The sequence below is a fragment of the Anabrus simplex genome, chromosome 1 (assembly GCF_040414725.1).
Source record: "Anabrus simplex isolate iqAnaSimp1 chromosome 1, ASM4041472v1, whole genome shotgun sequence".
NCBI lineage: Eukaryota > Metazoa > Arthropoda > Insecta > Orthoptera > Tettigoniidae > Anabrus > Anabrus simplex.
Window position 1 is genome coordinate 743,141,727 of NC_090265.1, and position 72,089 is coordinate 743,213,815.

At 42.5% G+C, this 72,089-nt stretch overlaps 1 protein-coding gene across 2 annotated transcripts; it reads left to right on the forward strand.

Annotated features, from left to right (window-relative positions):
* Nucleotides 1-7,580: 7,580 nt before the first annotated feature.
* On the forward strand, nt 7,581-47,049 carry LOC137496972 (PE-PGRS family protein PE_PGRS30-like). 2 transcript variants are annotated; one of them, XM_068225195.1, is made up of 2 exons: nt 7,581-7,667; nt 44,201-47,049. In XM_068225195.1, exons 1-2 carry the CDS (start codon nt 7,614-7,616, stop codon nt 45,509-45,511), a joined length of 1,365 nt encoding a protein of 454 aa, XP_068081296.1. In that variant the 5' UTR covers nt 7,581-7,613; the 3' UTR covers nt 45,512-47,049. The 2 variants fall into 2 exon arrangements, with proteins under 2 accessions (XP_068081296.1, XP_068081297.1); XM_068225196.1 differs by lacking the exon at nt 7,581-7,667 and adding an exon at nt 39,712-39,867.
* The last annotated feature ends 25,040 nt before the right edge of the window (nt 47,050-72,089 follow it).

Consider the following 72,089-nt stretch of genomic DNA (forward strand, 5'->3'; position numbering starts at 1 on the left):
GGAAGTCATTCTTGACAAAGCACCAACAATGGCGCCTAGAAAGAATGAGTTAATTAAGTGGTTGAAAGAGCACAATATTTCGGTTCACCATGACATGGGGAAGGGGGATCTTATGCATCTCTTGAAACAAAACAAGCCCTAGTACCCAGTTTATGTGGTGGATAGCCAGAAGGAACGGGCCATAAAGTAGTTCAGATGATTATGTTGAAGACTTTATTATCTCTTTAGGGTCAAGCGAGAGTGAAACCTCAACAGACGATGACAATGCCGATAGTGACTGAGAAATGAGTGGTATATTCGCTTTGTAGGATTATTTTCTTCGTTACGGGAAACTGAATCTAACAGCAACGCGAGATCTTCTATATGGTGAGTAAAAATTTAATTTTTCTCACGTTTTATCTGTTCGGGCATTGACATATTTTTATCTTGTAGCCTTATCCTAGATGTGTTGTGTATTATTGATCTTATGTGAATCAGTATGTTGCTACAAAGAATAACTGATTACGGACTTATATTCCACTATTTACATTTCTGTTCGTGTTTGCGTATCGTAAATTAGCTGTTTGTATTCGTAGCAATTTGGCACCACCGGCTGACTTCCGGCTAACTGTCAAGTCGAAACTCATAGAAACGGAACTATAGATTATTGTCTTAATTGAATGAGTATACCCGCATTTATTTCAAAGATGTATTACTTTAATAATGTAACTTCATGGGTTTTAATTGAGGGTTTGGATAGCCCTAGTGTGGAGCGATCTTAAGTTAGGATTTTATTTATTTTTCTGATTGTTATTTGCTTATCTTATCTTATCGTGGCGTGGCAGTTACGCAACTGAATATTCATTACTGTCTCGTCTGGAATAGCGTCAACTTGTGTGTGTCGTTGTGAATATAATAATGGATTGATTTTGGTATTGAGGCGAGATCGTGGGTTTACTTTCTTGTGGTTGAGTGTACTGCCTCATTCTATTATTTATATCGGGTTGTGTATTTGTTAATTTCCATGCCTATTATGGCATTGTGATTTAAATTATAAATTATTTGAAATGATACTTTTTTTATTCCTTTGCGGTATTGTATTTAACATATTGGTCGGTATTTGTGTGGGTTTTATTTAAAGTGATGTGTTGTGGGACCAACGTTGTATGGGTTCTGCGGGGAATGATCCTTCCACTGGATTCTGTCGGAAGCCCTCTATTAAGCTATTTATTTATTCTAATTAAAATTTTAAATTTTATTTATTATTTATTTTTATTTTTATTTTATTTTTATTTTTATTTTTATTTTTATTTTTATTTTTATTTTTATTTTTATTTTTATTTTTATTTTTATTTTTATTTTTATTTTTATTTTTATTTTTATTTTTATTTTTATTTTTATTTTTATTTTTATTTTATTTAGTATATAACTTGTGATGTTTGGGGTGATCTGGTGCACCAGGATTTTCCTTTGAGTTGAAGAAATGATATCATTTTAAAGAATTTTATATTTATTTATATCTAAATTATCTATTTACAAAACTCTTAAGTATGCTATTAATATTTCCATTCTTTCAAGTTCCCTTTTGTTTTTATCAAACCTTTCATGATTATTTTTTTATTTTCATTCTATGTAAATATTATTTACTTAATTATAGTTTTATTTTAATTTTTTGTTAATTTGGTGTTGTTGTTTTAATGAATACCATCGCATCTCCTTGGGATCCTTGCCTCTTGTTTTTTATGGGTGGGTTTCAGTATTTCAGTACTCTTCCTAGTTTTCTAGTAAGCTTGATGTTGTATTACATGATTGTTCTGGTCAGTTTGCTCTATTTTTGCCCTTTCTTGTGTGCGCACTTCCCTATGACGTTTACTAGCTGAACGTCATTTACCATAATTGTTAGGGGGTGTTGAATAGGTCCAGTGGTGTTGTACACCTAAGCACCAGTTCACTTACTCGTCCGTCAGCACGTCGACATCGTCACTTAAATTTCAAATGCACGACGTCTTTGGCATTTTGTTTTCGCACCGTGAGTGCATCAGATTGTAAATAATCTTGTTATTATGAGTGATTAAAGAATTTACTATGCTTTTGTCAATTAAATAGTTCGAATTTAAATAGTTCCTCATTTATAAAATTACTAGATGATGTACCCGAGCTTCGCTACGGAATTCTACATTATATACAGAATTGTAGGTTAGGTAGTGTACACGTTGTGAGCAAGACTGTATTAAATTGCATAGCTCTTAACCAGGGCCTCTGGTTTTTGCACGGTGCAAAAGACGACATCGCTTGGTTGCCCAGAGTGCAGACCCCCACTCCTCGATTTGAAGCAATAGCGCTGACTCTCTCTTTCTCCACGCCTGTCTCGCTCGCTCCCCCTGTCTCCCTCTTCCTCACTTGCTCCGTAGCGCTCCAAATCCGAGCCGAGTTGAGCCGAGCTTAGCCGAGTAGCCCAGAGACGAAGCGTTGGTCCGAGCCGAGCCGAGTGGAACCGATGCACAGGGCACGGAGCTCTTGCGCCTCGATATGCACGCGTGAGATTTTGGGCGTTTTAGAGGCCCTGCTCTTAACGTTACCTTAGAAACGCGACGGAGAAACCACCAAACGTCGCTTATCATATGAAACTGCGTTAGGGAATTTTCATTGTAATGGTAGGCCCGCTTGCCTACCATCAGTCATAATCAGGTTGGGGAATTGCATTATAATGGCAGACACTCACTCTCCACCTGCCTTTTTACATCCTCAGAAAGACTGTCTTAGTGGTTTTCCCAACTGAAATGATCATAGGTCATTACAATAACCGAATGGCGCGAGTAAAAGCAATGATTTCAAATGAAATACTCGATCAAATGAGAAACCACACATTTTCTTACTTCTAACGAACAGTACTACGCTGCCGATCTAACAGTCCAAAGTTCCAGATCCGAAATGACCAGCCCGTAGACAGCCGTGATCCGTGAATATTCTTAGTTTTTTCGCGGGTGGGGAGTTTGGGGGTCGAATAGTGGAGAGTCCCAGGGCAAAAACTATGCCCTTTTACTAATCTGTTTCCTAGGAGTACCCGTTGAGTCGGAAAATCTCAATTCACTACACTGGCGGCGGAAAAATCTATCTGAATTGGAGGCAATTTTTTCTCCTAGCCAGAGGAGAACCCCCTCTTCACTGCTAATTTTGAATATAAATGAATGTAGAATTTAATAAAACTGGAGAGGAAGAAGCTCTTTTTAAGAAACGGGTCGTTTCAGGGTTGAATTTTGAGTTATTTAGTGAATTGTGGTGCTATAATTTGGAATATGCCTAAATTGTTATTCAAGACCAGGTTATACTACTACTACTACTAAGAGTGCCTTAAGAGTGCACACTGCTCATTCAAAACAGCGCGTCAGAGTAGGGATCGAATAGCTAGAATACTATGACGAACCAGTGAGTTACGTACCTGCAGCACGGTATCAGAAAATGTATGAAGAAGAAAGTTTTCTAACTCCCCAGCTATTTCCCGCCAATATTCAGTCAGGCTGTTATACTCGGTACGCAGCAGTAATCCCATCTATCGGAGTTGGGCGGCAGCATAAGAGACAAAGAACATCACCACAAACCATGGTCAATGTAATGTTATTGTTGATCAATGTTATGCGCTTTCAATATTGTAGGCCTTCACATTTAGTTTTCTTCCGACTCTGAAATATCACTCTATCATAGTCGGTACTGTAAAATTGAATAAAACATAAATGGTCGGAAATTGTATTCTCTATAACTTCTGTTATGTAGTACATTTCGATAGGACCAATAACATATGTACTTAAAAATTAAATTGTAGACCCCTTCCCCTAACCTACAATTTCATACAGGGCGAATAGAATTGTTTATAACTTAGACTGTAGTTTCTTATTCCCCGACTCTATATACCGACTTTCATTAAATTCTGTTAACCCATTTTCTCGTGGCTCGGTGTTGATATGGACTTCGCAACAAAAATACAAATTCATGAATATCTGTTATCAAAGCCGGTACGGTAACAATGTATGACATAAATGATCGGAAATTTGATTCTATATAGCTTTAATTACCGGTATGTAGTATTTATTGATAGGACCACTGATAATATAAATATTTGAGAATTACATTTTAGGCCTTCCCTTAAACTACCATTTCACTCTGTGAGTAAAATGATTTATAGCCTAGATTGTAGTGGCTCATCCCCTAACTTCACATACCGGTTTTCATTAAATTCTCTTCAGCCGTTTTGTCGTGATGCGTGTACAGACAGACAGACAGACAGACAGACAGACAGACAGACAGACAGACAGACAGACAGACAGACAGACAGACAGACAGACAGACAGACAGACAGACAGACAGACAGACAGACAGACAGACAGACAGACAGACATTAAGGAAAAGTAAGAAGTGCATTTCCTTGTTACTATGGACATGACCGATACAGAAATACCACTCTCTTCAAATTCTGAGCAATCTACAGACAAAACTCTTATTATATATATATAATATAGTAGTATACCTGTCCTATCACACTCTCGTCACAAGAACCCGATCCGAGTTCTCTCCAGCTGCTGTCAGTTCGGTGTATTTTCATTTTGTGGACAGGTGAGCAGGTAAGTTGTTCAACCCACCATTTTTTCTGTGATTGATCCATTTACTTAAGCCCTATAGGGTATAATATTAATGGGGCTTATGGAAGAAAGAAAGTAGAACTGGCTGAGTCGGCTAAGAGGATGCATCGGGATGTGCTAGGAGTAAGTGACATTCGGGTAAGGGGAGATAGCGAGGAAGAGATAGGAGATTATAAAGTATACTTGACGGGTGTTAGAAAGGGAAGGGCAGAGTCTGGGGTAGGGCTCTTTATCAGGAATAACATTGCACCCAACATAGTTTATGTTAGGCAAGTAAATGAGCGAATGATATGGGTAGATTTGGCAGCTGGAGGAATTAGGACGAGAATTGTCTCAGTGTATTCAGCATGTCAGGGTGCTGATGAGGATGGAGTTGACAAGTTTTATGAAGCATTGAGTGACATCGTGGTCAGGGTCAACAGCAAGAATAGAATAGTGCTAATGGGCGATTTCAGTGCCAGAGTGATTGGTAAATGTGGGGAAGATATGGAAGCTAATGGGAATGGGAAGCGTTTGCTGGCCTTCTTTGCTAGTATGAGTTTAGCAGTTCCGAATACATTCTTCAAGCATAAGGCTGTTCACCGCTACACATGGGAGGATTGGGGTACCAGATCCATAATACACTATATCTAAACCAACTTCGAATTCTGGGGCCGATGACTTTCGATGTTAGGCCCCTTAAAACAACAAGCATCATCAGCAACTTCGAATTCAGGAAATCTGTTAGGAATGTACGAGTTTTCCGGGGATTTTTCGATGATACAGACCACTATCTGATCTGTAGTGAACAAAGCATCTCTAGGCCTAGGGTAGAGATTATGAGTGTCATTTTTGTGTTTAACCAATAAAATCAAAAGGGCGTGTCCTGTTTCATCTTGAATGATCTCGTACCTTCCCTGAGGGTTTATAAACTGCGGCTTTTCTCGTTTCTTGGCCAATTGATCGTCATCTTACTGAGTGTGTGTGTCAAAGCAGAAGGCGGGCGGCCTCTTTCAACGGTCAGCGGAACATCTACAAGGTAATGGCCACATATCTTCCTTCTGTCTTGCTACCTCCGCAGTTCAACCTGAGGGAAAGGTCCGAGTCTTTAACTATGTAACCTAACTTTCTAAAATGTAAATTTTCTTTTGCTAATGTAAAAACCTCCACAAAATCTTTAACTGTAAACCGGGGATAGAGAGTGATTTACCCTCTTCAGCTCCCCTTCATCTTGGTTTGAGGTGACTACGTTTATAACCCTTTTTCATTCTGTAATGTGGTAAATTAAATCCTATACGAATCACCTCAGTAGTTTGGGAATAGGCCCTGTTTCATCGGCCTAGTGCCCCTTAGGTTTTTTTTTTGGTGTTCATATCTAGGAGTGCAAGTATACGCCTCCATTCATTTTGTGTTTCGGGCCAGTTACTATACCTGTTCTTCTCCGCAAAGGCGCTATAGGTTGGGTACAAGATACCCCTGTTTTAAAGTGTAAGTTGTGCCTTGAAAGGCCAGAGATTGTTAGTTGATGTTGCCTTGAGTAGGCTTGAGAAACTGAGAGCCAGTTAGCTCTTTTCCAAAATTTTGTAATTGTAAAGAGTGCCTCTGGAAGGCTGGATATTCGATTTCGGGAGCAAGGGCTCCATGAATAAATTAGGGGATTTCTTCCCTTAACCAAGTAATTCTTCTTCCATTTGTAATATTGTAAAACTAGGGGCTTAAAGCCCAAAGTGTATAGTTTCTGAATCTTGGATTTTTCCCAATCTTGTTTAATGATTGCTACTTGTACCTGTAATATTGTCATGAAAAAATTGTTAAGTTTGAAGTTCTGAAAATATAACCTTCAGTTTAAGTTTAAAATTCAAGTCTTGACGTTGTAGTTAGACCCATTCACCCCGGCACCTTCTTTCACCTTTGCGTTCCACGGTGACCTCAGAATAATAATAATAATAATAATAATAATAATAATAATAATAATAATAATAATAATAATAATAATAATAATAATAATAATAATAATAATAATAAGCCTCCGTGGCTCAGGCGGCAGCGCTCCGGCCTCTCACTGCTGGGTTCCGTGGTTCAAATCCCGGTCATTCCATGTGAGATTTGTGCCGGACAAAGTGGAAGCGGGACAGGTTTTCTCCGGGTACTCCGGTTTTCCGTGTCATATTTCATTCCAGCAACGCTCTCCAATAACATTTCATTTCATCTGTCAGTCATTAACCATTGCCCCAGAGGAGGGCGACAGGCTTCGGCAGCCGGCACAGTTCTTATCTTCGCCGCTAGATTGGGGCTTCATTCATTACATTCCTGACCCGGTCGAATGACTGGAAACAGGCTGAGAATTTCCATTTTTCAATAAATGAAAAAGCCAGGTTGAGTGGCGGGTTGGTTGATATTTGATGGTGTTCAATCACTCCCGCGTCACATCGGTAGATTTATAGACACATAAAGGAACTCCCACAAAAAACAAAGTCTCCTCCGTATAGGCCATGAAGGTCCCTGAAAGAGTGGAAGGGAAAGACTTCCACTATCCGTAACCTCGGCACTTGATGGGTTAGAGCGTTTAGGTTTACGACCGGCCGCCTTTGCCCCCAGGGATTAACCTGGTACTCAATTTTGGTGTAGGCTGAGTGAACCCCAGGGCCATATGCACCTCCGGAAGTGGAAATCTCGTTTCTTAAATTTTATCCTGACGGGGATTCGAACCCACATCCTTCCGAGCGAACCGAGCCTGCCTTTACCACCTCGGCTATGCAGCCCCTGTAAAGGAACTCCCTCAAGTGAAATTTCGGGCCCTTCGACGTCTCCGAAAACTGTAAAAGTACTTGATGAAAGGCGAACCCAGTGTTATCTTAAGACAGTAGGAGTTGAAAGTGAGGACTCTGGTTATCGGGGGCCGTGAGTGTTCTAGTGGGCCCTAATCTTGGGCCGCAGCTGCCGGAGGCACGTTGGTGATATTGTCCGCTCTATAAAACAGTCCTGGAGTCCGCACTGGTCACTCACTATCTCAAGAGGACCATGGAGCGTCTCTGGTGGTACCTGCTGCCACTGTTGGTGGCCTACCACCCTCAGGTAAGTTCTTACAGACGAAGAGTGCACCGTATTCTTCTTGCTGGATTCGGGAATGAAAACTGAGGATTGTGTGGTCATTTTTGATGCTTTTTAACGTGGTTTCTTTTTGAATGTGTCTATGAGGTACCTGTATTGTACTTACCAGTGATATGTCACCCAGGTGCCAGCTTCCCAACCTTCTTGAATGATTTCAAACAACCTGGATATTTATCGAACATCTCCGTTGATAAATTATTTCAATCTCTAATTTCTATTCCTATAAACGAATGTTTCAACCAATTTGTCCTCTTCTGTTAATCTGTTCCTTTCTTCTCTTCACCTGTCTCTCAGTTCAACCGCTCAGGAGTCCCGAAACGCATCTTCAGCTTTATCCACTCATACGAATTGCCTCTGGCCGTGTGATCAAATAATAAGAGTCTTGTTCTACCTGATTTAGGCCGTCTAAGGCGATAGCTCATCTCCATCATCAAAGGTCGCAATAGGGTCGAGGTTAGCCTGGAGTGGCCTTAATTAAGGTACAGCCACAGCGTTTGCCTGGTGTGAAAATGGGAAACTACAGAAACCATGTTGAGATTTACCGACATTGGGGTTCGAACCCAGTGTCTCCCGAATGCAACCTGACAGTGACGTGGCCCAAACCGGGCAGTCAAGGCGCTCGGTTTAGAGTGAAGTAACCACGCCTTTGGCTTCCTTGTCGTAAGTGAGAGAATTTAGTTGTTTTGTCGTGCCCACTAACCATGAAAGATGTAAACAACCACTTTTCTTCTTCTACGTTCTGGCCTGTATCCCAGTTTATTGGGGTCAGCAAATGATCCACTTTCACGGCCGGATGCCCTTCGTGACGCCAACTCTTGTAGAGGGATGCCTGTGTCTGTGTTCGTGGATAGTGATGAGAGGGTAAAAGGAAGAGGCAAGTTACCGGCGAAACAAATGCTACCCTAATACCATCTGAGTGGGAAGAGAGCAAGGAGGTCGGACACTCAACAGTTGCCGTACCCCCCAAGTGGAGAGTGCAGCAACCAGGAGATACTGAATCTACTATACACGCAAGTTTCCTTGGCCACTAATCCTCGTTCGGTCTACTTCGTATGCGGAGCTAACAAGTTTCAGGCAGGTGAGCTGCACGACATCTCGCGTTGTGTTTCAGTAGTCTCGGGGTCCCGGTCGGATCGAGAGGTACTGTCGCCTCATTGCTGCAACCCACACGCTACGGGAGTTGTAGACATCGTAATAAGCTTTTCGGCTTTTTCCGTGAAACTCTCGACGCGTCGCAGAAGAACATCTGGTGTGTTCAGAGCATGCGTGTAAACAGCAAGCTCATCAGAGACGAATAAAGTGCAAGGAAAGAGTGACAGGATTGGAGGATGGAACAGAACTGAAGCGGACACACATACGACGGAACAAGAAACATTTTAAAAGATGGTTCATTACCTGCCACTCGGAAGGCTAGCGAGTACCACTATAGACCAACGGCAAAGCATTCTTAAATTCAAACCTTTATATTATAGAGCTCTTGCTCGTGAACATACTAGACTTTCTTCTGAAGAGGCGGACCAAACATCTATGCGATCCTAAAGAATGTCACCTTGTTTCTTGAGACAGTAAAAGCTTCTTATCATGTTTACAATTATAGGCCGTGAAATATTAATCAAAATAATATAAGAGTTCGCTTGAAGTCATCACTTACTTACTTACTTTCCATTGCTTATTGGTGAAATTCTTTTCAACATCTGAGGTACCGGTATTCAAGAAGTCGTATGCTTGTTAAATTCAAAGAGATTAATGGCAACGTGAAGAATTATATCATTATGTTGGTAGAAACGCTTCGCTTCATTTTCGTTAACAAAGGATGTAGCTTTCTCCTGTTCTGTGTATGTCTTGATTTATTTGTAGATTTAGGGACTTGATAGAGACGGTGTATGAGGAACAGTTCAATAAACGATAATGAAGGGTTTGGCACCGGAAAACAAGGGAGGGTGTCCGTAAACATACACCCGGAAGATACGTTGGCCATTGGCAGCTCGTAGCAAGTGTTCAACTCATACCACTTCAAAGAAAATGTTCAAAATGTCCTCTTGTGCATGTGGTTCCAGACGGTGGATTGCCGAATTAAATTTTACCACGTGAGAACGTCCTATAGTGTACGGCATGGTACGTTACGCAAATATCAGCCGGGATCGAACCGGTAACCTAACACACTCACTTTGTACCGTAGACCCAAAAATAAAGCTTGCCCAAGTATTTGTGATACACCGTGTATACTCTGTACTGTATGTTTAAAGAGAAAATGAAATATTTTTGTGCATAATTGTAATTCCCTACGTAAATTTTTGTAAGCTAAACCTTTTTGTGACGACAAAGTGCCAGTTGTTCACACTGAGCTCCATCTGTTCAAATACAGTAGAGATAATACACAACAGTCTGCGAGATATCGAGGGACAGCGATTCGAGCTCTATCTAGCGGAGTGACCTTCAGTTACTGATTCCGTCTCAAGAGCACGTGTTTCAGTTTGTGAAGTTTTTCGTGTTATTTGCAGTAAGTTCACGTAAGTAAATAGTGGTGTGTGTCATTCCTTTATATCTCCTCCCAACATGAGTGGAAAGATATGTGCTGTGTTTGGCTGCAATAACTGTAAGTGCAGAAGATTCGCGGTCTTTCTTCCGTTTCTCTCGTGAAAAGAAAATGTAAGTAATGATTGTGTTTACAAATTATATATTCTTCCAGTGACAAACAAATTTTAAAAGTACTTCCTAAACTTCTTCGACCCATATTTTAACTGGCTTAAGATATAATAAGCTTATTTCATGATATAGTGCAGCAGTTAACCTTCATTACCGATGTGTTGTTGTCAGAGGAGGGTAAGGTATACAAGAAAGAAGGGACGTTACGCTTGAATACAAACTAAACGATCTGTTTAGCTCATTTCCAGACCAGCGACTTCACTATACAGCCAAGGGTATGTTATAATTTTACCCTAATTGTACTTAAATATTCCTCAAAACATAACAATAGACAATATTTTCAAGCCGGGATCTGTATCAACAGAGAATCTCCCAAAAAATAAGTCATTAAACGCTACGTCCCCTTCGAGAAGGGATAGTCCTTCTAAGAGAAAAAGACAGGGAAGTGCCGCTCTGTCCGTTAACAAGTGTGTTAATGTGATGATACAATGTTTTTCAAATGAGGGAATAGAGAAATCGGACCGTAAACGTTCAGATAGGAATGCTAAAGCACAGGGCGAGTTGGCCGTGCAGCTGTGAGCTTGCACCCGGGAGGTACTGGGTTCTAACCCCACTGTCGCCAGACCTGAAGATGGTTTTCCGTAGTTTCCCATTTTCACACCAGGAAAACGCTGGGGCTGTACCTTAATTAAGACGACGGCCATTTCCTCCTCACTCCTAGCCCTTTCCTCTCCCATCGTCGTCATACGACCTATCTGTGTCGGTGCGACGTAAAGCAAATTGTAAAAAAAATGCTAAGGCAAAAAAGTAATGTATAAATAAAAGATCAAGCCCTTTCAAAGCAGCGCATTACATATCTTGAATACATATCTGATTTCAGTCTTTAAATAATTCTTCTTTCATAGAATCAGATTTGCTTTAGCAACTTTGAAGTAATACCTAAATAATACTTTCTTTGTAGACGTAATTTATTTATCCATTTCCGTATATGAATTTCCATTCATATTTGAATTTAGCGCGAATTTCGAAGTCACGTCACTACAAGCGCCACTTGCGAATTGTTTCCGGAAGTGCCGTGTATTGTCTTTGCTCTCCGCTCTTCAGCTGGCCGAACTGCGGCACTCCCTGCTCTTTCTTGCTCTGTAAAAAGCATCTTTTTTAAAAAATTAGTGGTATTCATGGGAAGATTCGCTGCCTGAAAAATGCACAAATGTGTACATTTGTATGAAAAATCAACCTTTAATTTGAAAGTATCTTGAAGTTAATGCACAAAACGGGCTGTTTCTAAAAGGATTAACAACTAAATATATGTTTTCAGAATCCTATTATTCGTGTCAGCAACGGGCGAGCTGGCCGTGCGATTAAGATGGAATTAAGACGAAATTTGGGAGATAGTGGATTCAAACCCGACGGTCGGTAGCCCTGAAGAGAGTTTTCCGTAATTCCCCGTTTTCTCAATGAGAAAATGCTGGGACTGTACCTTAATTAAGGCCACAGTCGCTTCTTTCCCATTCCTAGCCCTTTCCTATCCCACTGTTGCCATAAGGCCTATCTTTGTCGGTGCGACGTAAAGCAAAATTATAAAAAATATCAGGACGGATTATTTTTGAAGCCGTCTTTCCCACAGGATCGTGTCGAACCGGTGTGACTTTACGGGTGTCTTTGAGTTACTGTGGCAGGTAAAGCTACACTCGCTGAGTGAACAGCTGTTTTAAAATGTACCACGCACGTTAAGATATGACCTTCTACAGAAAGACTGATATAAAACTTCGGTATCCTCCCCGCGAAAGACAAGCTGGAGATCGATCCTCCTGCGGCTCGGATGACGTCAGAATCTACTACGTCACCACATTAAACGCCGCGCAACAGTGACGTATCCTAGGTTGGAGAGTGGACGAAATTGGAATTAATTTCTCGCCGTGCCGACAAAGGGTATTGGTCCACTCAGATTATGTCCCACGAGTGAGAAAACCATTTTTCTGACTTTGTTCTTGTCCGGACAGACCACATTTTCATACCAAGCAACGGAGGCTGCGCAGCGTACAAGCCTCTAACATCCCCTGAACAAGATCAAATTCCATGACAAAAGGTGACACAACACAAAAAGTATTTTTTTAACTGACACCAGCGCGTTTTATGTTCGAAGGTGGACAGAATTTGAATTAACAATGCCATACGTCCATCAATGGTGGAACGATCGCGACCGACCGATAGCGGTTTTCTTATTTTCAACGAATGTCGCAGTCCTGTGACTACACCAATAGCAAGACAGACATTTACTCTGTCCCATTTTTCTGTGAAAGTTATTCATTATTTAGCGTATGATGCTTACAAGACAATAATAATTATATCAAATTATATTGTTGCATATATACAATTTACAGCATTAGGACCACTTTTCAAATATGGATAGAAAGGTCTGCAATCCATCCGGAGATGCTGAATGGAGTTCATCCAAGGAGCAGGGATATGCACGTAGAGGCCACTCGTTTGATGGTTTGCAATTCAAAACCGCAATCACATTGCGGAGAATTTATCCAATCCCATTGATATAGGGCTGCACCAATTCGACTAGTACCACATCGAATCCTGTTTAACCTTGACCAGACAGTCCGAGGTAGATTAAAGCCAGCAAGCCTTGTAGTGGGATCACTGAGAGAAAATAGGCCATGAGGTGCCGAGTTTAACCATTCATCTCTCCAGGCATTTCGGAGATTGAAGCTGGTTGACATAAGATCTACAGCGGTCTTGCAAGCTGGTTTTCTTGATTTCAATCTCGGTTTAGAAAGACGTTTGACATCATGATGAATTGGAAGAGCATAATTTTCCACGATCCTACACCACAAGCGAACAAGAGTTTGGTGTCCCCTAAGATGGGATGGAGCGATGTTACATAGTACAGGTAACCACTGGCAGGGAGTACAATGTAGAGTACCAGAGATGATACGCATTGTTTGGCGAAGTTGAATATCCACTAGATGGCAGTGAGAGCTATTTAACCAAATGCCTGCACAATATTCAGCTGGGGAATATACAACAGCCAAAGCAGTAGTCCTGAGTGTACTGGCGTCGGCACCCGATAATGTTCCAGCTAACCTACTAAGTATGTTATTACGACTTTTCAGTTTTGCAGCCGTTTTTCCAATATGATTTCGGTAGGTCAGTGTCCTGTCCAATGTCACACCTAAGTACTTAGGACAGCTATTGTACTTGAGGTATTGATTCCTAAACTTCACTCGAGGATGATAGTTTGCTTGTAGGTGACTAAGGTGAAATGTGGCAACCTCAGATTTTGAGGTACTTGGCTGGAGCCGCCAGTTTCTGAAGTACTCATCCATCTTCCCAAGATCTGCATTTAATATATCCTCAGCTTCATCAAAGGTGGTAGCATGAACTGTAAGATATTTATCATCTACATCAGGGCCTCTCAAACGCCCAAAATCTCACGCGTGCAGAGCGAAGCGCAAGAGCTCCGTGCACTGTGCATCGGTGCCGCTCGGTATAGCTCGGATCAACGCTTCGTCTCTTGGCTACTCGGCTAAGCTCGGCTCTACTCGGCTATACTCGGCTCAACTCAGCCCGGATTTGGAGCGCTACGGCGCAAGTGGGGCAGAGGGAGACAGATGGAGCGAGCGAGAGAGGCGTGAGGAAAGAGAGAGTAAGCGCTATTGCTCCAAATCGAGGAGTGGGGGGGTCTGCACTCTGGTCAACCAAGCCAAGTCGTCTTTTGCACCGTGCACAGTGCATGCACCACGCGCATGCACCCTGAGAGGCCCTGATCTACATAGATGAATTTGCGAGATAGAGTTTCGGGTAGATCATGACTATACAAGTTGAATAGCAGATGGGATAGAACGGATCCCTGCGGTAGACCATTATTGATTGTATGGAACCTGCTCCTAACATTTTCAATTAAAACTTAGAATAGCCTGTTACTCAGCATTTTACCAATCAGTGTGACTACTTTAAGGCAAGGCCTTTATAAGTGTAAAAGTAAGAAATATTGCGGCTGGTTGGTCCTTGTAATCTCCGCTTTGCTACTTCTGGTCATGTTAGCTGTTTGATACGTCCTCCCCAAAGGATTAGTTACGATTACTGTCTTTTTTGCCAAATAATGTGGAAGCTTGTCCTGGCCAGTTCTAGTTGCGCTGGTACCTTTCCAGATCGCGTCCATCCCAAAAGATATTTTAAAACGCAAAGATCAACTGTTCAGGGATAACGTTAATAATCTCTTCCCTATGAATGAGTTACGAACACAGAACACCTCAGTTTAATTTATTTCATACACAATTAACTAACTTATTATTACCTCATCAGATGTAATTAAATGCAATTAAATTTAATTGAACATGCTATAATAAGGAAAATACTACAGTATATTTAATGTTCCTGCAATTTCCGCGGAGTGGAGAGGGAAAGAAACGCCGAAGGAGAATGAATAGTTGGACAAAGTTTAATTATTGCTCACAAAATCTACCAACGTATATTTTCGTTCCTGTCTTACTACTTGGGTTATATGAAAACAACGAAATAAGTTTAACAAGAGCTTACAAGCTCGGGAAACTTTACAATATGGAGAGATCTCCCATTCCGAATAAGTCAATCAGAGAATTGAAATTAATTCTTCAGCTAGACTAGTCTTCACATAACTCAGAGAAAACTGAGTCAATGTAGCTCAAAAAGAGAAGCCGTGGCTTTTGAAACCGAATTGCATAGGACGGGTCTCGAACCCAGAAGCATAAATTTTAACTAACGCCCTTTATAGCACCAAGAGATTACATTAACACTAGAGAACATATCCTGCTCTTCAGATCTTAAGCAACTATTACACTCACACCATAAAATAATCAAGGGGACATATTCACAAAATGGATGGGTAGATCCAGAAAGTTTGCAGAGGCCGAAGCCCACACTATACGGCCATAAACAGGCGAAGAAAAATTAACGGTTAACAAGAAGGGCCGAGAACAAAATTTGAAAAATGGAGGCTTAAGACACACAAGCACTCCCACTTTATAGAGTCCAAAGAAAACACTTAAGAGGGCATAAGGTCGGATGACGTGGTGGCTAAGCTATACTACTAGGTGACTAACGGAAATAAATTTTAAAGTACGAAAAGAAGGTAGATGAATTAAGAAAAATAGAATAAGTCAGTCAGAGACAATATTTGAAGAAAGGGAAACGAAGGTATACACTCGTGCGTCCTTACATTTTTTATATCATTTCCATTAGGGGTGATACCTGTAAGTCCAGAGACTGCCTAGAAAACCTAAAGGAAGTTCTAACATTAAACGTAGATCGACCTAACCGTTACACGCTAAGGGGGGAACGCCAGAACCGTCCCTACCTTCACATGCAGATACTGTTCACATAGTTAGATTCAAATTCTCCCTTCACCTTGTTATTCCACCTTCTCACGTTAGCCCCCGCTCCAGCATCTTCTGAGGGAGATCTCCCCAGTCACGTGGAACACTCAATGTTATACTGCAGCAAGACATCTTAGCTGAAAAAGCTCACAACTTTTATAGGGGATGTGGGGTGGGCAGGTAGTTCTAGATCAATGATGCCATCTATAATGTTATTGGATAAATAGAATTTACGAAGAATGAATTCGATAGGCGAATACACTTCATAACACTGGTGAAAACTTCAAAATAATAAGTAAACAATTGAAGGGTGATTAGGTTACCGAACATCCAACCATAAACATTCTGGATTGTCTCCTAGCACAAGTTAACACTGTTAGGGACATCTCGTCCCTACTACTAGCATTTAGCACGTCTCTGATAGACTAGATTGCAGTCATACGGAATACCAGGGATTCGAACTCGGCACATTTAGTATAGATACACATAATATTTTAAATGTTAATGGAATTTCTTTCAAACATATCTAATTAAGAGCATTATTTTTTGATGCAATGTAAAGTGGTGAATTTTGATCACTGGGCGAGTTGGTCGTCCGGTTACGGGCGCGCAACTGAGAGTTTGCATCCGTGAGATAGTGGGTTCGAACCCCACTGTCGGCAGCCCTGAAAATAGTTTCCCGTGTTTTCCCATGTTCACACCAGGCAAAAGCGTGTCAGTGTAACGGTAAAGGACTAACGAGAATAAATGAGAATAAAAGGTAAGTTGGGAATGGACATGATGGATGACGCTGAACGCGTAAACGAGCTTCAGTAGAGGGCCATGTGAGGCGAATAGAAGACTCGGTCCAGAGTAAAACGAATTACGGAACTGAACGAGGTCAGGCAGTCTGGTGGTAAATGAGTTCGTTCCTATCTTACGTGTTTTATAGTGGAATATTTCTCTCCATATTCTGAACTCTAGTTTTAACATTCTCCAGAAATATCACCAAGTTAACCTGTTCTTCTTTATGTCGTGTGAAACTGTACGAGTACTTAAGTAAATGGAGAAAAGTTTCGCCATTACTCTGTTGATGAAATTATACCTTCATCTGTCACTAGGGGTATTTACACGGACCTTTGATGTTTCATATATATGTTTATATATGCATACACACACTCATCAACATAAAAATTGACGCTCGAGGAAAAAGTGTTCTTGAGTTGCAAAGCGCGGCATGCAGACAGCCAAATGAATGGAGTAATGACGGTGTTGCCATCAATTTGCTGTCGCCCGTGGTCTATGTAGGCTCTATCGGCTCGTACCGGTGACACGAGGATCATGGCCACGTCGTAGGACTGCCATGACATATTTTTCCTGCAGGATAACAGCAAGAGTGTTTGTCAACGGAAGTACTGTAAGGATTAGTTGGTGGAGGGAGATCACATGATGATGATAGTGGTTCAGCACTTCTGCCATATTTATGGGCTCAATATCTGAAGGGATCACATCAAAAGTCTCTTGCACCCTGATCCACGCCGAAGTCATTGTACTGTGTGCTCAATGTGGAGTTACGCAGTCGTGTAGCCTGCCACGTCTCGAAGAGAAAACTGTATATTTCTGGTTCGGTCCTGCTCCATGCCTAGGGGTCTCCGGTGTCATTGCTTGATTCGTCTATGTGTACCGTCATCAACATTAAAATTCATGTTTGCAGACCCGCAGATCACCCAACTCGTAAGACCTGCAGACATACGTCATTATTATGAAGGTTTATTTGTAACAATACAATTCGTCGTTTCCTAATATGTATGGTTTAAAAATATTGTCAACGACAAGAGACTCTAAAAAACTGCTGGAGGTGGTACAAATAAGAACCTTACGATCGGCAAATTAAACTATATCGAATAGTAAAAACAAGATTCAGGAGTCTCGTCATGAGGTGAAGAAGACACTATGTGGGAAGAAGTATCTGAGACATTGCTCCGCCCAGAAACAGGCCCACTGTCGCCAGCCCCGAAAATGGTTTTCCGTAGTTTCCCATTTTCATACCAGGCAAATGCTGGGGCTGTACCTTAATTAAGGCCACGGCCGCTTCCTTCCCACTCCTAGCCTTTCCCTGTCCCATCGTCGCCATAAGACGTATCTGTGTCGGTGTGACGTAAAGCAACTACAAAAAAAAGAAACATTCCCATAGGAGATGGAGGGGCCTTGGAGGACGACGTAGTGTTCAAAAGGAAACACGGAACTAGGGCATGGTAATTCCTAAGCACAACATTAGGACGTTGTTTGACTCCATGTGAGGCTGAATTCTCGCCACTTGCCGCGGTGTTCTTCAGCAGAGTCTACGGACAACTGCAAACAGCAATGCAGAAAACGTACTATTAAGCAAATGGTTTGTAATTAATGCTTTCTGTTCGAGTCCCATCGTAAGAATAGCGTTACTACCTTTCACGCCAGAAATAGCACACCAGTTAAGTACTGAGCTCTGATGAACACAAATTGAAAAACATCTTAAAGATTTCGACTGTTGGTGCCTTTCCAAAAAAATACCATGTTTCATTATGGTTAAAATATCACGGTTGAGCGGATATTGTTAGATTCAATTATTGAAGGAAGTAGCGTAGGGATTGGGTATTTTCTGAGTGCTAGAGTTTTTTGTTTTTTGCCGAATTTCTAATTTAGACTATTTTGAGTTTGCCTTGCACTGCACTGTTGCAACTGCTTCCTTTCTTTGACAAATAGCAAATGTATGGAATCCGAATTATATGAGTGATTTCCTAGAGAATGAAATGTTCCAATAGATGTGCAGCTACGGTACTCGTGTGCATGATGCCACTGCCGGAGAAGACGTTGCTTGTCAGTCGTGCCGGTCAATGTTGATATAGGTCGTGTATTATAACTGTAGAAATTTTAAACAAGTTGAAATTTTCTCATCGTCTTATTTGTTCATTTATATTTGAATAATTTTAAGCAGTTGTCAGTACTGAACACTTGATCCTCAACTTTCAAATCACCGATCCAAAGAACCGCTGATCTCCAGCTGCAGCTCGTTTTTCGAAGGTTACACTGCCTTTTCAATCCTTCTGCAGACGTACTTGTTGTCATGTATTGAGTCTAGTCTCCTGAAGCTTTTACAGTCGAGCCTGCATAAGTGAAAATCCAAGGGATCGGATTATTGTTTTCACTTATCCAGGTTTTTACTTTTTATACGCCAGGATATACTGTTTTTAGAGAATCACAGTATTCCTTGCACAGATCAGTAGTGCAGTTGTAGTAACAATCAATAAGGTTAAAACGAAAGAGCAAAAGTTAATAAAAAAACAACAAATGGAATTCTAAAACTTTTTAAGAAGCTTCTCTTGATGGTCAGGCTTCAATTGTAAAACTTTGCTTTATTCTACGACCTACAAGTTGAGTTCATCTGAAACAGGCTGTTCACATTCGGGCCAGAATTCCAAAACAAAAACAAAATCTTTGCAGATCGAAACTTCCGTTCCCCCAATCACTTCCTCAACATTTCCAGCGATTCATCCTCGTCTAGCATTTCGAAGTCGTAAAAAGTCAGTGAATTATCTTCACTAATGACTTTGAGCTTTTAGCATTCTTGTCGGCAGTATGATTTAGGTAGAGATACGATCCACTGACAGGACTAGAAGCCGACGTGTGCAGACATACTCTCACTTGCAGAAGTGGTTTTCCCTACCTCTCACTTGTAGATGAACTATTGAGACTTAGCGAATCTCCCCACTTGTAGAGGTTACTTACGCTTTTCAGTCATATATATGGCACTTGGTGTGAAGTGTACTAACATTTGACAGTTTTTAGTCACAAAAACTTCAATATTATTTTTAGTTACAGTAGTATTTTAATTTTTGTGGTGTTTGCTGTCAGAACTCGTGGATAAAAATCAAATTACACCCACTAACCTTGATAGAAAATATGTCAACCTGTTGTATTTGATGTTTTATGTTCTTGTTCTGATCTACTAACAATCGTAATTTTAGTTTCACTGATACATATTTAGTTCAAATGATAATTTATGTACTATTTTTTGCTTTCATCGTCAGCTAATAGTGTAATGTCATCAGCATATCTTATTTACTTTGATTCCTGGTGTTTCTGATTTGAACAGGTTATATACATGAGGTGACAGGGAACAAACTTGCCTTACTCCTATTCTAAGTTTAGTTCTGCGTTGCCGTCCATATTGAACGTATTCCCGAATAGTTCCTAAATATAGGTCAAAATGTGTGACTTACAGAGAGTTTAAAAATATATATTTCTACCACTTAAAACAAGACGCACATAAATGTCCCTGGGGGTGACATAATACTAATGAATACTATAGTTGAGATATTGGAAAACATTAACTCATGCCAAAAAAACGAAAACGAAAATAGCACGCCCACCGTGTACTTGACTGACAAATGAAACTAAATCCATTATGACTCATAACGACATCGCAGACAAAATTTACCAGCTGAAATATCGAACAATACCGTGTAATGTGAAATCGAATTAAATAAATTAATCGCAATAAGAAATGCGATTATTTTCGGCTTCTATCCAATAATATCACAGCTGCTATTACTTGCGAACAACTCCGTACATTAGGTATCGGAAAGCCTCCTGTAAACCTCCAGGTGATGCGCTTGTCTGCTCCTAAACACGAAGACGGCAACAATCATCCGAAATGTCTCAGAGTCCGAAGTGAAGTCGGAAACCAATCAAAGGTTGAACCCTTGTTTAAATCTGATGTTTAATGTTTAGAATATCGATAGAACATCCACTTGAATGTAGAGATTTAGTTTATTAAGTTCTGTGAACGATATAAATACTTGTTTCATAATTTGAATTGTTTTCATCATGAACTGAGAAATCTGGCAATCCTGCCTGACACTATCCGCCGAGCAGATCCCAGACCCAGGCGTTTGGAGGGAGTCCGACCTTGTGGTACCGCGCAATTTCGCTTCCCGAGCGAGTTCAGTCGGGTGCGATTTGCTAAACACCCCCTCCACCGACCTACTGATCGTTCGTTAATTTGTTTGATGATCTTTGATATTTTTTAAAAGATGCATAGGTATTCTCCGACTTCGACCTAGACGTGTGGGCGCCCTTTAACTCGTAAGAAAGCGCGACATTCTGCTAACGCGTAAGCAGATACCCCCACCAGTATCCCGGTAAAGAGACAAGAGAGAAATAATACGGGAAAAGAGAGGAAACGAGTGCACTAAATAACACGAGGTCCGGCGATCGCGATAGGGAAAGGCCACATCGTATAAGCCTCGAACTGGAGATCAGTCCCTTAACAATACCAAAGGACTAACGCTACTATGAATCCAATGCAAATTAGCACACAAATCACAAGTTTATTGAAAGGTAAATTGAGTAGAGAAATTAATAAATGAAACATGCGAAGAAAAACATTGAAAGGAAAATGTTAAAATGTTAAAAGGAAATACATACATAGTGAGCACAAACATCCAAGTTTGACAGCGCTGGGCCTACTTTGAAGAGTGAGGATGTTGTTACGCAAGATCATCCACTTTTATCACCCAGGAAAAATACAAGTGCGTCCACTCAGTACGGGCGGACGTCAAATTTCTATCATGTAAATCTATTCCACAATTAAATGTTTAAACCTTTTCTCAGCCAGGCTTCCCACCGAATTACAAACGGTAATAGAGCTCCAACAAAAAAAAAATCAATTCCACAATACTCTGCTTCGTCCAGTCTATACACATAACCCTCACGCACGCACGCACAACCAAACACTCGAACATAATAATACATATGTGGCGCGAGGCCATCGGTCCGTCAAAGGGTAATTTCACTTACAACAGTTTCCCTTCCAAGCAGGATCACCAAATCAGACAGTCTCGATATAAAAGACGCAAGTATCCCGTAGGAACGAGAAGCATCGAACACAAGGTTCATGAGGTAGGCGAACTAAGACACACAAGGTGTACAAAGTCACAATTCGTACAGATCCAATATTACAGGTTCTGACACGAATGACAAACACTCATGAAATCGAAGGATAAATGTAGAGAGGCACATAAATACGAAGCTCTAGGACCGTACATCAGATAGGCAGATAACACGCCCGACATATCTACACACACACAACCGCGTGTTCAAGGACAGAACAGTACGCACCAAAGGGTAAAGTAAAAAATGCACGTATCTGAGAAATACAAAAGAACAATAAAAAGGTCATTTAGGGATAATCACGGTTTAAATGTGCTAAAAAAATCTTCTGATAGGTCAGAAAAGCGGTCTTGTTTAGTGTGGAGTCCATTTTGTTGTTCCTCAATTAGATCCCATTAAAAAAACAAGGAGTATCCATCATTACCTAATTTCGACAGGAAGCATGACCTGGAAATTATAGATGGCATAGCACTGCCATCGAACGGCAAAACTCGGTAATATTGAGTTTTGTAGAGTGACTGAATCAAGCATAAGACAGATATACAGAACACGAGTGCCATGAAAAATGGGCATTCTCCGACCACCCCCTCATCATTGAAATGTGTCGAATCTAGGTGATCAAACAAGCGGACACATTTCAATAAGTGGTGTAAAACTTATTTCTAAGGCGCGCGCCTAAGATAGTCTAAAAATTCAAATATCATACCATAAAATCTACCAAAATAAAAAATTACATGAATTTGTGTTCAATAGTCACAGACAGACGAAATTAAACAGCTCCACAGAAGGGAGGTCCATGCACTAAACAAATTAAGGGCTAACCATATCAGTCTTCATACTAAGTGTCTTTGCAATAATTTGTAGACAAGACTACCGAGCATTCGCAGCTAGATGATAGTCATGGACGCAGGAAGTCCTGTCATTTCTAAACGATTTTCATCAGATAATGTGAGCTTGTGCATCATTGCCCCTCTCTTTCCCATTACATTTGTGCACTTAGCTCACATTGCGAGATCTCCACAGTTCAGTATACATTTCGTACCATTCCCTGCAAAAGGAGAAAATTTATTAAGTGCAAGCACAGCATTTCTTTCTCTTTCTTTTTATTTACCGTAATCATATTAAGTTAAGTTTGTTCAAGCAATTTAAGAAGTGGGTACTAAGGCTCACGTGCTCCGTTGGTGATAAACTTTTAACAGTGACACGTGACTTTTAGACACTTGCTTGGTACCAACTTCTTCGACTAGAGCAGTAACTGGTCCAAGAAATCCAACAATTCGCTTTGGTTTAGACTATCGAGCGCACAATTTTGCGTCCGTTTGATTAGCCGCAGAGCTGATGGGAAATACCCTCGTGACTACAAGGTCTCCAACTTACCCATCCGCGATTGAACTTGGCAGCAACTCGATCACGGGCTTTCTTCAGGTTTTCCAGCGCTCCTTTCCACCTGGTTTCCACGTCCGCTTTTCTGGAAGGGCGGGGCAGGTACCCAATATCCCACTTTAATTGTAGAGGATCGGCCGCGTCTCTCCATAAAACAGACTTGCAGGCGTGTGCTGGTGCGACTTATGCACCGCATTATTGAAGCTAAAATCAAAAAGGGTAAATTAGTATCCCAATATTTTTGATTATCACTATGGAAAGCGCATAGACGGGACTTCAAATTTCGGTGGAACCTTTCCACATGAGATCCCTGAGGATGATTAGGTCTCAGAAACACATGATTGACCCCCCATTCAAAGCCAAAATTACGGAACTGGTTGCTGCTAAAGGTGGAGGTGTGGTCAGAAACCAAAATTTTAGGTTGCCCATACACCCTAAATATATGTTGAGATAAAATTCGAATGGCAGTGTCTGAGTTGATCAGGCGAACAGGAAATAACCACACAAATTTCGAGAAGGCATCGATCACAGAAAAAATCCCAGTATGATTGAATTTTGAGTTGACAAGGCGACCCGAATAATCGACAAACAACTTTTCCCCGGGACACGAGGCTACATCGGCAGAACGACTTGCAAATTCTGGTCAGGTTTGGAACGCTGGCAAATGTGACAGCTTTGGACATACTCCAAAACATCTTTTTTTTTTAGACCAGGTCAGTAATAGTCATGCAATGTGCGATGCAGGGTTTTGTACTGTCTAAGATGGGCTCCTAGATTCAAATCGTAGAGGTAGTGCGTCATCCTGAGTTTTTTTGGGGACGTAGATTTTATCCTTGCCATGTTTCTGACTTCGGTGGACCAATGACCTACACTTCGTAGAAAAAGGGCTTTCAGAAGTGGACCCAGCGGCGATGTTTTTTAACAGCTTTCTACACTCATCATCCTCATTTTGATGCACAGAAATATCGGTAAAGGGCCAAGAGAAGTTTTAGAGGATGGCAATATTGTTTAGGGGTTGCACTTCTCAGAGCTGTCGACGACAGACGAATGGGTGCCATCGAACATGCACGACAAATAGTCGGCCACCATGTTATCCTTACCGCGGACGTGTACTACAGTGAATTTGTAGGCCGACAGCCGGAGAATCCATCTAGCCGTTCTGCCGAGCCTCTTGACATTAGCGCTCATCCATGACAGAGCCTGATTATCAATGTGAACGACGAAATGGCGATGCTCCAAGTACGAATGAAATCATTCTACCCCCAAGACGACAGCCAAACATTCCTTCTCGTATATTCAGCTCCATGAAGAAGTTTGCTGAAATACGCTATCGGGGCCAAATTGCCGAGATAGCAATATCGCTCGAGTCGCATTGAAGGACTAATTCTTTTGAAAAATTGGGACTCTGAAGTATAGGAGCTTCACAAAGAGCTCGTTTCGAACGACGAAAAGCACGACTCCGATCCTCTCCCCAAACGAAGCTACAATTTTTTCTCTTAAGCAAATTTAGTGGAGCCGAGATGTGCGAGAATTCACTAATAAAGCGGCTATAAAAACCTACCATGCCCAAGAATCTCCTCACACCGCGGACATTTTTGGGCTGAGGGAAGTCTTGAAAACATTTAATTCTATCAGGATTCACGGCAATGCCGGTATCAGATATTACGTGCCCCAAGAAATTCAGTCGTTTAGAACGGAGAGATACTTTGTTAGGATTGATGGTGAATCCGTGTTTGCGTAGACGACTGAGGTCTTTCCGGAGATGAACAAGGTGATTCTTGAAAGTCACCGAGTACACGAGAAGATCGTCCAGTAAGTTAAAGGACAAAGGAGAACATTAGGTCACCAAGGACTGAATCAAGGACATGGCTGAATGCTTAAACCTCGATAGATATGCCCATGGGCACTTTGTTGAACTCTAAGATTCCAAATGGGGTAGCGAAAGCAGTGTACGGACGGCTTTGGGGATGTAAGGGTATCTGGCAGTAGGCGGAGTTGAAATCAAACACAGTAAAGAATTTAGCCCCGTGGAAGTGTTGGAAGGCGCTTTCTATGGTGGGCAATGGGAAACTATCGCAGATCACGTTCCTTTTTACCTTTCTATATTCGAAATTAAAACGATATTTGCCATCCCTTTTGGGTATGAGAAACGCCGGGCTGCTAAAAGGAGAAAGGGGCTGATGAACTTTTTCTCTAAGAGATCATTTACACACTCACACATAGCAAAAAGTTTAGGGGGAGAACAGCTGAAAGGAGGGGACCTCACAGGAGTATCAACCTTTAGTTCGGTAGAGTAAGTGAAATCTTTTGCGCAACCTAACTCGGAAGTTAGCACATCAGAAATTTTTTCCAGTAGACAGCTTAGCATAAGATTTTGATTGTCGTTTAAATCACAAGAGGCGTTAAGATACTTGGATTCGGAGACAGAGCAAACAGTTGCTCGCCGGAAAGGAGTCTCAAAGGGATAGTTTGTTCCAGACTAAAATCGGAAGGCAAAGGTGCGACTAATAAAATCGATAGACAGGACCCTGACCAATATAAAATCAGTTCCAAGAATCACAGGAGTGGACAATTCGGGCAACATGACGCACACGTTGACCGTCAGCAGACAGGAGTCGGTTAGAACTCTCGCAACTGAGAAGCTGTTACGGTTTCAGATCCGATACCAAGGATCGATTTATGAAGGAAAAACACGACCCGGTGTCAAGCAACGCGTTTAAAATGCGCCACCCCCAAAATATCTCGGCCCAGGGAGTAGGAGAGGGGAGTCCCCAATTTTTTATTAATAGCACGGTCCGGCGCCAACGTCGGCCCACTCCTAGTTTTCCTGCTGAGGATTACATCTGGGACACACATCTAACGAGACGCAAAGTAAACCACGATTACGATATTTTACAGAGGTTTTTAACCAACAGTGCCGCGAGATGTGTCCTAATATTCCGTAATGCACTCACTTTCTAGCGACGGAATCCTATTTTGTGGTGGAGCACAGGGCTGAATGGTGTTCACGCCTCGTCGGGGGAAATGAGTTAGCGAAGGAGAAAGGCGCTCGTCGGATCAAGGGCGACGGGATGTCGGCGGGGCCTCGGCAAAGGAAACACTTTTGGAGAAGGTGTGGTAAGCTATATCAGGGACTGAGCAATCGAATGGGGAGGGGGGGTAGGACGATACAATTTATTCTGGTACATAGTGGGTTCATATTCCCGACTTGGTTCAATGATCCGATCGACACTATCGAATTGGGACCTTTTTATGTATAGTTTGTAGCTGGGGGCGAGATTCCTATAAATTAGGTAAAAAATTTCAGTTTCAGGGACCTTCGAGCCTAATCGATTAAAGAGGGTTAGGATCCCAGTTGCGTAATCATCGATGCTCTCGTTCATCCCCTGAGTTCCTCGGTATATTTCCTGTCTCAGATGATAATCTATGTCAGTTAACCCGAAACGTTGTTTAATCTGTTTTGAAAAATCGTCCCAAGTCCGGATGCTTGTCTTGACTAACCTAAACCACTTTAGAGCGGAGCCGCCCAAAATTCCGGGGATGACGAGAACAAAAAGGTCAAGGGGTAGGGAGCTACAATCGGCAATGTCTTCAACCCTTTCCAGAAATTCCAACACATTGGAACTGTCTCCCTCGCCCGTGAAACTCAAGTTCCACTTCCTGACCATGTTGAAAATGGGATTTACATTGGGGACTCGTTCACAGACTGACCTAGACATGTGTCATCGCTGCCCGCAGGACCATCAGCTAACATGTAGCTCCCACAAGGTGCAACATCAACGTTGTCGTGTCTCGATACAAGCACTTCGTCGCAAACAGGTAATTTTTTTCTTTCTTCATTCTTAACATCAGAGACTTCCTCAGTGATGATTTCACTTTCTTTACATTTTCCATTTTTAGAACTATGTCATAAATGATCAACGCACGTGGAAACAATTCAAAATGCGTGAACGGAGAAATCCATTCGTATAAATGAAAGAGTATAAGTAATACTTAGTTAAACAGAACAGTACTATCAAGCTAGACGTTAGTTCTAGCGTCAAGATCTCAAGCTCTGCTCCGTCCGATGCAATTACGGAAACGAGAAACGCGAGGAAAAGAGTGCACTAAATAACACGAGGTCCGGCGATCGCGATAGGGAAAGGCCACATCGTATAAGCCTCGAACTGGAGATCAGTCCCTTAACAATACCAAAGGACTAACGCTACTATGAATCCAATGCAAATTAGCACACAAATCACAAGTTTATTGAAAGGTAAATTGAGGAGAGAAATTAATAAATGAAACATGCGAAGAAAAACATTGAAAGGAAAATGTTAAAATGTTAAAAGGAAATACATACATAGTGAGCACAAACATCCAAGTTTGACAGCGCTGGGCCTACTTTGAAGAGTGAGGATGTTGTTACGCAAGATCATCCACTTTTATCACCCAGGAAAAATACAAGTGCGTCCACTCATTACGGGCGGACGTCAAATTTCTATCATGTAAATCTGTTCCACAATTAAATGTTTAAACCTTTTCTCAGCCAGGCTTCCCACCGAATTACAAACGGTAATAGAGCTCCAACCAAAAGAAATCAATTCCACAATACTCTGCTTCGTCCAGTCTATACACATAACCCTCACGCACGCACGCACAACCAAACACTCGAACATAATAATACATATGTGGCGCGAGGCCATCGGTCCGTCAGAGGGTAATTTCACTTACAACGGTTTCCCTTCCAAGCAGGGTCAGCAAATCAGATGCCTCGATATAAAAGATGCAAGTATCCCGTAGGAACGAGAAGCATCGAACACAAGGTTCATGTGATAGGCGAACTAAGGCACACAAGGTGTACAAAGTCACAATTCGTACAGATCCACTATTACAGCTTCTGACACGAATGCCAAACACTCATGAAATCTTCCGTGTAGCTCCGCCTGGATCCAGCAAGGAAGTGAGTACGTCGTAGGTACGTCGCATCTAGGTTAAGCCACTCGCTGAGGAATTGATCGCTCATTTCCATCAAAATTGCGGGGATGATAATGCCGGCGCTTTACCCGCTGTTAGAGTATGTCCTACAGATTTTCAAAGGGGTTCAATTCGGGTGATTTTGAGAGCCAATCGAGTAATAGGAGGGGGAGTGTTCATAAAACCAGTCATATATGCATCCAGCTCGGCGAACTATGCTGTCGTCATCTTGAAAACTAGCATACTCCTCATGCAGATGTTGACTGAAAGGCAACGCCTGATCACCCAGAATGTTTAAATAAACATGGTGGTTCATGTTAGTGGTCACCTCAGTGAGCGGGCCCAATCCATGATACCAAAAGCACTCCCCAAAACATCAGAGACCCACCTTCATCTTGAACCTGACCTTGCACACATCCATATGAAATGCTTCATTTGGACTTCGGTGCACTCCACTGCGTGCGTCATTGGAATACAGGCATAATCGTGTTTCGTCAGACCACATTACAGTCAGCTACTGTCCACGTTCGATGGTTCGATGATTTCTAGTCTATTGAAGACGCGGAGTTTTATGTGCCTGTGCGAGCCATGTCCATTGCATGCAATTCCTGTGGCAACGTTCTCTCGCTAACAGGTTGGGATAGACTTCCATTCTCTGACTACAACAATTCCCGTTTGGTTTGGAAGCGATTTTGATTCACAAGCTGTTAAACGCCTGTCCGGGTGGGGGGCGGTAGAATAACACGCACGGTATCCCCTGCATGTCGTAAGTGGAACTAAAAGGGGCTCCAAGGGCTCTGAAGCTTGGAGCGTGGGTTGGCGACCACGAGGCCCTTAGCTGACCCCTGGCATAGCTTCCACTTACTTGTGTCAGGCTCTTAAATTTCATCTATCCTGCATGACCTCCCTTGGATCAACTCTTGTTCTTTTCCAAACCCGACGTTATTAGAGCACTCGAGGCCTAGGGAGTCTTTCATTTTCACGCCTTCTTGGCCCTTGTCTTCCCTTGGCCGATACCTTCATTTTTCGAAGTGTCAAACCCGTTCCATTTTTCTCTCTGATACGTGTTATACCTATACAGGATATTTGCCAGTTCTACTTCCTCTTAAAACAATAAGCATCACCACCACCAGTCTTCTTCCGGCCACAATTCTGATGACGCGTTTCGTAGCCACGTTCACTACACCACTGCATATAGACACGTTGAACAGTCCGCTGCGTAACACCAACAAATCCAGCAATTTCACGCATCGTCTGGCCATGGGCACAGCCAAACGCGATTGCCCTTTTTTGCCACTCCGTTGTATCCTTACATCTAACAATCTTTACGTACACTGTCCGCTTGAAACATCGATGTCTCATTGGTGGCTATTACCTTATGCTCACGCAGAGTTACATTGTCTGACTACCCACCACAGCCTGCGCGGCTGCTAGGTAACACAGCTGATCCCACCGATCGCTACTCCCTTATGCTCACGTGGAATTACATTGTCTGACCACTCACCATAGCCTGCGCGGCTGCTAGGTAACACAGCCGGTCTCACCGATCGCTACTGCCTTATGCTCACATAGAGTTACATTGTCTGACCACCCACCACAGCCTGCGCGGCTGCTAGGTAACACAGCTGATCCCACCGATCGCTACTGCCTTATGCTCACTTAGAGTTACATTGTCTGACCACCCACCACAGCCTGCGCGGCTGCTAGGTAACACAGCTGATCCCACCGATCGCTACTGCCTTATGCTCACATAGAGCTACATTGTCTGACCACCCACCACAGCCTGCGCGGCTGCTAGGTAACACAGCCGGTCTCGCCGATCGCTACTACCTTATGCTCACATAGAGTTACATTTGCTGACCATCCATCACAGCCTGCGCGGCTGCTAGGTAACACAGCCGGTCTCGCCGATCGCTACTGCCTTATGCTCACGTGGAATTACATTGTCTGACCACCCATCACAGCCTGCGCGGCTGCTAGGTAACACAGCCGGTCTCGCCGATCGCTACTGCCTTATGCTCACGTGGAATTACATTGTCTGACCACCCACCACAGCCTGCGCGGCTGCTAGGTAACACAGCCGGTCTCGCCGATCGCTACTGCCTTATGCTCACATAGAGTTACATTTGCTGACCATCCATCACAGCCTGCGCGGCTGCTAGGTAACACAGCCGGTCTCACCGTTCGCTACTACCTTATGCTCACGCAGAGTTACATTGTCTGACCACCCACCACAGCCTGCGCGGCTGCTAGGTAACACAGCCGGTCTCACCGATCGCTACTGCCTTATGCTCACATAGAGTTACATTGTCTGACCACCCATCACAGCCTGCGCGGCTGCTAGGTAACACAGCCGGTCTCACCGATCGCTACTGCCTTATGCTCACATAGAGTTACATTGTCTGACCACCCACCACAGCCTGCGCGGCTGCTAGGTAACACAGCTGATCCCACCGATCGCTACTGCCTTATGCTCACATAGAGTTACATTGTCTGACCACCCATCACAGCCTGCGCGGCTGCTAGGTAACACAGCCGGTCTCACCGATCGCTACTGCCTTATGCTCACATAGAGTTACATTGTCTGACCACCCACCACAGCCTGCGCGGCTGCTAGGTAACACAGCTGATCCCACCGATCGCTACTGCCTTATGCTCACATAGAGTTACATTTGCTGACCACCCACCACAGCCTGCGCGGCTGCTAGGTAACACAGCCGGTCTCACCGATCGCTACTGCCTTAAGCTCACATAGAGTTACATTGTCCGACCACCCATCACAGCCTGCGCGGCTGCTAGGTAACACAGCCGGTCTCACCGATCGCTACTGCCTTATGCTCACATAGAGCTACATTGTCTGACCACCCACCACAGCCTGCGCGGCTGCTAGGTAACACAGCCGGTCTCGCCGATCGCTACTGCCTTATGCTCACATAGAGTTACATTTGCTGACCATCCACCACAGCCTGCGCGGCTGCTAGGTAACACAGCCGGTCTCACCGATCGCTACTGCCTTATGCTCACATAGAGCTACATTGTCTGACCACCCACCACAGCCTGCGCGGCTGCTAGGTAACACAGCCGGTCTCGCCGATCGCTACTGCCTTATGCTCACATAGAGTTACATTTGCTGACCATCCACCACAGCCTGCGCGGCTGCTAGGTAACACAGCCGGTCTCACCGATCGCTACTGCCTTATGCTCACATAGAGCTACATTGTCTGACCACCCACCACAGCCTGCGCGGCTGCTAGGTAACACAGCCGGTCTCGCCGATCGCTACTGCCTTATGCTCACATAGAGTTACATTTGCTGACCATCCACCACAGCCTGCGCGGCTGCTAGGTAACACAGCCGGTCTCGCCGATCGCTACTGCCTTATGCTCACGTGGAATTACATTGTCTGACCACCCATCACAGCCTGCGCGGCTGCTAGGTAACACAGCCGGTCTCACCGATCGCTACTGCCTTATGCTCACATAGAGTTACATTGTCTGACCACCCATCACAGCCTGCGCGGCTGCTAGGTAACACAGCCGGTCTCACCGATCGCTACTGCCTTATGCTCACATAGAGTTACATTTGCTGACCACCCATCACAGCCTGCACAACACAGCCGATATTTCGCTGCACACCCGAGCCTTACGGTGTTTTAATACTTGTGTAACGTTTATTAGCAGTAACCCAGCAGTAACTATGTGACGTTGTTCATGTTGCAAATTTGCTAAGTTTCCAGGTAATGGAATAATCCTCATGATCTCTTGTGGTAACAGACCGTAATATTATATTAACAAACACTTGAAAATTCATCAGAAATGGAAAAACAATTATATTTTTCTGCTGTTTTTTAACTTTTTGAACTTACTGCGAATTATTGATATCGTTTCTTAATTTCTATATTTTTTTCTAACTGTAAAATCACTAATCTAGTGCCTCAGGATAAACATCATTATATACGTGTCACACTACTGAGCGTAAGAGCAGAAATTCCTCGGAGTTCCAATCCTGAAACGAGCTGTACGAGAGAAATATGGAGCTATGAAGTTTCATAATGTTGGTGTTGACGTGACAGATTCATAGCAGATTTTTCTATTGTTGCATTGTACGCCTGTGGTATATATATTGTGAAAAGGAAATATTTGTAGGATTGCCTTGAAAATTACATGTGTTCTGAATTTAATTTTGAAGGTAATCTCGTTGCAGTCGGTTGATTTATTCATATGTTGTTCATAACAGTGCTTTTCTTTGAGTGCGGATAGTTAAGAATACATTGCAAACGCTCTGAAATAGCGAACTGTTTATCCCGGTACCTATGGCGCCTGAGTGTATGTTGTATCATAGAGCAAAATCCGCCACCTGCAGGTAAATACTTCATACTCATTTATGGAATTGAAGTTATTTTTGCAGATCAAAAATACTTACATCAGATTGTATCATAGATTGCTATTTTCAGTTCCATGCTATTCGTTTGTGCAGTCTATTCGTTAAGAGTTTTTAATATAAAAGTGACGTCAACATATAAAACCTTGTACTTGTATATCACACATTATGATGAATGTTATTCTATTAAATCTTTAACGATATATTGTCCGGCTCCATGACCAAATGGTTAGCGTGCTGGCCTTTGGTCACAGGGGTTCAGGGTTCGATTCCCGGCAGGGTCAGGAATTTTAACCATCATTGGTTAATTTACCTGTCACGCGGGCTGGGTGTATGTGTCATCTTCATCATCATTTCATTCTCATCACGACACGCAGGTCGCCTGCAGGAGTCAAATCGAAAGACCTCCATCTGGCAATCCGAACTTGTCCTCGGACACTTCCAGCACTATTTCCGATTCATTTGACGATATAACTACCTCTACAACCCGTCCCTTCGTGTGTACATTTGTATAACGAACGAACAAACTTACTTTTGATTTTGTAGAGAACTAGATGATGTACCTTTGCTTCGATACGGGATTCTCAGAATGACTTTGCGGTTTTCCTAACTGAAGTCAAAATGGTCATTACAAAAACATCAGTAGGAAAGTAGCGATTATAGGCAATGTTATCATATAAAATACTTGAAATGAAAAAACCGCACATTTTCTCACTTTTAACGAACAGTACTACAGTGCCGATCTAACAGTCCAACGTTCCCGAGCTGGAATGACCAGGCCGCAGTCAGCTGTGAGCCGTGAACACTCTTCTGCCATAATTACGTTAAATATGCATGTTACCGGCTTTTTGTGGATCACAGAGAGGTGGCAGTAGGTGTGGGCTTGAATGGGTCTATCTACAATATCAAAGGTTCCTTTAAAACTTTGAAATAAAGGTTATATTTCTTTTCAGAATCTCAAGCTTAACAAAAATTTTCACTTAGTGAAATAACAAAAGTTACAGGTACAATTATAATTTTGATTACTAGACTAGAAAACCCACAGATCGGTACTTTACAAGGTTTGAGCTTCGAGCTCTAAAATTATAAGTTTACCACGTCTCTAATATGGTATTTAGATACAAAAGAAGAGAAATCTCCCAAGACACAAATTATCCAGAGCACTTTGCTCCAACCGGTACAATTTAAGGCCTTCCAAAGCACCACTCACAAATATCAGAAAAGAGCTTACAAGCTCTCCAAGTTTAATAAAGGAGACTGGCTCCCAATTCCTTACAGCCTACTCAAGGCAACTTTATATAAAACTTTACAACCTCTGGTCTCTCTAGGCACCACCTACAATTAACAATACCATGTAGTTTACACAGGGGTACCTAGTACCCATACTACTGGGCCTACATGAAAAAAGAACAGGATAATATTACTGGCCCAAACTCAAATTGTATGGAGGTGTACACTTGCGCTCCTTGAAAATCAAGGATAAAACCCTACTTGGGCTCGCGGCTCGATGATGCAGGGGTTAATCCCAATCTACTGAGGTGACTAGAAGGAAAGATTAATTAAGGATTTACAGGAAGAGAAACAGTTAAAAATCGTAGTCACGTCAAAATAAATTGAAGGGGAACTCGAGAGGGTAACGCACTCTCTATCCCCGATTTACAGTTTAAGACTTTATGAAATTTTACATTAGCCGAAATAAAGTTTACATTTTAGAAAACTGGTGGTTACATAGTTAAATATTAGTACCATCCCCTCGGATATTTTGCGGAGATAGCTACAGAGATAGAAAACTGATGGCCATTACCTGGGCTGTATTATGCCTGCCGAAGAATGAGGCACCTCGCCTCCTGTCTTAAAACACACACACTCAGAAATTCGGCGATCTATAAGACAAAGTAGCTTGAAAAAGCTGCAGCTAATATACCCGAGGGGAGATTTCGAGAAGGTTCTGGACTAAATCCGGATACACCCTCTCATTTTTATTGGCCGAATAAAAAGCTACAAGAAGCCTGTGATAGGCTGAAACATAAATACAAAAATTTCTAATTGGCCGGATTCAAATGCTGGTGGGACAAGGAGGAAGAGTTAGAAACCTTGAAATATCAAAATGAATGAAAGTTTATTTAGTTATAAAAACCTATAAACAAAATAATTCTTTAAATCACTAATTCTTCCACCTTGCACCAGAGTGCAAGACCTCAGTTTTTTGTAAGGACATCTATAGAGAAAAGTTCAGACTACTTGCTGTACACCAAAACAAAACAAATAAATCCAGTCACTTTAGGCAACTTTAAAATAACACATTAGTCTGTTATTTATGAGTGACATCTTCTGATTAATGTCCCAACTTCATGCAGTAGCTGTTTCACGTTTTGTTTGATAGATAGTGTTCCTTACGGCGCTTCTTTTAAATGTGCGGGGTCGAGGTGTACCTCCCGGTACAATGCACACTGCTCAATCCAATCAGTGCCTCAGAGTAGGGATTGAATAGCACGAATGCTATGATGAATCAGTGTGTTAAGTACCAGTAGTATCAGAAAATTTATGAAGCAGAGGAATGGCATGCTAAAGAGGAAACGTATCTAATTCCCCAGCTACTTCCCGCCAATATTCAGGCAGGCTGTTACACTCGGTACGACCGGGCGTGATGGCCGTGTGTTTAGGGGCGCGCAGCTGTAAGCTTGTATCCAGAAGATAGTGAATTCGAAACCCACTGTCGGCAGCCGTGAAGATGGTATTCCGTGGTTTTCCATTTTCACACCAGGCAAATGATGGGGCTGTACCTTAATTAAGACCAAGGCCGCTTCCTTCATACTCCTTCACGTCGCCATAAGACTTATCTGTGTCGGTGCGACGTAAGACAAATTACAAAAAAGACTCCGTACGCAGCAGTAATCTTATCTATCGGAGATGAGTGGCAACAGAAGATACAAAGCACATCAAAATAAACAATGGTCAATGTAATGTTATTCTTGATCAATTTTATGAGCTTTCTATATTGTAGACCTTCACATTTAGTTTCCTTTCGATATTAGGCGTCTTATACAATTATTTATTGCGTAGACTGTAGTTCCTTATTCTCCGATTTCACATACCAATTTCATTAAACTCTGTTTACCCATTTTCTCGTGACTCGGCGCTGATATGGACTTAGTAATAAAAATCCAAATTCAGGAATATCTCTGTGATCATAGCCGGTACAGTAACAATGGATAAGACATAAATTATCGGAAATGTAATACTATATAACATTAGTTACGTAGTATTTATCGATACGACCACTAATAATATAAATATTTGAGAATTAAATTTTAGGAATTCCCGTAAACTACCATTTCAGTCAGTGTGAATACAATTATTTATGGCCTAGATTTTAGCGACTTACTCTGCTACTTTGCCCACCGATTTTCGTTGAACATTAATCAGAGTAGGGTCTGTTAATTAGATTGTAGGCCTTCCCATAAACTACCATTGCACTCAGCGTGAATACAATTATTTACGGTCTAGATTATAGCGACTTATTTCCCGACTTTACACACCAATTTTTATTGAGATACGTCCACTATTAATATACATATTCGAGAATTAAATTTTAATCCTTCCCCTAAACTACCATTTCAGTCTTCGTGAATAAAGATATTTATGGCCTAGATTGTAGTGACTTATTCCCCGACTTTATATACCGATTTTCATTAATTTATCTTCGGCCGTTTTCTCGTGATGCGTGTACATACATACATACATACATACATACAGACAGACAGACAGACAGACAGACAGACAGACAGACAGACAGACAGACAGACAGACAGACAGACAGACAGACAGACAGACAGACAGACAGACAGACAGACAGACAGACAGACAGGCAGACATACAGACAGACAGAAATTACGGAAAATTAAAAAGTGCATTTCCTTGTTACTGTGGACACGACTGATGCAGAAATACCATCTTTTTAAAATTCTGAGCAATGTACAGACAAACTTCATATTTTATATATACGGTATACATAGATAGAAGATAAAATATTATGTCGTATGAAATATTGATAAATAAACATGTTATTAATCTTTTTTTTAAGTAGAAACGAGAAAAGTTCAAAATGGGCACCGTATATAAGAACGGCAGCTTGACGCACATGTAAGATCGCAGGCGCCGTCTCTTTAGTGGAATTTCAAATCATTTCTATGATTCAACTGTTTCTTTGCAAGTCGAGCAAGTCATAGCAAGTCGGAGCAAGATTTTCAACAATTGACATCTTTAAAAACATGTGACTAGTTCGATTGTAATCACATTTATGACCACCTATTCTGCAAATTTTTAGCAGACTCTAGTCAAATACACGTGACAAGGCTTCAGTGTAATGTAATTCCTGGCGACCTCGTTGCATTTTACAAGAACTTGGATCAAAAAGTGTTTGCACGTACACATATTCTCAGGCATATTGCGCTGGATGTAGGGTTCGGCTTGAACAGCCAACATGGTGAAATCAAAGAAATGTCAGGTGTCATTCTAAATGCAGCATATTGTTATAATATTTTTGTAATTGTTGAATTGTTTGTATATCTCAGCCTTGGGGACCTGTCTAATTGATAATGCTATTAGTCATGTCGTCGGTATCAAAGTCTTCATATCTTTGCTTGAACTCTAATCTAAGAAGAAAATAACAGGTGTAAAACCCTCCGAAGATTGACAAAATCGGGTACGCTGTGTCGCGAGTGATTGTGGTGGTGATTATTGTTTTAAGAGAAAGTACAACTAGGCAGACATCCTCTACAACACTAATCAGAAAGAAAAACTTGTAGGGGTCCGACACTTCGATAAATGAAGGTATCAGCCAAAGAAAGAAGGTCGTGAAAATGAGACACCCTAGGTCTCCGTACGTAACACCGTCGCGTTCGGAAAAGGAGAGTTCACCAGTGGAGTTCGGGTAGATTAGATGAAAGCAATGAAGCTGGCACAAGTGCCAGGTCTCAAGTACGAGCGTCATCGTCGCCAACCCACACTTCGAAGTTAGGATCCCCGTTTAGTCGCCTCTTACGACAGGCAGGGGATACCGTGGATGTTATTCTAGACGCTTACCCGTGGGTTGTGGGGCTGCACGAAACATTAATTAGTTACTTATTGTTAAGGAAAGGAGACAATTTTCTTCGAGGAGCTTAAGTTAGGGGCAGAGTAGGCAGAGGGTGATGGGTTCACTTCTCACCCAGCCTAGGTCACTAACGCACAAATTGCAAATATCCCGATCAAACAAAGACATTTTGGTTACTCACATGTATAGGCCAATTCAACATCTTTTTAGTGATCACATACTTGGGCATTTACCATTTTATAAATATGAAGACAAATTAACTTTCCCTTGAAGAGGTTTCACGTTCAGTCCGCCTGCGTGGGTAGCGTGCAAGGGATCCCTGTTCCATTCCCGGCCGGGTCGAGGATTTTAACCTTCAACATTAGAATTCAACAAAGGTAGTGTGTCATCCTAACAGATGCGGAGGTGGCCTATCAGATGTCAAGACCAGGCTCTCTGGAGACCACTCACCATTATATTATTATTATTATTATTATTATTATTATTATTATTATTATTATTATTATTATTATTATTATTATTATTGTTATTATTATTATTATTATTATTTACATCGTTATGCCCTACTCAGGAGCACGGTTGAACTTGCTTAGCTGATGTGTTGGCCTTCTTTTCCTCCCAAAATCCTCTCGCTGAGCTTCTTCCAAGTTATAGTGGCTCTGGTGTTGGGTTTGTCTTCAAAGTGATGATTGTCGATTTTGGTTCTGAATTTACATCTGTCCTGTACAATGCCTTCTGAGATGTTGATTTCCTGGAGATCTGTTTCAATTTCACGAAGCCAGCTGTTCTTGGTTTTAGACGAAACAGCCAGGTTGAGAATTCTTTTAGTTAGCCTGTGTCCATAAAATTTCAATCGTCTTTTCCGAAAAGTGTGAGAAATTTTTTCAGAATGACAATATATCTCCTGGGATGATTTTTTCTCCAAACTCCATCTATACAAACTGGGCCAAAAATGTTTCGTAAAATTTTCCTTTCTTGTTTCTCAATGTCTTTGGTTAAAGATCCGCCACCAATGATTAAGGTTTCTGAGGCTTATCATTATTATTATTATTGTATTACGTTTCGCCTTCTGAGGAGCACGTATAATCATTACTTATCACTGGTTTTCTTGTTCTTCTTACCTTCCCAAAACTTTCTCGTCATTGGGCCTGTCTTCTTTCTTGCGTCCGTGCGTGTTTGAGTTTTGAATTCCTTCCTGTTGGGTAATGATGTTCTGCCTGTATGTTGCCAGTGGGTCATTTTGCGTGTCTACCAGCCAGCGTATTTTGGATTGTAGGGTTCCGGTGATGATGTAGAAGATATTCTTGGTCAAGCGAGAGTGGTCCATTTGTGCCATACGACCGCAGAATTGCTTACGGTTGAATTAATAAACGCGGGCGAAGCCGCGGGCACATTGTAGTTAGAAATTAAAGGCAAATTTTACAACTGACCACGATGTAATCACAAGGACAGCTAACGTCCAACTGAGCGCGCGAGTCTTTTTTATTTTTATTTTTTACGGGGGCCCCCGTAGCCCGCTCCCCCACCGTGACCATCGACTCAATCTACATGGCCTCCGACATGCAATTAATTTCTAAGAAGAAAGAGATAGCAAGGAAGAGTGGGAAAGTGATACAAGGAGTATCTGCCGGTTTTCGAGTTAGACTCGCTACCACGGCAAGAGTTTGTGTTGGTCGGATAGTGTTAAGGTGTGGTATAGAACCACATAGGCAGGAAAGAGAAATAGCCTACATGTAAAACCTGACATCTTGTGATAGCACATGCAAGGACGTGGGCTGGAAAAGTCCAGAGGTTGTGTTAGTTAGGAATATGTGTCATGCAATCATAACCATTTCCTTGCCATTGTCTGTTGTTATAGGGATCAGTCCTTCTTGTCACTCCCGGGTCGGCTCGGGTCCACTAGCGTCTGGACTCTGAGCTACAGGTTCGTCCCTTTGCCCAGCAGCTAGTGGTCCCTGGTGCCAAGTCTCCGTCTGGAGAGGGAGATTAAGAGCCAAGCCTTACTTGGTGCAAGGGGCTGTCTTCTTCCGCCTGGCGATGTCCCTCAGTGCGGTGTTGTTGGAACACACTTGTCACTGCAGATCTGCAACTATGCTAGGGTTATTAGTAACAGTAAATATATATATACAGGTGCTCGTTGGAGTGCCGGCTTGCTTGCCTGCTCTCATGTCCAGTGTTCTACCTAAATAAAAATAGTGGTGGAATAACACAAACAAATAAATAACTATATTAGTACTGCTGTCTTCGTTATAGGGCGCTGGCTGGTGTTCCGCTCCCGTGTCTCTTTCGAGGGGCGGAGGTGGATTGATTCGTCCTTGGCCGTTTGGCTGCGTTGCCGTCGTCTTCTCGTGTTGTGTTTCTTATCAACCTATCCTCGCCTGGTCCCTGGGATAAAGACAATTGTAATCAAAGGAGCATATTTACATAGGTACATGTCTGCAGTGTGCGGGTTTAAGTGTTGTTTAGGTGTGAGCTTGGGGAGGGGCCAGCTATCGGCCCCTTGTCCCCCCAACCCTGTGGTTGAACAGAATGTGTTTCGGTGTGGGGTACTTGATGTAAAGATCGACGCCGTAGCGTCCGATCCCGCTTACTTTGTGTACATGACTTGTGTACATAACTTTGTGTACATTCTTAGTGTTTGTTTACGTATGTAGTGCCTTATCGAGCAAACATTCGCAATATCGCGTAGTCGACGTATTGGTGTGGGGAAAGGGAGTCTGGCCGCTACCCGAATGCATTTATTTTGTATTCGTTCTAGCTTATCCAGGTTCGTCTTTGGAGTGAACCCCCAGGCTGGGGCTGCATACATGATTATTGGCCTAATTAAGGCCTTATACACGTTTATGTTTATACTGGATTTTTTGTTCAGTATAGGGTAGCTGGCTGAGTCTAACAGAGTATGCGTGTGACGTCAAATATTTAGCACATATTTTTCCTTACTTTGAAGCGCTATTTCATGAAAACTCCGTTTTAGATTTTACTTTTTTGCAACAGGTAGCCGTCTGTCAATTCAGACATTAAACACAATCGTAAGTTAAGTACTCTCGTTCAATCCAAACACTACAAGCTTCTTAAAACTTTTCTTTCACGTACCCGTTGTCGAGGAACCTAAGGTGGGACATTACGACCAAGGCGACTGCTGCCCTATGATGGGGCGTGACACGATCGTTACATACAAAGATTTACGGCCATCCGTCTCGAACGGTTTACACAGGAATCTTCTCACAATCTGCCAAAGTACCACTACTGGTTCGAGGAGATAACTGCAGTCTCCATAAACATGGAGGAGTAAAGAAAGGTTGAAAAGTGTTAACCGTACTTATGTTAAAGAACTATTTTCTTATATTACATAAATAATTACTGCACTTTACCCACTTCGCGGATACTAGGCATTAACAACGTAACAGCCCAGTTTTCGACTAGCAGCATTACATATACCACGCAAAAATGTCCCTTTTTAAACGAGTTTCAACCATGATTCAAATTAAAGTCATCGTTTCTCAGAAACCCGTGATGATTTTGGAAACATAAAATTCTACAATTTATAAACAATCTACCTGATGTTCCCGAGCTTCGCTGCGGAATTCTAGGTTAGTTAGTGCATCGCTCTTAACGTTATCCCAGAACCGTCACAGTGAAGTCACTTTACGCCTTATCTCATGTGAAGATTAGGTTAGGGAAGTTTCATTGTAATGACAGGCCCTCTTGTCTACTATCAGTCATAATCAAGTTTGGAGTTTTCATTATGATGGTAGGCCCACGTGCCTACTGCCAGTCAGAATCGAGTTGGGCAGTTTTCATTATAATCGCAGACACTCACTCTCCACCTGCCTTTTTAACATCCTCAGAAAGAATGTCGTTGTGGTTTCCCAACTGAAATCAACATAGGTCATTACAATGAAGGCAGTACGAATGTCGCGATTAAAAGCAATGTTATCATATAAAATACTCGACCAAATGATAAACCGCACCCCAATTTCTCACTTTTAACGAATAGTAATTCGCTGCCGACCTAACAGTCCAAAGTTCCAGAGTTGGAATGACCAGGCCGCAGACAGCTGTGAACACTCCTACGTCATTATTCCTTTAAGTCTGCACGCTGCTCATTCCAATCAGCGCCTCACGGTAGAGATCAAATAACTGGAATACTATGATGAACCAGTGTGTTACGTACCAGCTGTATCCGAAAATGTATGAACCAGAGGAATGCCATACTAAAGAAGAAATTTAACGCCCCAGCTACTTCCCGCCAATATTCAGGCAGATTGTTATAATCGGTACGCAGCAATAATCCCATCTATCGGAGATGAGTGGCAACAACAGACACAAAGCACATCACAACAAACAATGGTCAATGTAATGTTATTGTTGATCAATTTTAAGAGCTTTCAATGATTGTAGGCCTTCATATTTCGTTTTCTTCTGACTCTGCGATATTAAGGCATCTAACGTAAAGGGAATCCTCCTTGCTTTCGTCATAAGTTTTATTGTATTATAATTATCAACAAATACATCGCAAACGGGAAATATCCCGGGGACAATGGTCACTTACAGTAGTGTAATAATAAAGTAAAATTAACATAATTACCCAACAAACAAACAAACAAACAAACAAACAAACAAACAAACAAACAAACAAACAAACAAACAAACAAACAAACAAACAAACAAACAAACAAACAAACAAACAAACAAACAACAAGAGCAAGCAATTCCATGGAAAGAAAGTAAGACAAGAAATACTACTACCGAGCTCGATAGCTGCAGTCGCTTAAGTGTGGCCAGTATCCAGTATTCGGGAGATAGTAGGTTCGAACCCCACTGTCGGCAGCCCTGAAAATGGTTTTCCGTGGTTTCCCATTTTCACACCAGGCAAATGGTGGGGCTGTACCTTAATTAAGGATACGGCCGCTTCCTTCCCACTCTTAACCCTTTCCTGACCCATCGTCGCCGTAAGACCTAACTGTGTCGGTGCGACGTAGAGCCAGTAGCAAAAAAATAAAAAAATAATAGTTGGTACTAATCTATAGAACCATTGGAGGAGGGTACAAAGAAAACAGGTTCGATTCCCGGCTCTGCCACGAAATTTGAAAAGTGGTACGAGGGCTGGAACGGGGTCCACTCAGCCTCGGGAGGTCAACTGAGTAGAGGCGGGTTCGATTCCCACCTCAGCCATCCTGGAAGTGGTTTTCTGTGGTTTCCCACTTCTCCTCCAGGCGAATGCCGGGATGGTACCTAACTTAAGGCCACGGCCGCTTCCTTCCCTCTTCCTTGCCTATCCCTTCCAATCTTCCCATCCCTCCACAAGGCCCCTGTTCAGCATAGCAGGTGAGGCCGCCTGGGCGAGGTACCGGTCATTCTCCCCAGTTGTATCCCCCGACCACGAGTCTGAAGCTCCAGGACACTGCCCTTGAGGCGGTACAGGTGGGATCCCTCGCTGAGTCCGAGGAGAAAACCAACAATGGAGGGTAAACAGATTAAGAAAGAAAGAAAGAAAGAAGAAGTATGAGATGTGGTAAGGTAAGGGTATATTCCGCCCGAAGGCAGGTCCGAACCTCTGCAGAGGTGTGCCTGAGCCGGAGTTTATGTACGGTAGAGTGGCCAGTTCCTTTCTGCTCCTCCATTCCCTTACTGCCACCAAAAGCGCGTGGCAACCCATCCGAAACTTGACCACGCCCAATGTTGCATAACTTCGGAGATCTCACGGGATCCGGTGTTTCAACACGGCTACGGCCGTTTATAGGATATGAATGATCGGAAATTTAATTGTTTACAACTTCAGTTATGTAGTATTTATCGATATTGGAGAATAACATTTTAGACCTTTCCCTAAACTACCATTTCATTCAGCGTGAAAAAAAAATTAGACTGCCTCTGTGGTGTAGTGGTTAGCGTGATTAGCTGCCACGCCCGGAGGTCCGGGTTCGATTCCCGGCTCTGCCACGAAATTTGAAAAGTGGTACGAGGGCTGGAACGGGGTCCACTCAGCCTCGGGAGGTCAACTGAGTAGAGGTGGGTTCGATTCCCACCTCAGCCATCCTGGAAGTGGTTTTCCGTGGTTTCCCACTTCTCCTCCAGGCAAATGCCGGGATGGTACCTAACTGAAGGCCACGGCCGCTTTCTTCCCTCTTCCTTGCCTGTCCCATCCAAACTCCCCATCCCTCCACAAGGCCCCTGTTCAGCATCGCAGGTGAGGCCGCCTGGGCGAGGTACTGGTCATTCTCCCCAGTTGTATCCCCGACCCAAAGTCTGAAGCTCCAAGACACTGCCCTTGAGGCGGTAGAGGTGGGATCCCTCGCTGAGTCCGAGGGAAAAACCGACCCTGGAGGGAAAACAGATTAAGAAGAAGAAGAAGTGAAAAAATTATATATAGCCTAGATTGTAGTGCCTCATTCACCAACCGGTTTCCATTAAATTCCCTCGTGATGCGCGTGCAGACAGACAGACAGACAGACAGAGAGACAGACAGACAGACAGAGATGACGGAAAATTAGAAAGTGCATTTCCTAGTTACCGTGGACATGTCCGATACAGGAAAACCTTTCTTTTAAAATTCTGATCAATACACAGACAAAACTCTTATTTTACATGTACACATTGGAGAGATGTTAAATACAGAACAAAAATAGCCAAAACAGGTGGTTGTGGGTTCGTATCCCATTAGTGTGAAGTTGATTGTAATATATAGTGAACACGTATGTTTATTTCGAGAGATAGTGTGTACGTTGGGAAGTGAATTGGACGTTCTGTTCTGGTTGCAGGAGGACATCGAGGTCATCCCCTACATGCCACACCCATGGAGTGGAGGTGAACTAGCTCTAGAGTGCGGAAAGGCAGCTGCAGCATCTCTTATTGCAGCAGATATCAAATTCAAGAGAATTGTACATGCTGGTGATTCTACTTCCGGAGGCGGAGGTCTTGTAGATGTGGGTGTCAACGCCGCAGTTCTTAGTGATAATGGTGCTAAAAACAGCAACGGTGGAGGTAATACAGGACTCGTGAACGTACTAGCTGATGTCAATGTTCTAAATAGTGGCGGCGGGGGAGGAAGACCAGGACGCTCATGTAGGTGCTACGTGTGCGGTTATTTCGGTAGAAGAAGTGGAGGCGGTCTAATTACTCTTGAAATACTAATAAATATAATCAGTCAGGGAGGTGGTGATAACGAATTCACTTGTTACTGCACCGACTCTATTATGCCGGGCAGTGGTGGCTCGGGTGGAAATGGTAGTCTACTGACCGTTGTTTTGTTACTGAGAATCCTTGGCGGAGGAGGTGGACGAGGAGGTGGGCGTGGATTCATTTGGTGCGATCCTGCTAAAGGGGGTAGAGGTATAATTGGTGACAATGGAAACTCTCTTCTTGATCTTGGTCTTGACGTGCATGCACTAGGTCTAGCCAATGTGGGGGCTAACGTAGGTGTTGGAGGAACTGGTGGGGGTGGCGTCGGTGGCGTCGGTGGCGTCGGTGGAAACTGTAAAGTCGTGTGTAAACAGAACCAGGGTGTAATCGGCGGAGGTGTTGGTGGAGTCACTTATCAGGGAGGTGTTGGCATACCTGGTGGCGGTATTCATTCACCATATCTTGGAGGTGGTGGCATACCTGATGGGGGTATTCATGTACCACATCCCGGAGGTACTGGCATACCTGGTGGCGGTATTCATGCACCACATTCCGGAGGTACTGGCATAGCTGGTGGCGGTATTCATCCAGTAGGCTGCGGATGCAACAGTTGCAAGCACCATGGGCCAGGTCATGCTCCATATGGCGATTACCATGGCTTCTGTGGTTGCGATGATAATTACTGCAATGATCACGACAAACACGTCAACCTGGACTTATTCCAGCCAGATCATCCTTACGACTATGTCGTGAACCATGTATTTAATATCTTTACTTACCCGTCCAAAGGCCACAAGAAGGTGAAGTTAATTAAGCATGTGCGGTGCAAGTCAGGCTCGGACTGCTCTAAACGCAGCGCCTATTATCCCAAACATTCATACGAAGATCATTCTGATATTCATGATGGACTACACCCCGTCCTCTACGACACCCACCAAGCGAAATATTAGTTATTCCTAGGGGACGTCAACTACAGATGTTTCCGGACCTGAACGACATTACAGCAAACACTACATTTTACTGTAACTGCAAATTAACTGACGTGAAAGAGACGTTTCGTGTTTCAGAACCTAACAATTTACGCAAATCTGAGTCAGCTTGTGTTTAAAATAGGATTTCTTCAAAATTCCAGTGAGTGGACCTAAAAGATCTATAATTTTGATTTGACAACTGAAAAAAAAAAAGATTATAATTTACATCTTTCAAGAAGTCCTTACCCGAAATTAAATATCATCGAGGTAATATAAGTATTTTATTTTGAAACTGCAACCATTTTTATGATTATACTTGTACATACGTGAATGGAACTAAATTTTCTTCTATAGATGTGTGTATACATGCCTGACGTATTACAGGTTTATACACGCAAGAAGAACTCGACTGTGCCGTGTGCAGCATTACCCAATAGAACAATTGAACCACATTCTTTTACTACTATGGGGGGTTTATCCCGTTCTCTTTTATAACGTACTCATTAGATTTGAGGTTCTGACACGAGATGAACCATACAACCTTTCTGAAAGCACGCCCTAATGCAAGTGCAGGAGTTTGGACATAATATTAACCAACAATACCTACAAACATAAATGTAGTGTGTAGGAAACTCCAGACGGAATACAAATTTTACAATGTTGCAATGTCGTTAAGGTTCCCCTACAAATCGCAGAATGAATGTTGCACAAAGCGGACTGCTCGTCACTAATTCGTGGTCAATGGACTTGGCACGTGTCGCTAGCAACAGAAAGTACTTCAAATGACTTACAACCCTCTGAACCTTAGATATCTGCAAGGTAGATTAGGGACACTTACAACCCGAAGCTGGTTGTCTGCAAGGCCATCTCCAACAAAACATTTACCGCGCATCACTCAGCATTACGCTGCACGCGGTACGGAAAAAGCCCGTTTGTTTCCATTTCCACAATAATTGCTTCTTAGGATAACTCAAATATTTCTTCATGTGTGCTCTGCCGCCACTGATACTGACTGAAACATTGATCAGAAAACTTACAAAACTTTCCTGATAATAAACTGCATTTTGTGGCGTGAGATGAATCACATCTTAGTTTTTGCACGGACCATGTCTGTTCGGGTTTATCAATTTCATATTACGGTAAGCAGTTCCTATTAAAGACTACAAGGGAAACATTCCTTTAAGCTCAGTAAACGTTGGCGTTGTCATTTATGTTTCAATGTACGAGATTGTTTCTCACAACACAGCTTTACCTCATGCCTTTCAATAATTCTGTAATAGGAGTTGTTTACTACAGGACAGGAAAAGTAGCCACCGGGTCTGAGGCACCTCCTACAATCATTGATCAACCTGGTGGATCAGCTTGTCCTCTGACGTGTCCTATATAATTGTTTTGTATAAAGTTAGAACTTCAGTTTAGCCTTACCTCTGTGTACAACAAGGCAGGACTGCGAAGTAAATGTTAACTTCCACAATGTTGACTGTCAACATTTACAATAAAAGTTTGAAAAAATGGAATGAGTTTATTGAAGAGAAATTCCCTATGTTCCTCTTTGACTAGTTCCTTCGCTGATTATTAACTTCTTCAATTCCGTAAGAGTATGAAAATGCCTTTACCTTTCTTTAACCCCTACATGGGGTTGTTAATAACGCGGCCCACATTTTGGCATATTATCGATATGAGGTATCTACTGCCTAAAGACTCGATAAAGAACCTTGGAATAAATTCAGGTAAGTATTTAAGTTGCTGAGAACAAGTAACGCCGATTCATCACAGCACTTGGAAATTGTTTGTTCAGGGATTAATACTCCCAATACTCATGGCCTACACCAGATGTTTTCAAACTTTAAATGTACACCCACGACAAAAATCTTTAAGTGGTAGATTTAAAAATATGAGTACCTGGCTAATTATTAAGATATTTTAATTGATTATAAGCCATTCGTTTAAATACACATGGTAAATATGACGAGATTGTGAAGTTAAATATATTTTTATGCCCCATCACAAGAAATGTAAGAACGTCTCTGTATACAGCAATACAATGATGAAGTAACACGGGACACCCTGTTTGTATGAAAGTTTCACAAAACGCTAGATTTTAGCCTCAGTATCAAATTAATAAATGAGGATGAGAAATGTTCGATTTTAATCCTGGAATTCAGACATTGCAAACCATGTCTGACACAGGTTTCTGATGTGTCGTAGTCCACGTAAAACTTTCAAGTGAAGCTTGGTTTGTAATATACATATTTCACTTTCGTCTTACTTATTTCCATATATGTATTTTTCCCGGAAGGCTCCGCTAAAAGTGTCAGTCGTACTGCTAGGGGTACGTGTATCACACTGCTCTAGACTTCAGAATGTCTGCGCTGGATGTTCCATTCCATTCCATTAAATTTACTTTTAAATGACTGTATTGTACATTAAATTGGTGTACAAAAACTTTTTGTCTGCTACTGAGGAAATTTCAACTATTTTATGTTTAATAACAACACACAATGTGAGTTTCAGGGTTATTTCTTACAATCACCAGATGACATAGGTAATGGATATATACTCTCAGGAAAGGGCTAAATCTAATTTGGAATTTAGGAATAATGATCGGTTAAACGAAATAGGCGTACTTACTATGCAAGATATAACGATATCACCTAAAATCGAAGAATTCGACAAGACTTGATGACATTCCCCCATATACATTTTTAATAGTGGCAGCTATTTTTTATTTAAATACATAGCATACTTACAACGTTAGGTGTTTTACACGCCTTCAAAGTAAACACGACCATTGTGCAGCACTCGTTCCCAGCGATGCGGAAGCCGTTGAATGCCGTTGAGAGCGCCGGTTCTCTGGAGGTACGGGACGGAGCGGTCGGTGGCCTGGAGATTGGCATCCACTGTGCAGAAGCGGACCCCTCGAAGTGGTGCTTTAATTTCAGGGATGAGATCGTAGTCGCAGGGGCTGAGATCTGGAGAATACGTGGGGCGGTGAAGCACTTCCCATCCCCAGTGATTGAACAAATCAGTCACAGCTCCTGCTGCATGCGGCCTTGCATTGTCATGCAGAATGATGGGTGGGTTATTCAGGAAGTGTCCTCGTTTTCTTCTTAGCGACGCTACCAGGTTCGTTTGCAAAAATGCACAGCAACACTCCGTATTAATGATGCGTCCTCGGGAAGCTATATGCTTTAAGATATGACCATCCCAGTCGTAGGCAACGATCAGCATGACCTTCACATTGGTTCTGGTCGGCCGAACCGTTACTTTTCGCGGTGACCCTTGATGACGCCACTCGTTTGATTGGCGTTTCGGCTGCGGTTCATGAGCTCTGGCCCAGATCTCGTCAATAGCGATTATCCGCCGTAAGAAGGCCTCACCTCGCGTTCATAGCGCTCCAAATGCGTACGAGCTGCAACATTCCCTCAGTCATTTTTGATGTTCGGTCAAATCATGTGGAACCCATTTGGAGGCGATTTTCCGCATTCCCAGCCTCTTCTTCAGGATTTGTAGCACAGTCGAAGGCGCCAGTCCTGTATCGCTCACCAATTCACGTATTGTGGTGTTCCCTTCCGCCAGCACTAATGCGTTCACATTCTGCACATCGTCATCACTTACTGCAGGATGACCAGGTCGCTGCATGTCTGTCACATTTTTTCGTCCGTCTTTGAGGGCCTTGATCCACCATGATACAGTATGCAAGCGTCTTCCACTCCTTTCTAACACTGCCTTGCATTGCGACATCTAGCACATTCAATTTTCAGCTCCTCTGATCTTGCTTCGAAATCATCACAGCTGTACTCCACGAGCGCGCGCTCAAAACTGCGTTCTTGTGGTGTAGCTGCACACGTGCAGGGCGAGTTCAATTGCGCTAAGGAGGATGGGTATCTCAGGTATACATTATATTGCCTGGCCACGTTTCACGGCATTGTTGCGGTGTAGTTGCCACTATTAAAAAATCAACCCGTGTATTTTGAAACGTTGCAGAGAAGTATTAGTATATTCTTTGATCATTCTCTTCAACCGAATTGTTCAGACATTCCCCGACGTGTGGAAACATACCAAGGTTACTCGCTTATATAAAACTGGAGATATAAAATTTTCAGTAATTGTAGACCTGTTACTGTTGTTTGTGGCCCAAACAAAATTTTTGAAAATATTTTGTACAGGCAGATTTTGGTCATATTAGAAATAGTATATCACCGAGAAAACCCGCAATAATAAATATTTGTAAACTTTACTGAATATGTATTCGCCAGCTTAGATGAATATATACAGACTGATGTAATTTACACGAATTTTCAGAAAGCTTTCAACAAGGGTAATCATTGCTTAATAAATAAATTTTCTTCCCTTGGATTTTTAACTACATTGCATGACTTGTTGATATCGTATTTGAAGGATAGAACTCAGATTATAAATTACACAGGTCGTATATCTTCCAACTTTGATGTGAATTCAGGAGTTCCCTAAGGTTCTAACTTGGGCCCATTGCCATTCCTTATTCTTGTTATGTGTTTCTAAAACAATATCTGACTGTCATCAACTTCAAAACGATTTATATTCTCCTGTAGACTGGAACAAAAGAATAAGTTAAATTGTAATATATATAAGCTTGTTGTAATAACATTTATTCCGAGGAAACGGAAGATATGCAATGGATACTGAGATATTAACTCGTGTTAATACGAACATGGATTAAGGAATAACATTCAATGAATATTTTAGATTTTACGACCATATTAAAAAGATACGAATAATTCTCTGAAAATGTTCGGTTTTATTATATGGAATTTCGTCCAAAGACACTCTTAACTTTGTTTAACTCATTTGTAAGGTCCACACTTGAGTATGGCTCAATTATATGGAACCCAATCACCACAAGGAATATCAATCTTATTGGGAGTGCTCAAAACAATGTTTTAAATTCATGACTTGTAAAATCACAGGAACCTTAATAAATTATTCAAGTATACCAAAAGAACATCGTGTGAATAGCTTGTGTCACAGACGAAATTGCGAAGATTTGACTTTCCTATATATAAATAATTAATTATAAAATTGATGATACCGAGCTCGATAGCTGCAGTCGCTTAAGTGCGGCCAGTATCCAGTATTTGGGAGATAGTAGGTTCGAACCCCACTGTCGGCAGCCCTGAAAATGGTTTTCCGTGGTTTCCCATTTTCACACCAGGCAAATGCTGGGGCTGTACCTTAATTAAGGCCACGGCCGCTTCCTTCCCGCTCCTAGCCCTTCCCTGTTCCACCGTCGCCATAAGACCTATCTGAGTCGGTGCGACGTAAAGCAACTAGCAAAATTGATGACTCAAATATGTTGCAGTCAGTCAATTTCTATGCACCACAGAAACTAAGTCGTCCTAGATATACCTTCCTTCTATCAAAGGCTAAGACTGAAATTCACAGGAACTCCCAAATTAACAGAGCAATGAGACTTTACAATAATACACGTGTTCCTCCCGACGTTGATATTTTAGTATGAGAGAAGCTGCATGAAATTCGTCGTGTAACACTGTACTTCTGAATATAATTTAATAGATTATGAAGAAATTTAATAAAGACAAAAATTAGTATAAATGTTGTAAACCATATTATTAAATGTATTGAATCCCAAGTGAATTATCTTATTCTGTTGTTTTAAGTATTATACTAAATGTTAATTAGTATTTATTAATACTGCAATGTAATATTAGTCATAACCTTTTGGTTATTTAATGTTACGTGTGTCACTGGAAGTAATTTTAAAATTATTCTAGCTATATTTATTTAACATCTAAGTAAACGTCGCAATTGGCTCTCATGATCTGTTATGTTCACAATAAATAAATAAATAAATAAATAAATAAATAAATAAATAAATAAATAAATAAATAAATAAATAAATAAATAAATAAATACCAGGAATCAACCTGGGAAGAGTCCTTGTGACTCTGGGCATATGGTAGTGAAATGCGTCGTTGCCAAGCTCCTGCAACAATAATATATTGGGTTCAGTACGAGAACCCAACTAGCCTCTTTCACTACAACTCCAGCACGTAACGTACAAGAGGTGCCCCCTGTTAAGCTGAGCAACCCAGTGGAAGGTTGGGTAACCAATCCCAGCGGGAAGCTGGGTCAGTGAACCGATCAGTGCTGGGGTCTTCAGGGCTTACAACCTTGATAGTTAAAAATCACGTTACCTTCGGGTAACCCCACTAAACGTTTTTGTAACTCTGGAAACATGAAACAAACGACTAATTGGAAATCTACCCCAGGTGATAACAAATCCACCCCCACTCACAGTGAGGCAAGCAGGCCATCGGATTCTGGGGAGCCTGCATCTTCAACAATCCGGCAACGATAAACATTAATTCCCTCCTACAAACGGGAAAAGTGGAACATACATTGAACGTCCTAACGAAACACAACATCCTTATAATGGCATTGCAGGTGACAGGATTTACTGATGAAGAACTTTTTGAGTCATAAGACTTCAGAATCTCTAAGGGACAGCCAGGTCAGAGAGTGATGAAGAATATGCCTCACCTGGGTACAGGCTTCATAGTCAACAATAAAATTATCAACTCCATTATTTCCTTATAATCACCAAATGGGAGAACGTCCACTATAGTCTTCAGAAGTCTCAACAAAGCTTACACGATTGTTAACTTCCACGCACCTACCAATGATACTAATAAGAGTGATATTGAAAATGTTGAATCCTTTTGGGAAGATCTGAAAGAGACAATCGATAAGATTCCAGAACATCTCGTGATCATCTTGATGGGGGACGTCAGTGCCCTGATTGGCAAGGAACGAAGTTACAGGAATATAGTCTAAGAATACCCAGCCCACAAGAGAACCAACTGCAATGGTGAGAGGCTGATCAGTCTGTGTAAGAATCAACCTTGTTCTTAAATCTACAGCATTCAGACACCTCCCCCGAAAAGCCAAGAGCTGGAGCTGGAGGTGTCCCATTCCCTTGCTAGGAGAGTACCAGCTAGATCACGTTGCCATCAATGGAAGGAATAGCAAGGAAATAATGAATGTCAAGGTATTGAGCGGTGCCAATATCGATTCAGACCACTACCTATCTTTGGTCAAAGCAAATTTCATTCCACTCACGAAGTGCAGATGTAACAACTGCACCAGATCCAGAATCCCAAAATTTAATCCAGGCCATTTGAAAGACATCAACTTTAGTATGGTCCTAAGCAATAATCAGAATAAAAAAGATTGGCCCAATCTACAGAAGGCACTGATAGATGCAGAAACAGAAACCATCCTTGCAACCAGAAGGAGTAAGCACCCAAGGTGAACGCCGACATGTGATAAGACAATAGAGGAGAGAAGACAGGCATGCGTGAAATAGAACTGCAACAAAAGCACGGAAAATCATACAGCCTTTCTAACAATAAGAAAGAACACGGCCAAAACCATCAGAAATGCTAAGAGGCAATATAACAACGACATCATAGATCAGGCAGAGAAAGACTTTCAAAGGAACAACACCCGTAACTTACACAAAACTGTAAAATTTCAGACAAACGCTTACTCAGCCTCAACACGTCACCTTCCGGGACCAGACTGAGAACTGGAAATGAACAAAGAAAATTTTACTACAGCAAAATATTTTGATGACTTCCTCAATGCAGAAGAACCCGAGGAAAAAAATACAATTTCAACCCAAAAATGTTACTAAACCTGACTCCCTTCCTCCTGCCAAAGAAGAAATCAAACAGATCATCTCTGAACTAAAATCTAATAGAGCAGCAGACGAATTGAAGAATTATGGAAACATGCAGATGAAGAGTCAACTGGCAGTATTCACAGGATCATAACTGACATCTGGACTACAGAAACACTACCAAGGGATTGGACTTCAGCTATTATCCACCCGCTGCACAAGAAAGGAGACAAGTTAGACCCTAACAACTATGCAGGGATCTCTATCCTATCAGTGACTTACAAAATCTTCTCCAAAGCATTGCTTAAAAAGTGCTTTAAAATTAGACCCCTGCATAGAAGAGTATCAAGCTGGATTTAGGAAGTCAAGGTCATGCACAGGAGAAGAGGAGAAAAGAGAGCCTCAGAACTATCTTTACCTACAAAAACCTCAGCGCCTCACCCTATGTAGCAATTTTCGTTGACTTCCAGAAGGCCTACGACTCGGTAGACAGACAGTCCCTCTTTGGGACGTTAACTGGACTGGGACTGAATAAGAAGACTTTGAATCTTGTGAAGGCTACTATTTGTCCAAAGGCAAATTCAGAGGGGCATTATCAAAAAGCTTCGAGTTCAAAACAGGTGTTAGATAAGAAGATGGTTTGTCCCCCATCCTGTTTAGCTATCTGCTAGAGAAGGTCATTCGGGAATGGACGAAAACACTAGCTGACAAGTCTGGACTAAATATCAGCTACAAAAATAGACAAGTTAACAGTCACTTGCTTAGCCTTGTAGATGACCTCACACACTTAGATTGAAGTATGGAAGAGGCTACGTACCAGCTACCCTCCCTCGAACGCACAGCAGCTAAAATAGGGCTGAAGATCGCTGTCAACAAAACAGAATTTCTGACCAACATCAGAGAAGCACGCAACTTCATTTCCTTGGGAGACAAAATAATACGAAAGGCAAACTCATTCAAATATCTTGGAGAATGGATAACCCCAAATATCAATGAGGGTCTTGCAATGAAGAGTAGATGCACTAAATTAGAAAGAGCTTATCGTATTTGTAAGAACAAATACAAGTCTAAATCCCTCTCCTTGAATCTTAGACACTACAACACCGTAGTAAGACCATCTGTACTGTATGCCTCAGAATGCCTAATCATGACCTGGAAAGGACAACTCAGAAAACTAGAACTGAAAGAGCGAAATATCCCCAGCAGGATTATGGGTCCCATTAAAGTAGGAGATGGGTACAGAATCAGGCAAAACAAGGAATTGCACAGTAAAATAGAGAGCGTTACAACAGCTATGAGGAAGAGAAGACTAATGTTCTATGGTCATATAGTCAGGATGGACAGCCAGAGACTCACTTCAAGGATCTTCTACAATATAATTAGAGGCAAAGCAACAAATGCCAAATGGACGAATCGAGACATCTGACTCTCTCCATTCACTAACTGCTACATCACTGCGGCCAGGAGTAGAAATGAAATGCATTCAAGAAATAAAGACACCCATAGCGCTAGAATGAAGGAATACTGGGCTAAGAAGAAGGAAAAAGCTCACCAGAGTTAAGAACCACGTGGTCCATTGTAGGCCTAAACGAAGAAGAAGAAGACAATAAATAAATAAATAAATAAATAAATAAATAAATAAATAAATAAATAAATAAAATAAAACCCAATTACAAAGAGGATCTCGAAAATATCAAGAAAGCTGAAAGGAAAATCATCCGAAAAATCCTTGGCCCTAAACTTACAGATAAAGGATACCGTATATAATGGCACAAGATCACAGGAAAATACTCAAACATTGAAGTAGATTTCCGTAAACGACGATTGAAATTTTTTGGACACATTATAAAGCTAGATGACAACCGACTAACAGAGAAAATATTGATGTACTCACAAGGATTATAGACGACAACGGTATGGATCACACAGGTCTAAACTGATGTCTAGCAGTGGTAGTTCGTGACATTTTACTCTGGCAGGGCTGTGCCGTCATCTCCTCCCCCCCCTCCCTCCCAACGGCCCAGTTTTCACTGACCAGCACCACGATAATTGTAGATGAAATAATAATAATAATAATAATAATAATAATAATAATAATAATAATAATAATAATAATAATAATAATAATAATAATAATAATTGTACCGGGCGGTACACCTCCACGCCGCTAGTTTAAAAATGTGCGCCACTTGAAACTCCTCTGCTGGAGGAAGTCTGAACTTTATCTACGATATTAATTTTCTACTTTATCAGAAGATGTCACTACCTGGAAATTTTGGAGTTTTTGAACTGTGTCATTTTCGACGTATTTTTGTTTTGCTTGTAGTAAGAAGTGTGAACTTTCTCTTCTAGAGGACACTACTGAAAAACTACAATGGTGCACCCTAGTGCGACGTGAAAGAACTTTTTTTTGGAGAAATTTTTATTTCAAAAGTTTGTTTCTTGTTAAATTTCTTTCTGTTATTGTTTAAGTTGGCTGTATACCCCTCTCTTTCCCCTTGTTTTTTATTTAGCCAATCCCGAATTTATTTTATTAATTTCTGACCAATCGGATGTATCTTCCTCCAACTTGAATATGTTGCTGTATCCTACCCAATAAAGAGTTTGTGGGAGGGTGTTCTCATTAACCTAACGCCTCGAACTTTCCGCGAGAGTATATAAACTGCTGATTTTAGGGTCTCCGGGCCACTTCTGTTCCATCTTTTTGTGTGTAAAGTACATAGCAGGGGGCGGGAAGCACCTCTTTCTTCGGCGGCAGTCAACAACCAGGTAATGGCCGATTAATTACTTATTTTCTTGCTTGCTCAGCAGTTTAACTCTCGGGGCGGGTCCGAAGTTTTTCCATTATGTAACCTTCCTTAAATGTAAAGGAACTTGTATCTATTCTATCTTTTAAACTACATATTGGGATAGAGAGTGCTTAACACTCTCGAGCTCCCACTCATATTGTTTTGAGGTGAACTTGTTTTCTCAACCTATTCTTCCTTAACATTATGTAAATTTGTCAATTTCTAAAGTCACCTCTTTAGTATGGGATTAGCCCTTGCATCAGTGGCCTAGAGCCAAATTAGGTTTTGAAACAAATACATTAGGAGTGCAAATCGCCTCCTCTCAAATTGTTGATTTAGAGGTCATGTAATTAACCTTCTTGTCATTTAACAGACCTCAGTAGGTGGGGTATTTTACCCCTGTGTATATGTCCTGAGAGGACAGCTTGAAAGTAGAATTAGGTGTGGCCTTTGACAGGCCTGAATTTTGAGAGCAAGTTGCTCTTTTCCCGAAAATTTTGTTTTCTGCGCGCCTCAAGGAGGCCTTACTGTGTATTTTGGAGCAAGTGCTCCTAGGTATGAATGGGGTTCTCCCCTCTCTGTTGACACTTGTGTTTGGGGTAAAACTGAGCTGATTGCTCAAGGATTGTGATCGCGGGGCTCGAAGCCCAAATCCTGTAAATACTGTAATTGTACTTTTGTTGCCTTGCTACTCTGTACCTGCCATATTTGTTATTTCTTGATTTTGAAAAGAAAATATAACCTTGTTAAATTTTAAATTCACTTTAATTTCGTAGCCTGAGACCTATTCACCACCCCGCACCTTCTTTCACCTCTAACTACCACGGAAAACTCCGTAACAATAATAATAATAATAATCCAATGAAAAATTAAATGGCGTATGGCTTTTAGTGCTGGGAGTGTCCGAGGACAAGTTCGACTCGCCAGATGCAAGTCTTTTTATTTGACGCCCGTAGGTGACCTGGGCGTCGTGATGAGGATGAAATGATAATGAAGACGACACATACACCCAGCCCCCGTGCTAGCGAAATTAACCAATTATGGTTAAAATTCCCGACCCTGCCGGGAATCGAACCCGGGACCCCTGTGACCAAAGGCCAGCACGCTAACCATTTAGCCATGGAGCCGGACATAATCCGATTACACTGGCTATATAGGTATATTCTTCAGAGGCAAACGATCACGTAGCGAAAATCAGATAATATCGCGAAGCGGAAAAAAGTAGAAAACTAAAGCATCGCAAATCAGGAAGCATCACAATCTACAAACCCCTAAAGCATCGACAAAAAAACATTTATTTATGTTCACAAAACCGCTAAATTCATGACGCGATATGCTTTTCAGGTAGAGGCTCAAAAAACATAGACTACCGTAATACATCACAACACATGTAGGGAAAACGAAAGGGCTCATGTATCTATCTAATTGTGAAGACAGCAGAGCGAACACCACTAACAAGAATACTCAACAACTGAATCCGAAAAACAATTCTAGTAGATTACGAAATGTCAGTATAAAGTTCGTACTTTGATGATGATGATGACGTTGATGATAATGACGGGATGAAGATACACATGAAAATAATACAAAAAAGTAGGTAACGATACCTTAGCTGACTTGTTTGTATACAAAGTCCATTCTCCTCTCCTTCTGCTCCGCGAAGTGGTTGATAAAACATTCGTTGAAGTTAGGGACTGCCAACAGCTGTTTCTCGATGGAGCACATAGCAAGCGCGTTAAGTCGGTCTTCCTCCATGGTATTCCTATTGAACGACTTAATCCTTTTCAGCGTAGAGAAGCACCTTTCCCTTTCTGACGTTGTCATCGGAATTGTACAAGTAATTCGTTATAACTTAATTGACTCGGGAAGAAGTACTTCCAGGTTGTTATCACAAATACAGGGCACCAGAAGCGTTAGCAAAATCACTTCTGCCGTATAAAACTGAGAGTTCATGCCTTAGTTCAATTTGGTTAATAGGAAATAATCTAGCAGCAATTTCAAGTTCAGTTTGCGGGAACCGTATCCTACATCTCGGAAATAAACTAGGCTGGAAGAGTTTGGCAACAGACAGATGGTCACTGACCAAAAAAAACCGATCCTCTACCCCGGATAAAATAACATCGCATACCTCTCTCGCTGCAATCATTCTATTATTTTCAAACCGTGCGCGTTTCTGACTTGAGCCTGCTGGGTTTCCATCGGTGGTGTCTGTGCCATTAAGCCAGTGATGGTCGTAATCGAGAGAGTTTCTGACTCGTTGCACCGATAACCTGAAATCAAATATGCTTTTTCGAGCTTTTATACTATCAATTTCGCGGTGCTGAAGCTCGTTGAATAGAAAGTAACAGCGAGGCATAAATTTAGAGAATAGCTCTAGCCAGAATAGAAAATCGGGATCCTTCAGTAGATCCCCTAGGTCCACGGCTTTTCTCACTGTCGAATAGTCATTATTGTCATCGGCAATCTTCTAGAGACACTCCAATATTTCATTTCTGTACATAAACACCGTACTTACACATCGTGCCTCGAAGTTCCACCTTGTGGCAACATTTCTTGGGATGCGTTTTTTTACCACTTCGTCCAAAACAGCAGTTCGTTTCGCAGATTTTGAGAAAAATTATGAAAACCCTTCTAAATTAATTAAAAAAGACCTGACCTGCTAATTCTGAGTAGCACATCGCTCAACAATTAAATTTGATTGATGCGCGTAGCAGTGCACAAAATGAGCGTATTTGTTAACGACTTTGACCCTTGCTTGAACGCCAGTCAGCCTTCCGCTCATTACTGAATGGCCGTCGTACGTCTGCGGAATGACTTTGTCCGGAGTTTGGTCCAACTTCAGTTCTTCCAACTCCTGGAATACGGCAGAGGTGAGTGATTATCAGGCAACACAAAACTTATGAACCTTTCACTTATTTTGCTGCCCAGCTCGTACCGTACAACAAAAACGAGTTGAGATAAGGTGGAACAATCGGTGGTTTCATCAACTTGAATTGCCACAAAATTTGTTTAAGAGATTTCTTCCGAAATCATTTGATGGCACACGGCATAGATTGAATTCAGAAGCTCGTTCTGTATGGTATTAGATAACCCCAAAAATACTCGGTTATTTGCTCTTTCGATATGTTCTTTCAGTGTGCTGTCTAGCTCTGACATTAAATCGACCAAACCTCGAAAAATACCTGGGTTATCAGATGTGTATGTCTCATCGTGGTCCCTGAGCGCTAGTTCAAACTTCTCACAGAACTTAATAGCATTAATTAATTTACTAAGAATGTATCGATTCTTCGAAACCTGTTCATTTGATTGTTTAATTTTAAGTCTGTATGCACTGTCTAATTGGCATCGAATATCTATTCTACCAAGCATAGCAAATTCAATACCAGCGTTTATATTATGTTTCTCGCTCATTTTATGCTTTTTAACTTTTTCACCTAGGTGTTTTATGTCTGATACCCCGACTGATGTCCATGGAGCGTCAACAACATTCATTGCTAAACAAGAGTAACAGAAGAACGCATTCCTTATCTCACATCCGCACAGCCAGTCAGCCTGCTTACAAAGTGACGGACTGAATTTCCTAGTATATGTACTTTTGTTCTTGTAACTCTTCTGTTCTTGTGCAATATTTAAATTTGGTCGAGATTTTAATTGTATCCTATGTTCAAAACTTAAAGTCCCGCCACTACTTAAAATACTATTTACAGGATTCATCTTCCTTGTCTTCCTAAATTAAGACTGGAACATTTAGTTTTCAAATGGACAGATGAGTACTAAACACACGAATGAAGATCTTAACACGACACTTAAAAGTGAAGGTAGAATATACACTGGTATTTAAACTATTATTTTACCGTAGTTTTATCTACTGAACACTTGCTCAACAACACTACACTACAATGGCATTTACACACACACACATTAGCCGGCTAACAGCTACGGCAATCACGCCTACTCCTGTTTCACTGATCACAAACGACGACATTCACGAGAAGAAATAAACAATGCACGCCCGAATTCCTTTCGTCTTCCTCAAATCTCAAAGCAATGTGACCAATGTACAAATAGTGCCGTCACCTTATGATTAGATTTTAAATCATAACGGAATCCATTGTTCTGTAAACAGTTTTGGAATTAACCTCTAACAACAGTTAATGTAAGACGTGGTGGAAAAGGCCTAGGTACATTGTAAAGTGGTTGGCGACGAGGCTACGGGCTCTGCCGGGCAGACCATGTACCCTTCGAGTATTAAATGCTCTAAGCATTCACTCCGGCACTCGTCCTTCCTCTGACAAGCCCTCATCGTCTTCCAAGGCTCCTCCCGCACCCCTCACCCTTGTTAAACTCTAGGAACCTACTGAGGGCTCTCCTGTCAGCACCCGACCGCCTAATGACTAACGAGAAAACATCGTGCTGGACTAAAGACAAAACATCGCGCTTGCTGAACGGATGCCACGGTCAGACAGCCTTTGCCATATCATTGAAAATAGAAAAGCGAAACGTTTACAGCCATAACAACAAAGATAACATTGCATAACTGAATAACATCTCCATCTCTTCATATAATCAGTTACAGAGTGAAATTATGTTACGTCTTTTAGTAAAGGCGGCGAGGCGGCGCGCAAAAGACCTCCTGCACGAACCGCCACTAATGTCCATAACGTCAACATCACACCTACAGATATCGAAGATGGCAAAATTTTCAGACATAAGATCTACACTTGGGAAGTTGCTTCAGAAGATAAGCCCAGCAGATCTAGAAGAACATGGACTGACCAACGTCCAGTTAAACATAGCGACATGAAAGAATTCTGGAAGTACAAGAAAAATAACAACAAATCATAATTTGCTTTATGTGATCCTTTATCGGTCGAAACAAACTAACTACATAAATGTATAAAAGTGATGCACTGATTTCATATCTGCAACCAGATTTATCGTAGCACGTCAGGTTTTACAGTTATAGAAATATTACTAATCAGTTATACCGTAGACCATTATAATTCTACCTTCCGCAGCCCAGCACTCGCTACACTCAGCTGCGCGCGGAACGAGTGTCGTTTGTTTACACCCTCAAGAAGGATGTTGTCAAGATGCGCTCAGTGCTGCCAACCTCTATACTTAGGATACATCGATAGCTGGTGGTGGTGATTATTGTTACATTGGTCTGGACTGGTTCTTGCCGTGCGGACGTTAGGATAGGATCTGGACTGGTTCTTGCCGTGCGGACGTTAGGATAGGATCTGGAATGGTTCTTGCCATGCGGACGTTAGGATAGGATCTGGACTGGTTCTTGCCGTGCGGACATTAGGATAAGATCTGGACTGGTTCTTGCCGTGCTGACATTAGGATAGGATCTGGACTGGTTCTTGCCGTGAGGACGTTAGGATAGGATCTGGACTGGTTCTTGCCATGCGGACGTTAGGATAGGATCTGGACTGGTTCTTGCCGTGCGGACGTTAGGATAGGATCTGGAATGGTTCTTGCCATGCGGACGTTAGGATAGGATCTGGACTGGTTCTAGCCGTGCGGACATTAGTATAGGATCTGGACTGGTTCTTGCCATGCGGACGTTAGGATAAGATCTGGATTGGTTCTTGCCGTGCTGACATAAGGATAAGATCTGGACTGGTTCTTGCCGTGCGGACGTTAGTATAGGATCTGGACTGTTTCTTGCCGTGCTGACATTAGGATAGGATCTGGACTGGTTCTTGCCGTGCGGCGTTAGTATAGAATCTGGACTGGTTCTTGCCGTGCGGACGTTAGGATAAGATCTGGACTGGTTCTTGCTGTGCGGACGTTAGTATAGGATCTGGACTGGTTATTGCCGTGCGGACGTTAGGATAAGATCTGGACTGGTTCTTGCCGTGCGGACGTTAGGATAAGATGTGGATTGGTTCTTGCCATGCGGACATTAGGATAAGATGTGGACTGGTTCTTGCCGTGCGGACGTTAGGATAAGATCTGGACTGGTTCTTGCCGTGCGGACGTTAGTAGAGAATCTGGACTGGTTCTTGCCGTGCGGACGTTAGGATAGGATCTGGACTGGTTCTTGCCGTGCGGACGTTAGTATAGGATCTGGACTGGTTCTTGCCGTGCGGACGTTAGGATAAGTTCTGGACTGGTTCTTGCCGTGCGGACGTTAGTATAGAATCTGGACTGTTTCTTGCCGTGCTGACATTAGGATAGGATCTGGACTGGTTCTTGCCGTGCGGACGTTAGTATAGAATCTGGACTGGTTCTTGCCGTGCAGACGTTAGTATAGGATCTGGACTGGTTCTTGCCGTGAGGACGTTAGGATAGAATCTGGACTGGTTCTTGCCGTGCGGACGTTAGGATAAGATCTTGACTGGTTCTTGCCGTGCGGACGTTAGTATAGGATCTGGACTGGTTTTTGCCATGCGGACGTTAGTATAGGATCTGGACTGGTTCTTGCCATGCGGACGTTAGGATAAGATGTGGATTGGTTCTTGCCGTGCGGACGTTAGGATAAGATGTGGATTGGTTCTTGCCATGCGGACATTAGGATAAGATGTGGATTGGTTCTTGCCGTGCGGACGTTAGGATAAGATGTGGATTGGTTCTTGCCGTGCGGACGTTAGGATGAGATGTGGATTGGTTCTTGCCATGCGGACGTTAGGATAAGATCTGGACTGGTTCTTGCCGTGCGGACGTTAGGATAAGATCTGGACTGGTTCTTGCCGTGCGGACGTTAGGATAAGATCTGGACTGGTTCTTGCCGTGCGGACGTTAGTATAGGATCTGGACTGGTTCTTGCCGTGCGGACATTAGGATAAGATGTGGATTGGTTATTGCCGTGCGGACGTTAGGATAGGATCTGGACTGGTTCTTGCCGTGCGGACGTTAGGATAAGATGTGGATTGGTTCTTGCCATGCGGACATTAGGATGAGATGTGGATTGGTTCTTGCCGTGCGGACATTAGGATAAGATGTGGATTGGTTCTTGCCGTGCGGACATTAGGATAAGATGTGGATTGGTTCTTGCCGTGCGGACATTAGGATAAGATGTGGATTGGTTCTTGCCGTGCGGACATTAGGATAGGATCTGGACTGGTTCTTGCCATGCGGACGTTAGTATAGGATCTGGACTGGTTCTTGCCGTGCGGACATTAGGATAAGATGTGGATTGGTTCTTGCCGTGCGGACGTTAGGATAAGATCTGGATTGGTTCTTGCCGTGCGGACGTTAGTATAGGATCTGGACTGGTTCTTGCCGTGCGGACATTAGGATAAGATGTGGATTGGTTCTTGCCGTGCGGACATTAGGATAGGATCTGGACTGGTTCTTGCCGTGCGGACGTTAGTATAGAATCTGGACTGGTTCTTGCCATGCGGACATTAGGATAAGATGTGGATTGGTTCTTGCCGTGCGGACGTTAGGATAAGATCTGGACTGGTTCTTGCCGTGCGGACGTTAGTATAGAATCTGGACTGGTTCTTGCCGTGCGGACGTTAGTATAGAATCTGGACTGGTTCTTGCCGTGCGGACGTTAGTATAGGATCTGGACTGGTTCTTGCCGTGCGGACATTAGTATAGGATCTGGACTGGTTCTTGCCGTGCGGACGTTAGTATAGGATCTGGACTGGTTCTTGCCGTGCGGACATTAGTATAGAATCTGGACTGGTTCTTGCCGTGCAGACGTTAGTATAGAATCTGGACTGGTTCATGCCGTGCGGACGTTAGTATAGGATCTGGACTGGTTCTTGCCGTGCGGACATTAGGATAAGATTTGGATTGGTTCTTGCCGTGCGGACGTTAGGATAGGATCTGGACTGGTTCATGCCATGCGGACGTTAGGATAAGATGTGGATTGGTTCTTGCCGTGCGGACGTTAGGATAAGATGTGGATTGGTTCTTGCCATGCGGACATTAGGATAAGATGTGGATTGGTTCTTGCCGTGCGGACGTTAGGATAAGATGTGGATTTTTTCTTGCCATGCGGACGTTAATATAGGATCTGGACTGGTTCTTGCCGTGCGGACGTTAGGATAAGATGTGGATTGGTTCTTGCCGTGCGGACGTTAGGATAGGATCTGGACTGGTTCTTGCCATGCGGACGTTAGGATAAGATCTGGACTGGTTCTTGCCATGCGGACGTTAGTATAGAATCTGGACTGGTTCTTGCCGTGCGGACGTTAGTATAAGATGTGGACTGGTTCTTGCCGTGCGGACGTTAGTATAGAATCTGGACTGGTTCTTGCCGTGCGGACGTTAGTATAGGATCTGGACTGGTTCTTGTCATACGGACGTTAGTATAAGATGTGGACTGGTTCTTGCCGTGCGGACGTTATGAAAGGATCTGGACTGGTTCTTGCCATGCGGACGTTAGGATAAGATCTGGACTGGTTCTTGCCGTGAGGACGTTAGGATAGGATCTGGACTGGTTCTTGCCATGCGGACGTTAGGATAAGATGTGGATTGGTTCTTGCCGTGAGGACGTTAGGATAGGATCTGGACTGGTTCTTGCCGTGCGGACGTTAGGATAAGATGTGGATTGGTTCTTGCCGTGCGGACGTTAGGATAAGATGAGGATTGGTTCTTGCCATGCGGACGTTAGGATAAGATGTGGACTGGTTCTTGCCGTGCGGACGTTAGGATAGGATCTGGACTGGTTCTTGCCATGCGGACGTTAGGATAAGATCTGGACTGGTTCTTGCCGTGAGGACGTTAGGATAGGATCTGGACTGGTTCTTGCCATGCGGACGTTAGGATAAGATCTGGACTGGTTCTTGCCATGCGGACGTTAGTATAGGATCTGGACTGGTTCTTGCCGTGCGGACGTTAGGATAAGATGTGGATTGGTTCTTGCCGTGCGGACGTTAGGATAAGATGTGGATTGGTTCTTGCCATGCGGACGTTAGGATAAGATCTGGACCTGTTCTTGCCGTGCGGACGTTAGGATAAGATGTGGATTGGTTCTTGCCGTGCGGACGTTAGGATAAGATGTGGATTGGTTCTTGCCGTGCGGACGTTAGGATAAGATGTGGATTGGTTCTTGCCATGCGGACGTTAGGATAAGATGTGGATTGGTTCTTGCCGTGCGGACGTTAGTATAGAATCTGGACTGGTTCTTGCCGTGCGGACGTTAGTATAGGATCTGGACTGGTTCTTGCCATGCGGACGTTAGGATAAGATGTGGATTGGTTCTTGCCATGCGGACGTTAGGATAAGATGTGGATTTGTTCTTGCCGTGCGGACGTTAGGATAAGATGTGGATTTGTTCTTGCCGTGCGGACGTTAGGATAAGATGTGGATTGGTTCTTGCCGTGCGGACGTTAGGATAAGATCTGGATTGGTTCTTGCCGTGCGGACGTTAGGATAAGATCTGGACTGGTTAATGCCGTGCGGACATTAGGGTAAGATGTGGATTGGTTCTTGCCATGCGGACGTTAGGATAAGATGTGGACTGGTTCTTGCCGTGCGGACGTTAGGATAGGATCTGGACTGGTTCTTGCCATGCGGACGTTAGGATAAGATCTGGACTGGTTCTTGCCGTGAGGACGTTAGGATAGGATCTGGACTGGTTCTTGCCATGCGGACGTTAGGATAAGATCTGGACTGGTTCTTGCCATGCAGACGTTAGTATAGGATCTGGACTGGTTCTTGCCGTGCGGACGTTAGGATAAGATCTGGACTGGTTCTTGCCGTGCGGACATTAGGGTAAGATGTGGATTGGTTCTTGCCATGCGGACGTTAGGATAAGATGTGGATTGGTTCTTGCCGTGCGGACGTTAGGATAAGATGTGGATTGGTTCTTGCCGTGCGCACGTTAGGATAAGATGTGGATTGGTTCTTGCCGTGCGGACGTTAGTATAAGATGTGGACTGGTTCTTGCCGTGCGGACGGTAGTATAGAATCTGGACTGGTTCTTGCCGTGCGGACGTTAGTATAGGATCTGGACTGGTTCTTGCCATGCGGACGTTAGGATAAGATGTGGATTGGTTCTTGCCATGCGGACGTTAGGATAAGATGTGGATTGGTTCTTGCCGTGCGGACGTTAGGATAAGATGTGGATTGGTTCTTGCCGTGCGGACGTTAGGATAAGATGTGGATTGGTTCTTGCCGTGCGGACGTTAGGATAAGATCTGGATTGGTTCTTGCCGTGCGGACGTTAGGATAAGATCTGGACTGGTTCTTGCCGTGCGGACATTAGGGTAAGATGTGGATTGATTCTTGCCATGCGGACGTTAGGATAAGATGTGGATTGGTTCTTGCCATGCGGACGTTAGTATAGGATCTGGACTGGTTCTTGCCGTGTGGACATTAGGATAAGATGTGGATTGGTTCTTGCCGTGCGGACGTTAGTATAGGATCTGGACTGGTTCTTGCCATGCGGACGTTAGGATAAGATGTGGATTGGTTCTTGCCATGCGGACGTTAGGATAAGATGTGGATTGGTTCTTGCCGTGCGGACATTAGGGTAAGATGTGGATTGGTTCTTGCCATGCGGACGTTAGGGTAAGATGTGGATTGGTTCTTGCCATGCGGACGTTAGTATAGGATCTGGACTGGTTCTTGTCATGCGGCCGTTAGGATAAGGTGTGGATTGGTTCTTGCCGTGCGGACGTTAATATAGGATCTGGACTGGTTCTTGCCGTGCGGACGTTAGTATAGAATCTGGACTGGTTCTTGCCGTGCGGACATTAGGATAGGATCTGGACTGGTTCATGCCGTGCGGACATTAGGGTAAGATCTGGATTGGTTCTTGCCGTGCGGACATTAGGATAAGATGTGGATTGGTTCTTGCCGTGCGGACGTTAGTATAGGATCTGGACTGGTTCTTGCCATGCGGACGTTAGGATAAGATGTGGATTGGTTCTTGCCATGCGGACGTTAGGATTAGATGTGGATTGGTTCTTGCCATGCGGACGTTAGTATAGGATCTGGACTGGTTCTTGCCATGCGGGCGTTAGGATAAGATGTGGACTGGTTCTTGCCGTGCGGACGTTAGTATAGGATCTGGACTGGTTCTTGCCGTGCGGACGTTAGGATAAGATGTGGACTGGTTCTTGCCATGCGGACGTTAGGATAAGATGTGGATTGGTTCTTGCCATGCGGACGTTAGTATAGGATCTGGACTGGTTCTTGCCGTGCGGACGTTAGTATAGGATCTGGACTGGTTCTTGCCGTGCGGACGTTAGTATAGAATCTGGACTGGTTCTTGCCATGCGGACGTTAGTATAGAATCTGGACTGGTTCTTGCCGTGCGGACGTTAGTATAGAATCTGGACTCGTTCTTGCCGTGCGGACGTTAGTATAGGATCTGAACTGGTTCTTGCCATGCGGACGTTAGGATAAGATGTGGATTGGTTCTTGCCGTGCGGACGTTAGGATAAGATGTGGATTGGTTCTTGCCATGCGGACGTTAGGATAAGATGTGGATTGGTTCTTGCCGTGCGGACGTTAGGATAAGATGTGGATTGGTTCTTGCCGTGCGGACGTTAGGATAAGATGTGGATTGGTTCTTGCCATGCGGACGTTAGGATAGGATGTGGATTGGTTCTTGCCGTGCGGACGTTAGGATAGGATCTGGACTGGTTCTTGCCGTGCGGACGTTAGTATAGGATCTGGACTGGTTCTTGCCATGCGGACGTTAGGATAAGATGTGGATTGGTTCTTGCCATGCGGACGTTAGGATAAGATGTGGATTGGTTCTTGCCGTGCGGACGTTAGGATAAGATGTGGATTGGTTCTTGCCGTGCGGACGTTAGGATAAGATGTGGATTGGTTCTTGCCGTGCGGACGTTAGGATAAGATCTGGATTGATTCTTGCCGTGCGGACGTTAGGATAAGATCTGGACTGGTTCTTGCCGTGCGGACGTTAGTATAGAATCTGGACTGGTTCTTGCCGTGCGGACATTAGTATAGAATCTGGATTGGTTCTTGCCGTGCGGACGTTAGGATAAGATCTGGACTGGTTCTTGCCATGCGGACATTAGGATAAGATTTGGATTGGTTCCTGCCGTGCGGACATTAGGATAAGATGTGGATTGGTTCTTGCCGTGCGGACGTTAGGATAGGATCTGGACTGGTTCTTGCCGTGCGGACGTTAGGATAAGAAGTGGATTGGTTCTTGCCGTGCGGACGTTAGTATAGGATCTGGACTGGTTCTTACCGTGCGGACGTTAGGATAAGATGTGGATTGGTTCTTGCCGTGCGGACGTTAGGATAGGATCTGGACTGGTTCTTGCCGTGCGGACGTTAGGATAAGATGTGGATTGGTTCTTGCCGTGCGGTCATTAGGATAAGATGTGGATTGGTTCTTGACGTGCGGACGTTAGTATAGGATCTGGACTGGTTCTTGCCGTGCGGACGTTAGGATAAGATGTGGATTGGTTCTTGCCATGCGGACGTTAGTATAGGATCTGGACTGGTTCTTGCCGTGCGGACGTTAGGATAAGATGTGGATTGGTTCTTGCCGTGCGGACGTTAGGATAGGATCTGGACTGGTTCTTGCCGTGCGGACGTTAGGATAAGATGTGGATTGGTTCTTGCCGTGCGGACATTAGGATAAGATTTGGATTGGTTCTTGCTGTGCGGACATTAGGATAAGATTTGGATTGGTTCTTGCAGTGCGGACATTAGGATAGGATCTGGACAACACCATCGGTCTGCCGCAGCCCTGCATCCGCCTCCACATTAAGTATAAAATTAAATTACTGCTATTGTGTATTTCACATTGTTTCCCTTACATGGTGTTTTTGTTTGTGTTTTTATTCAGCCGGGGTTGGTAACGCAATGTGTTTATCAGGATTGATGGCAATGACGTCACATTCTGTTCACGTTGACCAATGAGAATGCAAGTAGTTACTTTTCGTTGTGTTTAAATAATATGAAAAGCATAAACACTTATTTTGTGATTCAAATTTATTGTGTAAGAGCAAGGGGTGGATAGGATGTGAAATAAAAACTAATTATTTTGTACCGGTGCGGAATAGAAGAAAGCAAGACTATTCTCTTGAAGTACCTCCTAAGCCTCCGAACAGTGAGACAAGAAATGCGAACAAATATCGCAAGTAACGATAGATTTACAGGAGTTCAAGTGGGAAACATTTCCGAACATGATGGGCCGGATTGTTGGAAATTAACTCAGAAACATGATTTCTTTCAGAGAAACGAGTGACTTTATTGGAAAATAAAATTCTGTGTTGCAAGGTATGGCAATATTTTGCAATTTTAAGACCAGAAAAACAGATGGAAGTCAAAATTTCATACGAGCGAGGCAATAGTAAAATCAGTGCCTTTGGGAAAGAGGAAGACGGTACAACTGTAGATATGAACAAAGTGGGAGATTCACTCTATGAAGAAGTTCGTATGAATACTACCACATTTTTCTTATAAAAATACTCGTGACAAATAATAATAATATAGAAAATCGTCTGGAGTGGCGAAAGACGTTGCGTATATTCAGAGAATGTATTACAGATAAGAATATTCAAACTCGTATTCTAGTCATAGATTTTCTCGTGCGGGATTCATTAAACGATAATTCACAGAGTGTAAATGTTGTCCAGATGTTAATTATGTTGTACGAAAAGGGGAAATTTTATTTTTAGCTTTGTAAATTTCTATTATTTATTTAATATTTAAATATTTGACTTCATTATCGACTCTTCACGGATAGCTCACTCCTACCTATTCTTTGACCTATCGTAATAGTCCGTTAAATCGAGAGCTGACTGTAATAATAAATGTTGGGTAAGAGAATGAGATATGTAAAAAAAAGTTGTCGTGATCCTAAGGATTCGGCAGGCTAAGGACATGGGTTCGTATTTTGCTTTTGGGAGCTATTATTAACCAGTAACAAGATCAACATTACCACACACACAATTCCCTTCACCTGTTTTATCTCAAATAGACACACACTCTACAATTACAAAATATACAATTAAGAATCTTGAAATCTTTGTACAAGTACAATTATAGCTCTTGGTTAGATAGTCTCTTTCATGTCCTTGACTATACCATTCGATTACACTCTGCAACAATAAGATCAAACACTGCAAAACTTAGTATTTACTTATCTCGTGATTGAAGGCGTCTCCTTCCATCTGCGTCGGTCTTCTTTCTTGACTTTCTTCTCCGCACCCGTGATGCCGTAGTCGTCCAGCGTGACGCAACGTTTAGTAGAAGCGGATGTGTAACTCCAAGACTCGAACTCAACACCCACGAACTCCGCCGATAATCAGAATAGCTTATCTCTCAACAGTTCTGACTACAAGGTTAAGGTTACTGATAGGATAGGCACAATATATTACACGGCCTTGCTAGTAAACAGTCCAATGTTCATTCGCAGTCTTTAAGCTCACAGCTACGACAAGTAAGTCAATCTAAATCTTTCTATAGCAACCTGCTATCTATGCTGTACACAGTGATGTCCTCACTGCCTCGCGTAACTCTTTCCAATAAATGGACGGTTTCGCCTAGCCACATATAACTTATTCTGGGGCTCACATAACACTAGTTAACAAATTTAAACTTTTTTTTTGCATCTGGTTTGTAAATGGGTGGATTTAGCTAATTTTGGGGTGCTGAATACACTGGTAAAATCAGTTTTTCTCTATGACGTCACATTTCCTAGATATACAGCAGAATAAAAAACGGCAATAGCGAAAATTGACACAACTAAGTCAAACAAAAATACACATTCAGAACGTTTGAAATCAATACTGTTTTGTATGTATATATGGGCATGATGCCAATAAAAGGTCCAAATTAGTTCAGAAGATATTTTCACCTTTAATCGTCTTTGGTTTTTGAAAAATGCGACGACGGAGCTCTTCTTTTGTTTGCCGTTTCTCACTCTCCCTAACAAGACCCCAGCAGTAGTCACCCATCATCGAAGGATTCCAATGGCCTTGGTAACGGCGTTCCATGGTAAAAATATCTTGGTGAAAGTGTTCACCATGCTCATCGCTTACGGCTCCCAAATTTTCCGGGAAGAAATCAAGGTGAGAATGTAAAAAGTGAATTTTAAGCGACATTCTACACCCCATGTTCTTATAGTTGTCGAATAGATCATTCACAATGGTAACATAGTTTTTGTCTTTCCCGTTACCCAAAAATCCCTTCACAATTGCTTTAAAAGAAGACCAAGCAGCTAATTGGATACCTGTGAGTTTGGTATCAAAGGTTGTGTCTTTCAGCAATTTCCTTATTTGTGGTCAAACAAATATACCCTCTTTCAGCTTTGCCTCACTTAATTTGGGAAACTTTTCTTTTAAGTGATTGAAGGCCTCACCTTCTTTATCCAGAGCTTTTACAAAGTTCTTGATAAGGCCCAACTTGATATGAAGGGGAGGCAAAATGATTTTATCGGGCTCAACCAATGGGGTATTGTTCACATTTACGTTTCCAGGAACATATGACTTCCTTATAGGCCATTCCTTGACTGTAGATTGGTTCTTGGTGTCACGGCTGTCCCAAAGGCACAAAAAGCAGCAGTATTTCGTGAATCCAGCCTGTAAACCTGTAAGGAGTGCAACAACTTTTAAATCACAGCAAAGCTGCCATTCATGATCCTTATATTTGATTGCTTCTAGCAGCAAAGCCATGGCTTCATAAGTTTCTTTCATGTCTACTGCGTAAGCCAAAGGTACCGATGGGAATGCATTGCCATTATGCAGTAGTACTGCTTTCAAGCTGGTTTTACTGGAGTCAATAAATAGTCGCCACTCCTGTGGATTATGTTGTACACCTAGCTGCATCATCAGACCATTGACATATCTACATACACACACTGAATTCTGCATATCGAAATATTCAGCGAAGGAAGCACCTCTTGATCTGAAACAGGAAATTTTTGTCCCTGGAGCTAGAAGGTTCCGTTGCTGCAGTCTCGACCCCAAGAGTTCAGCTTGCTGTTTCGAAAGTTGTAGATCGCGAACCAAATCGTTCAATTCCTCTTGATTAAAGAGCTGAGGTGAAGTGTCATGATATTGAGAGCAGTACTCTTCTATATGTTCAGTACTTTCTGATTCACTTGACATGGTGTCTGGTTCCGTGGCTTTCAAGTTACAGACAGGAACAGGCAACCCCTCATCACGGGGCACAGGCAAATGCA

Excerpts from the sequence above, each read along its gene's own strand:
- LOC137496972 (XM_068225195.1), top strand. The coding sequence starts at position 7,614 with ATGGAGCGTCTCTGGTGGTACCTGCTGCCACTGTTGGTGGCCTACCAC. Across the intron at positions 7,668-44,200 it reads TGGTGGCCTACCACCCTCAG|GAGGACATCGAGGTCATCCC; the intron begins GTAAGTTCTTAC and ends TTCTGGTTGCAG.